Here is a 72,089-nt window from a genome sequence, read left to right as displayed (position 1 = left end):
TTCAGTGGAAAACCGAACTGTCAGGAAACGAGCCGCCAAATAAACCTTTTGCAAGAACCCCAACAAGCATAAACGCGAAAAAAAGATTTGAAAAAACAACTAAATCAGGTAAAGTATCAACAAGTGTGACTTGCATGAATGACCGAATTATAGGATGCGAAGTATCGCGGAAAAAGAAGAAACGAGACACTATTTGCCGCACGTAAAGATGCACTATGCCGAGCCCACCCTCACTTACTAAAAACATTGTCTCGCCTCATGGGCTCACAAGTGGAAGACCATATGAAAGTTGCAAACATTCGGTGAAAGCGTTAGATGTATAGCCTGGCACAGTGAATAACTTGCAATACGTAGTAAATTTTAGTTGCCAAAAACTTATTGCAGGCTCCAGCCTTTCCGAAAATAGAAAGTCTGTATGGAACGAATGTCTGAGCGTAACTTTGCAAGGCCGAAACCCGTTCTTTCCAATAGTGCGCGCTTAATTTATACGCGTCTAGCGGCACGCCAAGATACGTTGGCGGAACATCAGTCCACTTAATGCCTGCAAACTGTTGTGGCTTACAACACCCGGAGCCGAACCATAAGCCTAAGCTTTTCGAGGAGCTGATTCGTGCTCCTGAAACGCTGCCAAATTTGTCTACTGTAGCCACAACCTTTTCAACACTGGGCTTATCCGTGCAGAAAAATGCTAGATAATCCGCGTAAGCTAACACCTTTACCTCATTACCCAATATGTTGAAGCTATGGATGCAACTTGACTGAATTACGCTTAAGCATAGTGGTTCGAGGTAAAGGCCGAACAGTAGCGGGGACATCGGGCATCCTTGTTTTACCGAAAAAGAAATAGCAACTGGTTTGGAGAGATGACCATTAATAACTAAATGAGTAGAACAACGGGTGTAGCAAAGCCTAACGCCTTTAAGCACAACGGAGCCAACATTGGCATGTTCCAGAAGAGAAAATAAATAGGAATGGCTGACCCGATCAAAAGCTTTAGGAAGGTCTTTTTGGAGCATTACAAGCAGCTCAGTGGTACCGTAACAGGGTTTAAGAAGTGTACGGGCGATATGTATGTTGGTCTGAATTGATCGGCCCCTAATTCTGCACGTCAGATGGGAACCAATGAGAATCGACATCGCAAATTGTAATCAATTAGATAAAATTTTTGCAACATTTTTACAATCAAGGTTTGACAGCGAACTTGGTCTGTAGCTTTAAATAGAACGCAGTTTTTCCTTATCTGAGCTTTTTGGAATTACAACTGTGTGGTTTTTGCAAAGAGATTGCGGTAGGGCGTCCACCTCTAAACTTGTAATAAATATGTCCAATATTATGGGACTGATAATTCCTTTGAACACTTTCTAAAGTTCGCTTGAAAGTCCTTCAGGGTTGGGGGTTTTCGATAAAGGCAGCTGATCAATAGCTAGCTCAATTTCTTGGATGGTAAGAGTACCACTGATGAATGCAGACTCCTCATTCTGTAAAGGTTTTACAAGAGACACAAAACTCGATAAGACTTTTGCATCATGCTCTTCGGGAGGGGCACTAAACAAAGCATTGTAGTAACTTTCAAACAGTGAAATTATGTCATTCGTATTTGTTACAAGATATACATTTGGAGTAAATTTCCGAAATTACTTTTTGAAATAGCGTGACGTCGCTCATCAAGTAAAGCTTGACGTGTTGGCTGTTCAGAGTGTAGAGCGCGCCTGTTTTGAGATCGAACTCGCGCACCTCGGCAACGCAGTGCGTCATACTTTTGTAACTCACATTTCATATTTTATATGTCTTCTATGTAAGTGCCTGGCATTTCGCATTCCAACTCGTAAATGCTACTTAAGCTCTTGAGAAGCATTTTTTCTTCATTCTTTCGATAAAATGATTTCACCGACCCAATTTCTATAGCCACTGTGCGAACCTCTTGCTTAAAGAGTTCCCAAGCAGCAAATAAAGGCGAGTCTGTAGAGAAAGAAGCTGTTAGGGCCATACGCGCATGATTAATAAATGTCTGATCATTTAGGAGCTCAGAGTTAAGCTCTTGGTCTACACAGCAACAGCTGTCTGTAGACCAAACACGTTATATACTAAACCTTCTGCAGTGGCAGCCGCTGCGGCCGCCTGCCGGAGCGAATGAAGCCACCGGCGGCCATACTACCGGGGGCAAAGGAGGACGGGCCCAACATATAGGCTGCCGCGGAATACGCGCGGCACTCCAGTGCGTCTTCGGTTCCCGAGTCAAAAATTGCGCGAAAACATTTGTTTAGCTTAACTAAATATTATACTTGCGATGAGGCAATTTAGTTACAGTAATATATAATAGTAAAAATATTTTTGTGTGCGTGAAAGTATTTTATAGATTAGCTTCTTTTAATGCGTAAGCATTCTTTGGCGAGTACGCCAGCTACGTCACACGAAAAGTGTAATGCCTTGTGTCTGCACAAAAATGCGTAATTTTATAATGGTGGAAATGTCGATGATTGGTAGCTTTACAAGCGATCAACAACAATTTAAAGCAATAAAAAGGCTGAGAATACCCACAGGGATTCATTGGGCTCCATAGAAAATGCATGGGGACGTTCATAGTAGGAATTGGCCAACTAAAATTTGGGGATGGGCCAACTTGAAATTTGAAGTCAGCCAACATAAATGTGTGGGTGAGCCAACTTGATATTTGAGGTTGGGTCAACTTGAAATTTGCCGGTGGGCCAACTTGAAGTTTGTGGGTGGGCCAACTTAATTTAGGAATGGGCTAACTTGAAATTTGCGGGTGGGCCCACTCCTAAATTAAGTTGACCCATCCGCAAATTTCAAGTTCGCCCACCACCAATTTCAAGTTGGCCCACCCGTAAATTTCAAGTTATCCCACGGATAAATTTCAAGTTGGCCCAACCCCAACTTTATGTTGGCCCACGTCCACATTTCAATTGGCCCACCCACACATTTATGTTGGCCGACACTCAAATTTAAGTTGGCCCACCCGCATTTTCAGTTGGTCCACCCCTACTATAAGCTCATCTGTGCCCTTTTCTATGGAGCCCTGTGTATCCCTATGGGTGCTCTCTATGATCAATTAGTTTATTGGTTTAAATTGTTTCTAATCGCTTATAAAGCTATCAGTCAACTACATTTACACTCTTATACCGATTAGGTATCTTCGCAAATTACGCATTTATGTGCAGATACAAGACATTACACTTTTCATTTGACGGAGCTGGGGTACTCGCCAATGAATGCTTATGCATTAATCAACTCGAAATTTAAAGCGCATCCCCCCCTGCTTACTAGTACCCACTAGTACCTAATGCTCGGCACATAAGCACCCTTTAAGTCCTTTTACAAGCAGGCACATTGCGGTACGTGCAATCAGACCGCACGCGTATTTGAGCACCACTCGAGTGCGTTGCAAGCTAGCGGTGAAATTCCAGCTCAACCACACGCTGCGACGCGCCAATGAGTATTTAAGGCGTAAATTTAACATATCAAGACAAGTGTAATGTAGTACATCATGTACGTACACGTTCCCAATGGTTCCCGACTGAAGAAAACACACACCATACAGGCGGCCGTAAGCAAAGAAAGAGAGAGGTGTAATTACAGGTGAAATGTTATTCCTGGCGTCTTCTTAGCCGATTTGTACAGCCGAAAGCAACGCACGATTTCGCCATGGCCTACTGCGGCGCTGAAATGCTCTAGAAAAGCATGCCACAATCATTAAATGCTATTACAACAGCAGCGCGGCAGCACACACTGTGCTCTGCTACGAGGACTAACCACGGCGGCGTGGGCTTTTTGCCCCGAGCAAGAGGGCGGCGACCGGCTTCACTTTTGGTGAGCCACCTCCACTCCAGAAGTTTAACACAAACTCCTTGGTGTAGACCAGACTTGCAAATATGAAATGCTTTTTCTGTCTTTTTAAGTCACAGGCATATATAATTTTTACTTATTTAACTCAAATAAGCAATAAGTATATTACTGAAAGTTCTCGCAATCATGAAATCAACCGATGACGCTGCATGGTGACATCGCGAAAGCTGGAGCACCAGGTTGTAAGTTCCCTGCTGCATGCTGTGCAATAATATTTGCCTGGCATGTTCACGTCGCCCTCGTTAATAAATCGGTAGCATTTTCTTCCTATGTTCAGAAAGCGCTTTAGGGCCACGCATCTTTAACCATAAGAACTAACGAATAAGCATCCCAGCAGCACAACTCACCAAGTCTTCCGGAAAGCTATTACTTGAATCTTACAATCGTCCTCCGATACCTACTGTTTTTTTTTTTTCTTAGTGGCACGAGCAGCGAGTGACACTCTTGTTTCAGAAGCAGCGACTTCAGGTCGACCACCGACTTCCGGTTTGTGCGAAATACAAAAAAAAAAATGTTTCTAAATTCAAAATAAATCATTAAAAATGAAAACCGTACGAAATCAATGGTTCTACTTAATTTTGGTGATCTATATGACATCACAACATAAGTTTAGTTACAAATTGAGTTAGTTAAGCGAAAGGAAGGATTATAAAATAATTAGAAATCACTAATTGCTGCACATCAAAGCTCGGTGGTTCGGGCGTTTGACTCCATGTGCATGGCGGTTTCCCGCCAGTTCCGTTCGCGTACTCCTCCGAGGCATAACCTACATCACCCAATTCGGACCAAAAGTACCCGTCCCTCCAAACATTCGCGCTCAGTTAGTTATATCGTCCATACTTCGTAATATGCATTCAGAACACAATCAGGAGCGACGTGCATACAGAGCTAAACATCTTCAAAAGCGCTACGACCACGCCGCAGATGTAGCCTACGTGGACACCGCGGAATACCCCCACCAGAACGCCATGGCGGTCGCCGTAGTCGCGGGCTCGCAGTACCGCCTCGCCGCGGCCGCATCAATATTCACCACTCAACCCGAAGGAGGAGAGGAAACGGCCATCGCCTTGGCCTATGCCTCTACCAATGCGCACTACATCATCAGCGATTCATAAATGGCCATTCGCAACTACACAAGAGGACTCATAGCACCCCAAGCACAGAAAATACTCTCCGGCACTCCCGCCTTAAGGCAACGCCGCGTACAGATCATCTGGGCCCCTGGTCATTCGGGTCTGTCTGGAAACGAAGCCGCCCACGATGCCGCCCACGATGTCGCCCACGATGTCGCCCGAGCTCTCGCACACCAGGCGCATCATCCGTCTCCTGCGCCTTCCGATCCTGACGAGCCCTTAGTTCTGCATCGCGGTCACGCGCGCGACCAAATGGTCACATTCAGAGAAGTCCTCTTCCACTACTGCAGAGAGCGATTACGCTACCCCCCAGCACGCAAAACACTGAATAAATCACAATCCACCACTTGGCGACTACTCCAGACGCGAACTTTCCTAAACCCCGTGCTATACCACCGAATTTACACCGATGCATACTCCCCACTCTGCAAAGCCTGCGAGGCCCGCGCTGACCTCGATCACAGCATCTGGGCATGCCCAAAAGCTACACCCACCGCACTAACACTACACGCATCATAACTACGGCCGAGCAGTGGGAGACTTTTCTGCTCAATTTGGACCCAGAACAGCAGCTCTGGGCCGTTCGGATGGCCGAAGACGCCGCCAGGAAGCAAGGGCTGGCCGCCGTCTGAGGAAGGGGAGGCCTGGGGGTTAGTCTCCCAACCCCCGCCGCCCCCAGACCCCATCATGGACACAATAAAGTTTTATCTCTCTCTCCGAGTTCGGTTTCCCGCCCGTTCCGTTCGCCATGGAAGTAGACGATGAGGCCGCCGGGCCAACTGTTGTGAACCGTCGTGTTTTCGACGATGAGGACGCCGGGCCTAGTGTAGTGTAGTGTAGTGTAGTGAAGTGAGTAGTTTACATCGTTTCTATCAAGACTTCACCAGCATTCTCTGCGTCTGTGGTGTGCTTCACTTTAATAACACAAAGTTAACCCAAGTAATACACCAGGGCACCGGTGAAAGAGAACACCTGTTGTAGCGCTAGCACGCCAGGCGTTGCTTGAGGGGAAAGGGCATCGACGCGACGCCACGTCACCCTCGCTCTCGGAAGCCGGCGTGCGGTGCCCCAGCCAGCACATTCGTGTTACATACGTGCGTGCTAGATATTTTCATCTTATCAGATTATTATCAAACCTAAATAATACCGCAAACGGATAATCTGTTGTTTACATTGCTTATACGTTCGCAGCATCGCGGCGAAAGCCCGGCGCAGAATGACTCTTTTCCATTCTTGTAGCAGAAATCAGCGAACACTGCGCATCCTGCCGCCGCGTTTTCATCCGCCGCGCGAAGTTCGTCGCGAAAAATTCTTTTAACAAGAATGCTGCGTAGGAAACGCAGGAACAGATTCTGTTTGACTCAATCCGAAGAAGACAACACTTCTTGCACCGCAAGACATTATGGCCAAGGAGGCAGGACAAATAGAGGCAATGGTCGAACGGTGTAAGAGTTAAGGGAGAACGCTGCTACATAAGAAGTGTGTAATATTCAACCACTCGTACCTGTTTTATTGTAGCACGCTGACACAAAACCTTACGAGAAAGCATTCCTTACACCATGTTTAGGTGTAAGAAATCGTTTCAGGAACTCTTTGAGGAGAGAACTTTCGTTTGAGAGGAGAAACATGAGGAAGAAGCGGCCTTAACCGTAGTCAATACAGAAATTCGGTCGCACATTTATTGACTTTTTGTTCAATATGACAAACCTTTTTGTATAAAGGCAATCAAATGGCATGCATAGTTTTTAACTGTGTTTAAAGTGTTTTATGCGGGGGTCCGCGATGAACTTCCTGTAACGGATGTGACGTTCAGCGCCAACGAGTAAAATATGCTTTCTTCACAAGGATGGCTGCCGAGGAGGCGAGCGCCATCTGGATGGCGTTTTGTCAAGGAAGTAACCGTGGCGCGCCACTGTATGAAATATACAAAAGCTGGAAAAGGGGTTTGTGTTTGAGTTTCGGCGTATGAGAATTATGTTTTCTCGTATATTCAAATTCAATCCGGCGCTATCACGTCTGTAGGTTGTGGTTAAGTCGTACTTTACGATTTTTCTGACGAATGTTACTTTGAGAAATTCAATTTTGTTCACTAACGCCTTGCGCCACGCGGAGGGCCTGCGCGGTCGGGGTGGTTGGGGATGATCATTTCCGCCAAGGACTGCGGTGTGCCAATGCCCACACCGACACCGATGCCGACGCCGGACTTTCTGCGACACGGGGCCCTTAATGCTGTCGCGTTAAAAGTTGCGTCGACGAAAGTGAATCCACTGTAGCCTACGTATATATTGTGAGCATTATTCATACGTTTCATATTCTCATCTGTACATAATCATCATCACCGTTTTGGGGCCTGGTAGTGGGGCTCTCGCTCGAGGGAATAAAGGAGAGTCTGACTGCCTAAACCTTGTCTCGCAAGTGGTGGAGTTTGCTGTCCGGTTCCTTCGTCCTCTCCGTGCCGGTCTCTCTCCAGATTCACTTACGCTACATCCCTGGACATAGCCTCCTATATTTAAAAAATATAGGAGGCTATGCCCTGGAGCTCCGCTCGGGTCGCCGCCTCTACCAACTGCACTCGACCATGTCTCAAGACCAGCAGGCCACTACCGCGACATCCACCTTGCCTGCTCCGGCGGGAACCCCTGCTTGGACGGTCACCACCCCTCAGAAGTATCCACCGGTGTTTGCTGGCCTTCCCGGTGAAGACGTTGAAGACTGGTTAGAGCTATACGAGCGCGTGAGTGACTTTAACCACTGGAACGAATCTGAAAAACTTAGGCACGTCGCCTTCTACCTCACCGGCGTCGCAAGAACTTGGTTTTATAACCACGAGCTCGATTTCGTCAACTGTACCACGTTTAAACACCACCTACGCCAGATTTTCGCGAACTCTTCTGTCCGCTCCGATATTGCCAAGAAGAAGCTTGCTGAGCGTGTCCAGCGCTCGGGCGAGTCGTACACTTCGTACACAGAGGACGTGCTCGCCCTCTGCCGCCGCGTGAACACCTCGATGCCAGAGAGTGACCGTGTACGCCATCTACTCAAGGGTATTGGGACGCTGGCATTCAATGATCTTGTAGTGCTGAACCCCACTACCATCGCTGACATTATCAGTACGTGTCAGCGCCTCGATGAGCTTAATATGCGATGAGCACAATATGTATAAGTTTCTTAACATAAGTGTCAAAATCATTGATAGATGAGCATTACGTCGCAGTCTATCCACCAATCCACCAATTAAGAGAGAGAGAGAGAGAGAGGAGAGGAAGGAAAGGCAGGGAGATTAACCAAACTTTGTCCAGTTTGCTACCCTACACGTGGAGAGGGGGATGGGGGAGCGAAAGAAAGAAAGAGAGAAGACACGAGTCTTGATGGCACTTTCACATGCACTAAGCTAGGTGCAGCATGTCTACAGTCTCGCACACAAGTCTGTCGCCTTCAGGTGCTGAAGAAGCGACCTATTCAGGTGGATGAAGGATTAAGGCGGATGGTGGATGAAGTCTGATTAAGGTCGATGAAGGTGGTTTAAGGTGTCTTAAGGAGGATTAGGGATGATTAAGGTGGATTAGGGCGCATTAAGGTGGATTAAGATCGACTAAGCTGGATGAAGGAGGATTAAGTAGATTAAGATGGATTAAGGATTAGGGCTGATTAAGGTGGATTAGGGTACATTGAGACATCAGAAAAAAAAACTGTCAGCCCTTTCACTGGGGTGGAGACGGAAGACGAGCGATGCTGTACTATGGTGGGAATTATGTATTCCTAATTATGACTATTAAGATGTGATGGTGTAATTGGTTATTTGAACTATTAAAGAATGAGAAATATATGTGATCCGGTGGTTTTCATTTATTTACTGACCACAGGGACCATGGCCTTATGGTCGCTACGGTACAGCGCCGTAGCGTGTACGGCAAAGGTTGGCACGTTCTTCATAAACACGTCACGAACGTCGCGCGCGTTCAGTGCGAACGCGGGCAAAACGCCGCCGCCGTCGACAACAGTTCTGCGCGTTGCGAAGCATCAATTGCGTTAGCAAATTAGTAGCGAGCTATACAGAGTAAGGATAGTAGCTTTATCGGCTGTATACATACTTGGACACATTCGCTTACTAACTGAATTAACAAGGATAGTGTCAGCGCACACACGCAAACATGAATAGATCACACTCGATGACCGCAGACAACCGCTGTCGAAAAGCTGGCGTGAGCAAGCGGGCCAGCAGCAGCGAGCAAAGGTTCATGCGGTCTATCGCTTCAACGGAAACTGAGCGGCGAACGCACAGTGCATACAAAGGTAGGAGCCGTGTTGCATATCGCTTTCAAGAAACGGTGCGCGCGACCGCGCGTTGCCGCGCAGAGTACAAGCAATAACACGCTTCAGCCAACTCACCACTAATTTCCCTTCTTTCCTTCCCTCCTCTCCCTGTCATCTTTGTGTTCCCCTTTCCCATTCCCCCGGTATAGGGTAGCCAACCGGACGTTATTCTGGTTAACCTCCCTGCCTTCTGCCTTTCTCTTTCCTCCTCCTCCTCCCTCGCTGCCTTCCCGTTTTCCTCCTTTCGCGCGGGTGATTGAGTAGCCAGTTCCCCTTGCCCCCGGTCGCAAGATACGCATTTGATGCCGCAGCTAAACGTCGCCTCCCCTCCCTCCCTCCCTCCCGTCCCTCCACGGCCTTTCGCGTGACGGAACAAGTCGCGTTTGCTCTCCGCCGTGCGGTCGCTCCCCCTGAAAGCGCGCGTCCCTCGCGCGCTTTCACTCGCACATACAGCACACGGCCAATGAGTTTTTTTTTTCTACACGCGGACACGACCATCGAAGACTGAGCCCTTAACAGCTTCGCTGTAAAAATGGAGCTGGCCAGGCCATGTTATGGGTAGGATGGATAACCGGTGAACCATTAGAGTTACAAAATGGGTACCAAGAGAAGGGAAGCGCAGTCGAGGACGGCGGAAAACTAGGTGGGGTGATGAAGTTAGGAAATTTGCAGGCGCAAGTTGGAATCAGCTAGCGCAAGACAGGGGTAATTGGAGATCGCAGGGAGAGGCTTTCATCCTACAGTGGACCTAAAAGTAGGCTGATGATAAAGATGGTGAATGATGATGAAGGGACATCAGAGTCGTTTGCGCACTCGGAGGATATAATCAATGACCACTGTCGTAAACATATGAACATCACGCTTGACCCCGAAAGAAATCAAGCGTGCACACCGCTTGGGCAATCGCGCAGGTAATCGTAACCACCCCATAATAGTGAAATTGACATTTCACAGAACAAAATAAGCAGTCGCAAGTTTAAACCGGCCGCAAGTTTAAAGGTACGAGCTTCTGCGTTGGCGAGGATTTTACACGTCCTGTTCAATTTACCAGCAGACGCCTATAGTTGCATTCGCAAACAGGAAATCGGCACTTTATTTCTTGCGCTTTGAAACCCTGTTCATGGGTAATAACCACTACGTTTTTGAAGAACGCACACAGATTGTGAAGGAATTGCAATAGCAGTCACCTCGCCGCGGCAAACTCCCCTGCCCTACAGTATCAACACGAGCTAACCTTTGCTCTTCCGTGATTTTTGCCAAGGCACGCAGCTTCCGTCCTAGACGCGATATTCTGTCTCACCTCGTGTTGTCGTCTAATAGTAATTTACTGATAATAACTGAAACCTGGCTAACTGACGACATTACCGATACCGAGGTTCTTGCTGATCTGCAAAACCTCTGCATTTACCGGCAATACCGCAAAATCTCACGAGGTGGTGGTGTGCTTATCGCCGCGCATCATCATTTATCGTGCTCGCTTGCAACCATCGAGTCTGACTTGGAAATATTATGGCTAATCTACCACGCTTCACCGCAGACTGTTCTCTCGGGCGTTTGCTACAGGCCACCACATAACATTATCGATTTCTCGCATAAACTTAATAACATCTTGAGCAAAATTAGTGAAAAACACCCTAACGCAGAGATCCTGCCTTCTGGTGACTTTAATTTTCCGCAATTGAACTGGACTAACAATACTGCTTTAATCGTAGCGAATGATGCTGTTAAACAATGTGTTAATGTGTGCTTTAACTCACCCTATAATAGAGTCTACGCGGGTTACAAAAGACACCTCTAATGTACTCGACCTTATACTAACCAGCCATCCCGACACTCTATCATCGATAACTTACCTCCGTGAGGTCAGCGATCATAGAGTAATCCATGCCACCTTCACCTTGCAACCCACGCCGCAATAAAAATCCAACAAAATTATATGCTTATATGATAAAGGGAACTACGAAGCTCTTAATGAGTTAGGTGACTTCTTTTCAACCTTCGAGACATTATTTCCTATGCACTCACGTCATAAAAACTGGACACTATTTAGAAACAAAAATGAATGAACTCGTAAACAAATATATACCAAGAATAACTATGCACACAAATCAAAATAAGTCATGGTTCACCAAAGCACTAAGGACGCTTGAAAAGAAAGAAAAAACGTCGCTTCCGACTAGCCACGCGTCTTGGAAGCACCGAGGCATGGTCAAACTGTACTACATCGCAGAGAACGCCTACCTGAGTGCCGTTCGCACTGCTAATTTTTTTTTTTTTTTAACATCGACCTACCCTAGCTACTTACTCGAAATTCTCGGCAATTCTGGCGCATTTTAAATCTTCAAGAAGCTCGCACTATCAGCGTGAAGAATGCAGCAGGCGACACAGCCACGGATGCCGAGTGCGCTGATATTTTCAATACAGCATTTTTTTTTTCGTGTACAAAAGAAACTACCACTCCAGCCCCTCCGCTACTACTAACTTATCATCTCATATGCCACCCATTATTTTTGTTTTCGATGGATGGCATAGTGTCAATCATAGAAAAAAAAAAGCGAAGACTCCCCCTTAAACTACCGCCCCATTTCATTAACTAGTGTCCCTTGCAAAATCATGGAACATGTCATATATTCGCATATCATGAACTTTTTAGACTCAATAAACTTCTTTCATACTTCTCAACACGGTTTTCGTAAGGGGTTTTCATGTGAAACAACTAGCTATCTTCCTTCGTGATCTGCACGTTAACCTTGATAACAACGTTCAAACCGATGCCATCTTTCTAGACTACTCTAAAACCTTTGACACAGTGCCTCCTAACCACTTACTAATAAAATTATCCCGATTGAACGTAGATCCTCACGTAGTACAGTGAATAAAAGAATTCTTAACGAATTCTTTTATTCGTTATATAAGCTAGAACAAGGAACGGTCGGACCAGTGCGTTCGGTGATTTCGTCTGTGCTCGACCGACGAAGAAATAAATATGTGGGAGATCGTGAACCAGACATCCTCCCACAATAGGTGACCCGGACGTGATGACCCGGATCCGAGCGTCCTCCCACAAACCCTAACAAGTGCAAATTTATTTCAATTTCCCGCCGTCGCAATCCCTATTTCTCTACGTACGCAATCGCAAACGTCCCAGTGGAAACAGTTCTAGCGTATAAGTACTTAGGCGTAACCCTGTCCCACGACCTTTCACGGAATGCGCATGAGACTAACGAAATTTCGTCAGCAAACAAGACCCTAGGATTCATGAGACGTCACCTTCGTCATGCTGCGCAGCTCGTCAAACTACTTCCATACAAATCACTTGTCAGACCACAACTGGAATATGATGCCATTTGAAACCCTCACCGAACATATGTCAACAATGCACTCGAATGATTTCATAATCATGCGACTAGATTGATTCATTCTTCATATTCCTATAACATCAGCGTTTCACGCTTAAAGGCAGAATCAAGCTTGACATCTCTAGCTTTTCGTCCTCGTATCGCCACGCTCTCTCTGTATCACAAATTCTTTTACAGCTCGCTAAGCTGCCCACCTTACATGACGCCATCACCTTCACGCATGGCACAGCGCACCAGCCATCGACTGCAAGTTGCTCGTCCTCGCACACGAACTGTCACATTTCAAGCTTCATTTTTTTTCCTCGGGCTGCGAGAGACTGAAACGACGTACCCTTCAATGCCGCTGCCATCACATGTCATTCAGAATTTCTAGAAACTATTCGAACTTGTATTTCACCGTAACACCTTTTCTTGTGTACACTCGTACACGTTAACCACACCTTATGTAATAACCCCAACGGGGTCTTTAGGGTAATACACTGAAATGAATTGCATTAATGTGGAAGTAGACTAAGGTAGACGAAGGATTGAGTGTTCCTAAGGTCGATTGAGGTGGATGAAGGAGAGTAAGGTGTCTGCCCTGCTGCTTCAATTATATATATATATATATATATATATATATATATATATATATATATATATATAATCAAGAGCCGATGCAGCAACAAAGCTTCGCATACTCGCGCGTGATGCCACACGATCCATGCATGTGGAACACACCTGGTTTCCAGCGTACTCGACTGCACCGCTTGGACTCATCCCTCCGACTGCGCATTCCATCTGGACTTCCTCGAATCGAGACAACTGCTCTCTGCCGACTGTGGCTTGGAGTATCCTTTACGAATGCTTTTGCTTGCCGCATCGGAATGGCTGACAGTGCTGCCTGTGATAGTTGCGGCAGCGAGGAAACAGTCCAACATATCCTGTGTCATTGTCCCCGCTACAGCTCCCAGAGACAGTCCCTCGTGACGGAGTTGGCACGCCTCGACGACCGGCCGCTTACTGAGCAGACGATCTTAGAATGCCTGCTGATACGGTCTTCACACCAGAAGGCGACGAGGGCGCTACTGAAGTTCTTCCGGTCAAGCGACCTGTTTGAACGACTGTGACGCTCCCGAGTTCCTTTGTGTGTGTATGTTTTTTTTTAATCTTCCTCTCTTTCTAAGTGTGTGCATTTTTCTTTTGTGTTTCTGTCTCCCCTTACCCCTACCCCAGTGCAGGGTAGCAAACTGGATACCTACCGTCCGGTTAACCTCCCTTCATGTCGCATCTCATTTATCTCTCTCTCTCTCTCTCTCTCTCTCTCTATATATATATATATATATATATATATATATATATATAGACAATTTCGTCATTTTAATAGAACACATAACAGGTTCTTTCTTGTCTCTGGGGTTTTACGCGCCAAAACCAGTTCTGATTATGAGGCACGCCGTAGTGGAGGGCTCCGGATTAATTTTGACCACCTGGGGTTCTTTAACGTGCACTACAACGCAAGCACACGAGCGTTCTTGCATTTCGCCTCCATCGAAATGCGGCCGCCGCCGCCGGGATTCGATCCCGCGATCTCGTGCTCAGCAAACACATAATAGGTTCACTAGTCGTCCTGCTTCACAGAGTGAAAATCTATATATATATATATATATATATATATATATATATATATATATATATATATCAACTGGGGGAGAGGGGCAGACCCCTCTTCAAAATCAGTCGCATGCGTATATCAAAAGGACAGCATGAATATCCACGGAAAAAAATCACACTTTTCAGTTGTCATTTCTATACTAGACAACGTCACCACAGCACTTTCGACGTCACAAATTTTCCAACGCGCTCTGTAGGCGGCGAACTGATTCCTGCACTAGGCTCCTGCATTCATCGCGTCCCTTGCCCGAAACTTCAACAACTGCGTCGAGCAGCGATTCACTTTCGCAGAGAAGGCGCAGGGCCCGTATAGAGTCATCCTCCGCGGAAGAGTTCAACACGCAGTCGACGGCACGATTGAGAAACGACTGATTCCTGTTAAGGATGCTCAGGATGGGATACAAGCTGACGAGAGGCGGGTCGTCAAAATCGAACGACATAAGAACAAAGTTGTCCTCCAAAGCGCGCGCCAGAGACTGGACGGCATGCCCTCTGTTTAAGTAAGCCTTGAACGCCAGACGTTGCAAGGTCCGGTTCGTACGCAATAGTTCTTGAAGCGCTTTGGCGACACGGTCTATGAGGTAGGACTGGCGGAATTTGGCTTCGCTGACGCTTTTGTTACGGACAAGACCTCGTACGATGGCAGCCACATAGCTATAAGAGTGGTCCGCCAAATCCACGCTAAGCTTCTTCAAAGAACGAGTGGTCTCCAGAAAGGACACCACAGCTTCGCTGCACTCCTGAGCGACTGCTGCGGGACAGTTGATGACGAGCTCTGTGAGAAAAACGCCACTCGCGCTCACAGCGGCAAACCAGTGAATGACGCCGGACGAATTGGCATCCCCAGTCCAGCCAACGCAAAGTCGAGAAAAATGGTGTTCCCCTTGTCGTAGCGACGCAGCCCAGTCTTCCAGACCAGACGCGTTCCACGTTACATCCAGGCGAGCGCAGTGGTTCGCAGTAAGGGGCGAACTCGGCGTCCAAGTCTCCGGAACGTCAACAGCGCCGAGTCGAACGCACTCGACCGTGGTGTTGAGTGAGAGCGATTCTACGAAGCTGGACAAGGCGTCACAACTCAACGTGCACTCAGATATGTCCAGACGCTTTAAGGTCGAGTTTTGTTGCAAGGCCTTGGCTAGCGCGCTAGCTCCGAGATCAGTGATGCTGTTCTCGGACAAGCAGACTTCCTGAAGCGCGTCATTCTCCCTCAGAATATCTGCGATGGTTAGCGCGCAGCTATTGATCAAATTAACACCAACGAGCTTCAGGCACTTAAGTACACGATTCACACGCGCAGCCTCGAAGCCTTCCCAAAGGATGGAGTTCGGTTCGTCGTACGAGTAGACAAGTGACAGCTCCTCCAAGGTCGTGTTCTCTTTCAGGGATTTGAGCAGCGTTCCGACCGCGTCTTTTGCTAACCACTCTATCGAAAGTTTTCGGAGCGTTTTGTTACGCTTCAATGCATCTGACAAGATGACGGCGCTCGATAATGCTAGTTTCTTGGTACCCCCGATTTCGAGCACGCTCAATGAGGAAGAATACCTGACGGCGCGGAACAATCTGCTCCCAATCTTGCTCGACGTGCCATTCTTAATAACGAGGTGGCGCAAGCTGCCCTTCCTAACCGCCTCAGCGACACCTCCCACCGACTCGACAGTCGGCATTAGCTCGTTGACTTCCAAGACATCGAGTCCCGGAGACAGCTTTGCCAGGGCGGACGACAGGATAGTCAAAGCGCGCGTGTCGCGCCAAACACCTCTGACGTCGTCGGGGTGAACTCGTACCTGTTCAAGTCCTTTGTTCTGCGGCAGTGCTTTGCAAAGCAGCACAGGGAAGTAGCAGAACAAAACTGCTGTGTTACCCACGTCCAGGCGCGTGATGCACCGGTGCTCTTTCAGCAGCGAATACACTAACGTGACGCTTTCGAGGAGGGTGCTCTCAGGGTTCTGGTGGTCTAAGTTGGCGTCTGGAACCGAGCTCAGAGCTAACTTGCCGGGAGCACGTTCGAACAAATGCATCGCAGCGTCCCGCATCGCTTCGTTCAGTGCAGGCAGGTGCCCTGTTATCCAGCAGCGGCTCGCGTTGTCCGCAATCTTGCTGCACGGCTTGTCCAGGTCTACTCCGCAGGCCTTAAACTTCAGCGAAATGCTCTCGATCCTTGCCGAGAGCCGTCCGAAATCCACGCAGGGGATTTCAACTTGGATGCCGTTGAGATCACTGGGCCCCGACGCCATGCCGCCATTCATTTTCTGAAACGAGAACGCCCACAGACCTCATTAGGCGTAATCACAGTGACAGCGACGAAATACGTTTATGCCATTCACGACAGTATAGCGTGCACCAAAACCAAAATCTGGTCATTCATCCGTGTTCGTTCACCGAGACCGATTACGAAATTAGTGCTACAGGGTGACACAAATCGAAGAACAGTTCTTGTGCTGCTCGAAAATGAAGAAGAAAATAACATGTCTTTCTTACAGCTTTGTCCGTCGAATTCGCTCGTGAAGTTTGGTGCGACTCGTAACATAACCTAGACCTACTGGTCTGATTTGAACTAATAACAAAAAATATATATATCACTGTCACCCTGATGCCGAAGCCTTCATTTTTCATATATAAAATACCTACAGCGCCTTCTAGGGCATTATTGTAGGGGGGAACATCAGAAATAAATAACAAGAGACATATACTATAAGTTAGGCAAATGATGCAGTATATAAAGCATCTAAAATACATGTGCACTGAGTAAACAGCAAAAACAAACTATTATATACAGATGAGCAAGCATGTCACGCACATACAAAATAACATCATCTCAATATAGTGATCTGGGCTAACATCGTAGGGAATAATCAACAAAGGGAATATTAAACAAAAGGAATAAAACATACAAAGACACGCAATATTGCACTCATATTAACACGCGGTTCTGCAACGCCGTTATAAATAATGTGAGAGGGGCAGTAGCAATTTGCGCAGGTAGACCGTTCCAGTGTGGCGCTGAGCCGTGCTCCCTCAAGGGCTGCTGAAGATAGCGCCAACCTTTCCCTTTCCCTCAAGAACCACTTATCATCATCATCATCATCCAGTGATGGACTGTTCGTGGAAAAAAGCTACATTTGAATGCGCTTATTGGGCAACTGTATTCGTGTGCTTTTATGGGGTGGTCAGTGCGGGCGGAAATGTAGCTGGGCTTCTTCGTGTATTTCTCTTTTTGAATGCCAGTGTTATTGTTAAGAACATTATTAAAGAAAGAGATATTTTCGCCTGTTTTCAAGTGACGGCCATCCCAACTTTTCGTGCAAACCAGAAGAGCTCTTTTGAAAATTATAGTCGGCAGATACGAATCTGGCCAGCCCGTGTTTGAACGCGCTCCAGTTCTTCAACATTGAGCTTTGTATGCTGGTCCCAGGCGGCGCAAGCGTACTCAAGTACAGGACGAACGCTCGAAATGTATAAAGTTTCCTTCAACATAATGGGAGCATCCTTAAAGCACTTCCGGTCTTCCACTTGCTGTCACAATGCTGGCATTGTGAGGATCGCCGGCAGCGGGAAGCGCGGCGCGCTTGTCCCAATACGAACGTCTCGTGCCGGCGGTCGCTTAAAGGGGCCCTAAACCACCCCTCGGGCTTGGTTAAATAACAAAGTCCACGGGTAGCATACGCTGCTGTGAACATCTCAGCCAAGTTCTGTGGTCATACGCGGTGCGTGGAGCTCGCAAACGGAGCGCGAAGTCACCTTTCTCTCAAACGCTCTCGTTTCAACAGAGTTCATAATCCTCACTCTCTTATGTGTGCTTTATTACGTAATAAAGCACATTCCAATACGCGACTGCTATTGGTCCCTGCGGTCGGCTACACCGCGGCCACCGCGGGATGCCGCCACGAGTCCACTGGCTAAGCGCACTGCGGCTCGCTGAGGACGACCGCGTTTGGCGTACGTTTAGCGCGTCGTAGGCATCAAAATTGGAATTCGTGGCGTCTACGTTAATGAAATTTGAACTGCGCCACGGTGAAAACTCGAAGACGGGGCGTTGTGGCCCCGCCCCACTCCGCCGTAGCCTTCGCAGTGCAAGGCATTGAAGAAGAAACGGGAGCACAGCGGATGCCGTGTTTCGTTGCCAATAACTCCACTCGCTGGTACTAGCATTCGGTTCACATATAAACTTAGTATATATATCCAAAAACATATCATCCGAGACAATGGCCGACCCACCTCCAAGATACTGACCGTGCCAGCCCACAGCAGCCCCGCCAAACCGCGAGGGATTTCAAAGAAAGCTTCCCTGGAATACGTACACTATAATTATCCGACCGCACCCCTCACCTTCTAGACAACCGCATCTCACCTAACCACTGGCGTCTTGGTCTATCAGCCCAACTGGGTGAGGGCACGTTCTGTACTCAAATAGTGACCTACTCAGCGGGCGGCACTCTACTGGAGTTGATTGATGCAAACAAGCGACATTTTTCATCCCACACACAGTGAACATAACCTACTAGAGCACACCGCGGCGATCAGTAAGCTAGACTTCTAAATAGGATGACTCGCAATAAAATGTCATTTGGACACGGCATTCGCCAGTTGGTATTGTTTGGTACCATTTATAGATTCAGCACCTGTTTCCTACCGTCGTATTAAATCATAATACGGTTCACTCAATCATTCGTTATATAATAGAGGCAATTAGAACTAGAGAAATTGTCCTTTTTTTTTTTAGTGCGGTAGCTTTAGGAGTTTTCAAAGTGGAAAAAAAATGTATGTTTGAAGTGTGGGAGGCCGGTCACGTGGTAGAGGTAGAGAGGGGATAGGAGAGCTTATAATAACGTGGGCGATCTAAAAGCTAATCGTTGCTGGGAAGGAGAGAGAGAGAGAGAGAGCAGCGCAGCGTCACCCTATGGTCGCCACCACTGACGGCATGTCTCCGAAGGAAGCTTGTGTTTATTTCAAAACGACTATTTTTAGATATTACTTAAAGGGGCCCAGAACCACTTTTTATCGAAGTGCGGAAAGGCATTTGAACTGAAAATAGGCTATTTCAGAAATACTTTCCAGCAAAAAGTACTTCAATGCGTTCAGCAGAAGCGGAATTATTGGCAATCAAACACGGCCTCCGCTGTGCTCCCGTTCCTCCTTCAATGTCTTGCACTGCGAAGGCTACGGGCGGGGCCACAACGGTCCGCCTTCGAAATACCACCGTGGCGCGCAGTTCAACCTCCATTTTGGATGTTAACGTAGGCGCCACGACTTCCGATTTTGATGCCTGCGACGCGCTGAACGTAAGCTAAACGCGTTTGGCCTCAGCGAGCCACAGTGCGCTTAGCCAGTGGACTCGTGGGGTACCCCGCGGCAGTCGCGGTGTAGCTGACCGCAGCGACCAATAGCAGCCGCGTATAGGAATGTGCTTTATTACGAAATAAAGCACCCAGAAAAGAGTGAGGATCATGGCTTCTGTTGAAACAAGAGAGTTCGAGAGAAAGGTGACTTAATTAAGGCACAGTTAATAATTATAGAGTTAAGTTAGGCACTCGAAGCCACAACCTTTTGTGGGAGTCGGACCCTCCACCTTTGTGGGAGTTGAACTCACGACCTTTGGTGGGAGAAAAGAAGTAATAAGAAGTACCAACGCATTTGAATGAGAATGTCAAGTATTTTAATGAATGTCTTTTGAGCGCGCAGGCTTTCGCCTTCACCCTTGTTGGCGTATATGCTAAAGTGACTAAATTTTCCGGTCGGCCGTTGTCTAAACTTATTTCACTACTTCTTTCTGGGGTTTTGCGTGCCAAAACCCGTTATGATTATGAGGCACGTCATAGTGGAGGGCTCCGGATTAATTTGACCACCTGGGGTTCTTTAAGGTGCACTACAACGCAAGCACACGGGCGTTTTTGCATTTCGCCTCCAGCTAAATGCGGTAAACTTCTTTCACGGCGCTCTTCAATTTCTACGAGCGCACCCCACAGATGCATATACTACTAGTGGAACCGAAAACGCCCGCTCTCCTAGATGACAGTGAATAAAAGTTTTAACCCCGAAATAGATGTCTATGCAATCACGCCGTAATCCTTTCGAAAGTCAGATATGCGTAACCTCAATTCTACAGTACCAGCGGAGCAAACCTGGGCCAGTATCTCGTACGCGTTCCAAAAGCAGACGTTCGGTTTCGTCTCACGCGATTGGCCCAAGCCGCGCCGATAACGCAGCCTAGGCTAATCTAGGCCAATCGCGTGAGGCGAAACCGAACGTCAGCTTTTCGAACGCGCACGAGATGGCGGCCCTGGCTGCGGTTAGGAGTCCACGTTTAGTCAAGCTTTCTTTGTAGCGTCCGAATGTGTACACGTTGCGGTTTGTGTTGGCGCTGTGGGGCGTGAGTGTAATAAACGCCCAATGCGAGAAAATTATGGACTACGTAAAAGGCCTAGTTTAATATTGTGTAGCTATATAAGCGGCGACAATTTTATGTGGCAGCACATCCAAAGCCACGGAGCCGAAACACACATTTTTTTTTTTTTTTCAGCGAAGCTGTCTATGGCTAGGGTTCCTTGTATTTTTCCTGGCCATCAACAAATCTGCGGGTGCAAGAACTCGGCTCCAGAATTTGATGCAAAATCGCTTCATTCTATGCAAAAGCTTATACGTCTGATCACTTGGATATGTATTTTCACTGGATTAGTTATCAATAGGCACCATATTCACTAGTAGACTCTAAGGTAGATAACACGGGTTTCTCCAAGATTTGCCGCTGTGCGACCAGCATCGGCCATGTGCACGCTCGCACCATCCTCTCTTTGACGTTGTTCCAAGCGCTTGCATGCCTAGTTTCCTTCCGCCCTCCAGGCGTGGCGTTCCCGTCTCGCGCGTCGACTTTCCGCCGGGTGGCGGTCCCGTCACGCGTGTCTCGTTTCCTCCGGGTCCCCGAGGTGGCGGTAGTCTTCCACGCGAATGTTTGCCGCCGATCAAGACCGCTGATCAGAATAAAAGTGTGTGCGCGTGCGTATCTTTCTTCGCGATGATCACCGTCACAGTTCAAGAGAAATGAAATTTTCTCATAGTTTTGACCTCTATGTCGTGTGCTAAAGTGCTTCGCTGGTAATCCACCTTCACAGCAGTGGAATGCCGCGTGGTTTTAAAGCGAAGCTTTCTATTTCTCACTGATTCGCCCGTGAGCGCCGAAAACGCACTGCAGGAAAGCCAACTTACACAATGTAACTATCTGCACATCTACGCGCACAATAGAACAACGGCGCACGACATACGTATCGTAGAACACTACAGTTTACATTCGTAGTTGTACCGATAAGAAGAATGGGAACTGCAACGCCACGCTACCCAGACGAACTGCTATATACCTGCATTGCATTACGCGCGTCACGCAATGCATTCCCGGCTTTCACCATGGTTAGGCCACGGGTGCAGCGCACGGCAGAAGAGGCTGCCGTACGCGAATGTGAGCGCGAGCGCGATCGTGCCCGTAAGGCAGCATATCCCGTGTATTGGCAACGGCATTCAGTCCGTGAAAGTGTGAGGGTGTGCGTGTTATCAACGGCTATATTATCTAACAAAAAGGCTGTGCAACTTAACGAAATGTGTCTTCATTCAACTTCAACGTTCAAAAAATACAATCCTAAACAAGCAATCAAATCAGATATGCGTCGCATCGGGTCGCTCAGCATTTCTTGGGTTCGTTGCGTGGTCGTTGGCATTGGACTGACTTTGAATCAGTGTGCATGGGAGAAAGCTTCGCGTTCAACCAACTTTCTTTAAAAAGGGGGCTTTTATTTTATTTTTATTTTTTACTGCGCATCTGCATGTACTCAGCGAATGTAAGCAACACAAGGCTAAGTATATAGCTTAAAAGAAAAGGTATCAAATATTTTTTTGTTCTAGATTTATTTCATAACAAATAAAAAGCATTCCAGTTCCTTGTTTTCTTGCTTTCTGGTATCCATGACTGGTTTCCTGGTCCTGTAAGCAAAGATGGCGTCGTTGGGTTAAGCAAGAAGAAAGTCTGAGCAAGCTGATCTTAACTAATCAGGAGCAAATGAAGACAGTGCTGTGCTGAGGAGTGTTTAGTTGGCTGCACATGATTACGAAAAAAGGAGCTGTGTTGTGTGAAGCTGACACCACCAGAGCAAGTGCGTCAATGGCCCGATGCGCAGGCCGATGAATACCTCGACACTGGCAACCTGTCCTCATACGGCGAGTCTATCAGGTGTGGAGGCACAACTGCGCAGTCTAAAGCAGCGCGCAAAAAAAAAAACATGAATTTCGATAAATCCATGACATACAGGGCCGGTATTCTAAGTTGTTCACTGCCGCGGATATAATTACTTTCGCAAGACTTCACGTGCAGCACCCGAGGCGTTAGCGTCTAAGGTGAAAGCGTTCCTGGCCCTTCGAGATGGCGACGTTCGACGGGGATACAGTCGCCCTCGCAATGTTCTACTTGTAGCAACAGACGCGTCGATGTCTATTATGTATACAAGCGACAGCATTCCTTCCACTGTGCGGAGACAACATGCTTGGCCTGCGCGAGTAATGCTGCTGCCCGAAGACGCTAACGCGTTTCCTGCCCTCCACGGCAACTCTTGTGAAAGTTATTTTATCACCTCAAATCAACAACCCAATACACCCACGCTGTATATCATTCAATTTGTGAAATGGGTTGTTTACTTTACGTAGGATTTCTGATTGACCAATTCAAGGACGGTACGTGAATTTTCACGATAAAAATGATTGCTTCAATAAAAGCACTTGCTACGTACGCTCCTTCGGCATACAAAATATCGCACCGCTTGCCGTGTATAACATTGCCGTAGTGCATTTCGAGCGTTTCAACATGTAGCTCAGTCGTGGACGGGTGGCTCAGCGTAAAATAAGAATCAAGAACTTGAAGTAACGTGTTCCGGATGAGGGCTCAGCTATTTGTTCCTTCAGTATGGCATTCATCAATTACGTCAATACTTATGTTCGCTTTTAGAAAGCGGTTGTATACATATCCGATTAACCGTGGCCCTATTTCACGAATAGTAATGGTACACCGAGCGAGTTCACACGAAAACACTTTTCAAAAAATGGACTACGCTTCACGCTGTGAAGGTGGTTGGCAAGCGAGGCTGTGTTTTCACCTGATCCGAAAGACCAATGTGACGTAGCCTTGAACTGGGTCCTGCCGAGCCTGAGCGCGACGCCGTTTTGCATATTGATGTTGCTGTTCATATCGTCGCTCATCGTATTCGCGCTGCTCTTCAGTTCGTCCTAACTGTGCCTGGCTTGCTTTTGGCAGGAACCGCTGTGTCCTGCCTAGTCTGAACACGACGCCGTTGTCCATATTGACGTTGCTGTTCCCGTCGACGCTCATCGTGTTCACGCTGCTCTTCGGGAGTCCTAACTATACGTGGTCTTTCCATAGCGATTTCCCCTGCACGGCTCGCGCTGCCGCTTCCGCGGAGGCCAGCGCGATCTGGTGGAGCTGCAAGGCGACCAGCGGCGCAAGCGCCTTGCGCTGTAATTGGTTGAGTTTTCGGAGACGAACAAAGCCCGGGAGATCCTAGCGTCGCTGTAAACGTTATTGAGCCGAACGCAATGGTAAAACAAACCGAAACCGCAGCAAAATGTCGGCACTATTTGGCGTAGTAAGACAAGAGCAGAAACTCGGCGCGCACCGTGCAGTGCTTAACGTCAAAAGAGGGGAGGGGGGGGGGGGGGTAATACTCAAAATAGAGTCATTTTGCACGACACGGAATACCAAGAATTCTGATCAGCAACATTGGACAATTCACCAGCGAAAAATACTTCGAACATAAAACGTCTTGCCTAGGATACCCGCGTTCCAATGGAATCGCTGAATGAGCCAGAAAAACGTCCAAAAATAATGCTCACAAAAGCAGGAGCCAGCCACTCGGACCGACAAATGGGGTTTCTTGATTACAGAAGCAATCCGCCGCAAGAACTGAACGCTAGTCCAACCAATGGCTCATGGATCGCCGCACTAGAGCGTCTTCGACAATAGCATTAAAGCTACTGCAGCATAACACAGTCGACGTGAGCGAAAAAGGGCGAAAATGCAAAAAAAAAAAAAACGTTTTAGTACAACAGACAAGCTAAGGATTTGCCAAGCCTAAACGAAGGTCAAAGCGTCACATTTCGACCATTAAAAGGCGGGACAAGGGTCACATGGACAATAACCGAGGGAATGAATGAAAGATCTTATGAAATGAAGTGATCTTATGAGATCTTATGAGATCTTATGAAAGTTGGAGATAGCGTCCTGCGAAGGAACCCAGTATTTATTAGACAGGCAACACAAACAGCCTACACAGCAACGAAACCAGATGAGGCAACCAGCGTGACAAATGAGAAACCGTACTCCAGTTAGACATCGAAGAACTATAAAACTTCCCCAGAGGCTCGAGGAATTTTGTCGTCGGTTGAACAGTTATCTCCAAAAAAATGAAGGATGTTACAACTAAGATCAAGAGATGGCGACACCATCCCGTACAGTGTTACACGCTCGCCACGCGCTCCTTCTGAATCTTCCGCTCCCTCCGGGGCGGTATTCTAAACTAGCGGCAACCTCCTCCTCTATGAACATGCAGCAGACAAAGTATCAAGTTTCGTCTGACCCTCATGCTCAAACATCTTGGTTAGAAGGTGCGCAGCATTCTTCGAGAACGACACCTGAACTTCATTCCCACTACCTCCATTCACGATGCCTTGGCGACTAAGGTCACCCAGTGCATGGTTGATTGCGTGTATACATTGTGTAGCTGTCTCCATATATGTATAAATGTAAAGAAAAACAAAAATTGCGGTCGAGGAAGAACAGTTGAATTTCAAATAGCCAAAGTGCACAGCTCCAGTTTTTTCACCACACAAGTAAGTATACGCAGTGCCCAGTTTGACCACTTTATAAGCTCGTCGCAGGAAAGCGTGGAAGAAATAAGTGTTTACATTCACGGAGAGCACTGGTCCACAACGCCATTACCACAAACCCCCACAGCCGTCACGAGACGGAGGAAGAGGTTTTGCTTGGTGCAGGCTGGCCTATAGCCTTGAAAAAGTTGCTGACAAGTGCTCCGCTTGAACGCCACCTACCAAACGCAATACGGTCTGAAACACTTCGCTCGACGTGAATGTCTCCTCTCTCATACAGTAGCTCCTTCCAAGGATTTCGCCACGAAATCTATGACGCATGGACGGCGTATTCATCCTATGCACTTCGCGCAAATTGCATCAAAATTTTAAAACGCTTTGAAAAGAAAAATTAGAAACGCTAAATCAGTTTAGGCTGACAAAGTATACTTCCAAAACTTAATTTCAGTCATTCAGCGGTGGCAGTTTGTTTTTAGAAGAGAAGATGAAGTTCAAAGTTTGAACATTTTCAATATCGCGCCGCAACCTGAGCGCGCCGGAGCGTCACTGTGACGTCACAGATTTCGAAGTATTTTTTTTTTTCGCACTTCAGCTTTTGTAGTTCTGCAGTAAAAAGTTCTCCAATAACTTTTTTCCAGTCTTTTGCTATGTTTGAGTACAGCGTAGTCCATCTTTAGCGATTAAAAAAATTTATTAGGCCCGAGAAGATAGAGTGAAACAGATTTTATTATGAAGTTGTTGGGTAGTAGTCCTCGCTGGGAGGAGGCCTTAGTCCAGGACCACAGTCTGCTAACCGCGCGATGTCTTCAGCCCGCCGGATGACTCGGCATTGGGCTTCGAGGCTCGAGTTGCACAGCGCAGCTTCCCAGGTGTATTAAGTAGGTGAGGCGATGGAACAATGCGCGGGAATTGGGACATTCACAGGAGGTGTGAAATAGAAAAAAAATTAATTATGAGGTTTTACTAGCCAAAACCACGATCTGATTATATGAGGCACGCCGTAGTGGGGGACTCCGGAAATTTGGACCACCTGGCGTTCTTTAACGCGCACCTAAATCTAAGTACACGGGTGTTTTCGCATTTCGCCCCCATCGAAATGGGGCCGCCGTGGCCAGGATTCGATCCCGCGACCTCGTGCTCAGCAGCCCAACACCATAGCCAATGAGCAACCACGGCGGGTGGGTGTATAATAGAGTGGCGAGGTCGCCGCAGAAGTGGTAGGCGGACGCATACCTGTTCGGGATAGAAACGGTTGAGGGTGGCAAGACACAGCAGCCAGACAAGATACCGCCAGAAAGTGTGACGCCTTGGTAACCTGGTGAGGTGACGAAAGACGGTGGGAAGAGCCACCTGTTCCTCCGGTTTTTTTTTTTTTTTTTTTCGATAAAAGTGTCTCATTTTCCCATTCTAGAAGGATAATTTACTAACACACGTCCAATTATATCTTCTTTTGCTGTCCCTTTATTAACATCATATTACGTAAGCTCGCAATCCCTACTATTTGCGGCAACAGCGCCATCGTAGGTTGTGCAAATAAGAGAACGCGAAACACGCTGCTTTGATATTTCCGATATTTGAAACGCGCGCCGCGGCTGCTTCGTGGCAGCCACATCGACGCGACAACAGCACTCCCGAGATAAGTTGGGTTAACGTGGTCCGTTGTTTCGAGACGAAACGCGATGAAACGGCACAGTAGAGCTGAAGTAAGTAAGTCCACAGTGCACTAATAAAAAGATTCTAGTAACACACTTGCGATAGTACAAAGCCACAGAAGTGTCGCACCAGTGTTAACGTTCGCAGAGAAGGGTGAAACTATGACAAAAACACGCACGACAGCCACCGTCCTCTCGGCCGTCGGCAGATATACACAGGGCGTTCACTGTAACTGTCGCGCTGGGAACTAAAAGCAGCGAGTCTAAGCCAACGTGGAGATCCCCTAGAGCGTTCGGAGTGAGCGAATGTGCGTCGCTTGAGCTCCGCCGAACATATGCTCTCACTGACCGGATTACCTCGAGATCGTCACCGACATTGCGTCGGACCACCAAGAACTCACGATCGGCAGCACCCGGACATCTTTCCCGAGCCGGTAGGACATTTTTTATTTTTTTTATCGGCTCGAGAAGATCCGAAGCGGGCGTTGGCCCGCTAGGCCTAAGGGTGGACCTAGTTCGCGTCGGCGAGTACGGGCCACCAGGTCTGGCGACGCGGCACCCTCCACCACCAATATGGACGCTCCCATCACGCTGATTGCCGGCACGACCACCACCCCATGCCTGCAACCTGCGGTCAACCCCTCCGAGCCCCTGGGCCCCACGGACATCCTCGACCTCGACGAGCTCACCTCGGCAAGCGACGACGAGGCCCCAGTACTTCAGCCCACCTCGTCTGCACCGTGGGGGCCGGTGACTGACACCGATGCGAACTGGAAACTGGCGATTTCCCGTCGTCAACGCCAACGCCAGAAAAAGTTCGACCAAGCTCGGGCGGAAACAACGCAGGCAGCCGGTCCTGCAAGCGTTCCTCCCAGCCACACCGTCGCCGGGGCTGCCTCGGCGGAGAACGCTCCCGCTGCGTCGAAAGACGCGGCCTGCGCTGCGTCGGCGCGAACAACACAACATGTGAAGGAGCCGCGCCAGTTACGACGGAAGCTGCCGCCGCTCCCACGCACAGACCTAAAAATCATCATGCGGCCGAAAAAGGGTCTGGCCATTCGGAACTTCACGACACACCAAATCTCCCGAGCCATTGTGGTGGCAGGCGATTCTCAACAACATTGCACAGGTGACCACTTCATCATCCGCACCCGCCCCGGATCGAACATTATTATTGCCAGCACGCCACATGTTGACACCGCCCAAGTTCTCCGCCGGATCACCACCCTGACACTGGGGGGGAATACCCACGAATTCAACACTTACGTGGCGGCCCCCGAAGACACGTTGCGTGGAGTCATCCATGGCATAGACCCCGGCACTACTCTTGAAGAACTCACTGCCAACCTCCGCGTGCGCACGCAGGGGGTGAGAGTGCACAGTGCGCGGATGCTTGGTGCTACTAAATCCGCTTTGATCACCTTCGAGGGCCCCCTCATTCCCCGCTATGTACTGTATTACGGTGGGGAGGTAGCCTGCCACCCTTACAAGCCGACGCGGCAAGCCTGCCAAGTCTGCCTACAACCGGGGCACCGATCAGACGTGTGTCCTACGCCGAACGCTCGAGTGTGTCGGCAGTGCGGGACCCTCGACCCTGTGGATGGTCACCCCTGTGCTCCCAAATGCCAAGTATGTGGGGAAGGCCACCTGACGGGTGCCAAAGAGTGCTCACAGAGACTGAAGACCCTGCGGCCGCGGCCCACCCCACGCACCCAACCCCGTGGTCGCAACCCTCAGCGCAACCCACCCAATACCAAACGCAGGTGGTTCAGCAAGGAGGGGGAGACTTCGCGCAGCCTCTCTCACTCGCGGTCGCAGTCTTTCCCTCCTCTACCCCCTGCAGGACCTGGCCAGCAGCAACAGCCGCAGAACCAGGACCGGAAGACCAAAGGGCAACAGCAGCAACCCACACGCCAGCAGCCCCAGCAGGCCTCTCGCAAGTCTGCCGAGAAGCACAATTTCACTTCTTCAGCCGGCACCGATACCAAGGTGAGCTGGCCAGCAGTAGGGGCGACACCCATCGCTCCGCCCAACACTCAGTCCCCCGCGTACGAACACCTCGCAGAAAATTTCAAGCTCAAACAGGAGCTGGCTGCCGTCAAGGCGCGTCAAGCTAAGGACAGCGCTCAACTCCACGCCCTAATAGCGCGCATTGGATCGCCACCGGAATCCACCGAATGCCACTCACAAAACAACCCCAACAGACACGCAACCCCTAAGATTCCGCCCTCGCTTCCCACCCCGACGGACTCCGCAGTCACACGCGAAGAGATACGCGAAATGCTGTCTGCGCTCTCCCAACAACTCTCCCAACAATTCAGTATCGTCTTCACACAACACCTCACACAGTTCGGAGCCCGCCTTGACTCCCTCGAGACACGCCTCGACACCCAAATTGCCGAAACAGGCGGTAATATACGAAGGAAGAGGGCCACCCGCAGCTCCCGCACCACGGAAGACCAAGTCCCTCTCAGAGTAAGCTTGGAATCGCTTGCCCCTGAACACTACTCTACACCGGCGTTGACACACGCTGACCTCGGCCTCACATCGGCCTCGCAAGCCAACACTCCGACAACCACACCTCCCCACAACACGAATTAACCATGGGCAGTACAACCCCACCCATTGGCGAACCATTAGAAATCTGGCAATGGAACTGCCGCGGCTTCCGCAAAAAGCGGAGCCTCCTCCAACAATACATTAACACACACCTTGCTCAACCAGATGTCATAGCGCTACAGGAACCTGGCACATCACCCATACTCCCAGGCTATGAGTCCTACGATAGCCCGACAGAAGGCAGAGCGGCCGTCCTGATTAACAAAGCATTAACTGCAATTGGTCTTGACAACATCCCAGACACCAACATCGACCATGTGATAGTGGAGCTAATTCTCAGGCGCAAAAAGAAGGCCGAGAGGCGAAGCATCATAATCGTCAATGTATATAGTCCCCCGAAACAAAAATCCACCGACTTCCACGCTCTTGTTCCGGGTGCCTGCAAATTAGCCCAGGGGAAGGAACTCGTACTCCTCGGGGACTTCAATGCTCTCGACGAACGCTGGGGATACAATCGTTCGGATGTCAAAGGCAAACAACTTGCAGCTGCCACCGAAAAATTCCAACTCGAACTGCTTACGGATTAGGGATGGTCGACGAAATTTTTTAATCGATTAACGATTAATCGTTCGTCGGTTTAGCGTATAATCGATTAATCGCTTTCGATGCGAGGTTTCTCGTCGATTAATCGATTAATCGACTTTTTTTCGGGCGCTTTAAAAAGGCTGAAACACAGTTATCTACTCACCTATTTTACCTATTTAACGTTTGAAAGGTGGAACCAGGATAAGAAATACAAGCGTATAAACTTTGATAAAGAATAATGTTTAATTTTTTAGAGGTCAACTATAATTGCCACTAGGGACTAGTGAAGGAATAAGCAATATACAGGATGTTCATATTAACACGTGTACTTGTTTATCTTTCCCCGGTGACCGGTGACCGCTTTTCACCGGCTAACAAATGTTAAACGTTATCGCTCAGCGCAGGACGCACCTGCATGTATCGGAAGTTTCTCGAACGTTATCGATGCTTCTATCCGTTGTCTACTGTCACGGACGCTTATGTAATCTGATTGTATGAGCGACGCAAATTGTCTAGTACTTTCTGGAAGACACGCGGGCACCAGGGATTACTCGGGGACCTTCGATGACTTATGTATAAAAGCCGACGCGTTTCGCCGCTGATCAGATTTCGACGATCGGCGACTGTGTTCGCCGCTATGGTTGTGCTTCGAGTGTAGCTTGCTTTTATGGGCACAGGTTCGCCCAATAAAACATCCGTTTCGTCATTCACAGTTTTGCGACTCTTTCATTCACCGTCACTACTACGTGACAATATTTAACTTTTACGGAATTTTTAAAAATCGCCTGTTGCAGGCAGCATAATTCTTATCGTTGAGTTGGGTTATTCGAAGAGGCGGACACCAGTAGCACGAGAAATCGAAAGACATATTCAACCAATTAACAAAAACTGACTAATGAACTTCTTAGTCAATTACTTTACGACACATATTGCAATTTACGAATTGTAGCGGGTGAGTTTCCAAGACGCACCTGCTTGAAATGAATTTCCAGGATGACACCAGTTTCGAAATATTATTTCTCAAAGGGTGGGACGAAATACATGGGCGTTCCAGTTACTTTTGTACTTCAATGCATTTTGGTAAAAAAGTAAGTGGACCAACAGTGCATTTTTACGGCGAGTATACGATAGTGCATATCACCAAGCTGGTGTCATTCTGTAAATTCATTCCAAGTGGATACGCCTCACCGGCTACAATTCGTAAATTGCTATATGTGTCGTAAAGTAAAAACTAAGGTTAATTAGTGATTTTTTAATTAGTTGAATATGCGTTTCGATTTCTCGTGCTAATGTCCGCCTCATCGAATAAACCACCTCAATGATAAAAATTACGCTACCTGCCACAGGCGATTTCTAAAAATTCCGTAAAACTTAAAAATGAACACCCTGCATGTTAAAAATAGCACTTACTGAGGAGGGTGGGCATGGAGGAAGGAGAAATTAGAAGATGTCGTCGCAGCACGACTGACATGAAGTAATGGCGCAACACGTGATCGCCACATCAGAGCACGTGGTAGGTTTAATGCTGCCGGGTGCAGGGCACCAGCGCAGCTGAACGGGAGCGCACCCATTTGAAACTACTGCGAACCAAACATTATCGGCCAATACGTTGTCCCTCAGGGTCACGTGCTGACTATATACTGCGAGGTAAAAAGCGAAAGAAATGGCTTGACGGTGAGTTCGGTTGCCAAGACTTGCAGCCTCACGTAATGCTCTCTCCTAGTTCATTTCTTCCTCCACTGGGGCGGCGTCACTCCGGCCCCAGGCACCTTGTGTGACGCGTGCGTAAAGCGGGGAAGCGCTTGGCCAGCTCGGCAGGACTCGGGAAAACAGTCAACAGTCGCTCTCAGTCTTCGCAGCCGCGCTGCCGTTGCTCGTACTCCGCATTCTATAGTACGATTTCAAAATTTTCACGCCACTTTAGTCACCGTCTGGAAAACGATTAATCGAACTGCTTTAATCGATTAAACCGATTAAATTAAAGGTAGACATCGATGACAATTAATCGTTTTGCGGCGTACTTTTAGTCGATTAATCGATTAATCGTTCATCGATATTACCATCCCTATTACGGATCCAGCAAACCCTACCCGGATCGGCAACAGCGTATGCAGGGACACTTGTCCCGATCTCACCTTCGCCCGTGGTAGTGCAAACTATAATTGGGACAACTTGCAGGAATCCTTGGGTAGTGACCACTGCATTCTCCGTACACAAATAACGGAGAGTGCGATGCGTCGCTCCATTGGACAAGCCCGCATCACAAACTGGGACGTCTTCCGTCGCGAGAGCGAGAATTCAATTGGCAACCTTGCAAACCTCACTGACTGGTGCGAGCAAATTAAAGAAATTCGGGACCGTTGCACCACCCTCATGAAAAGAACATCTCAACTCCCAGAAGTGGACGGCCATCTTCTGCACCTGTGGGAAGCCAGAAGAAGCCTCATCCGCAGATGGAAGACCCGAAAACATAACCGACGTCTCAAGCTCAAGATCGCATCTCTCACCCTCGAGGCTGAGCAGTATGCTGAGCAACTGGCACGAATTAACTGGGCCCAGTTCAGCGACTCGCTTCGAGGCTCACTGGGTACGGCCCGCACGTGGCACGTTCTACGAGCCTTGATTGATCCTACTCGAACAAAAAATGAGACAAACAAATCAGTCCAGCGCATCATACACGCCTTTGAAGGCACGGACGACGAGCTGCTTGCTCAAGTACAGCGCAAATGCTATGGTGATTATCACCCGCCTCCCTATCGGGCGAGGTATCAAGGTTATGCAAACCACACCCTGGACCGACCGATAACGTTGGACGAAGTTAATGCTGCCATTCGCAGCAGCACCCGCAACACAGCAGCGGGGGCGGATAAAATCACGTACTCTCTTATCAGGAATCTCAACGACACCGCCGTACAAGAACTCACGAACTTCCTAAACGACCATTGGCAATGTGGCACGCTCCCCCCCGAGTGGAAGCACGCAGAGGTGATGATGATACCGAAGCCGGGTAAGAAGCTCCAGATCGAGAACCTTCGACCGATATCACTCACTTCCTGCCTCGGCAAACTCTTCGAACGTGTCATCACTAGCCGCCTGCAAAACTATCTCGAGGACAATGACCTTCTCCCGCATTCAATGTACGGATTCCGGGCACATCTTTCAACCCAGGATGTACTGCTTCAACTAAAGGAAGATGTCATTGACACTGCCCCAAAGCAAGGAGAAAATATCATTCTGGCCTTGGACATCAAGGGCGCCTTTGATAATGTGAGCCATCAAGCCATTCTCGACGGCCTCGCTGCCCTTCACTGCGGACAGCGCACCTACAGTTATGTTCAGGCATTCCTGTTGGACCGCACCGCCACGGTCGGTCTCGGTTCAATCCGCTCAAACATCATCAAGGTTCCGAACAAGGGCACCCCACAGGGCTCAGTGATCTCCCCGCTACTGTTCAACGTAGCCATGGTTGGTCTTGCGCACGAACTCCATCGCATTGATGGCATCCATCACGCAATGTACGCGGATGACATCACAATCTGGGCTACGCGGGGGTCCCTTGGAGAAAAAGAACATAACTTGCAAAAAGCAGCCACCTGCGTCGAACAATACGTACAGGCACGTGGCCTGACCTGTGCAACCGAGAAGTCTGAGCTCCTAAGAATCTGGCAACACAAGCCCCCCAAATCGGCGCAGAAGGACCCAGGCTACAGCCTGCGCGTCGTTGTCGCCGGCCAACAAATCCCAGAGAAAACCACCATCCGTATATTGGGTATGTGGATCCAGTCAAACCGCCATGTGAATCACACCCTCACTATCCTCCGCACTACCACGCTGCAGGTTGCCCGAATGATATCCCGGGTCGCCACTCGTCACCATGGTATGCGCGAAGAGGACACTCTGAAACTCATACGCAACCTCGTGGTTAGTAGGATAACATACAGTTTGCCCTATCAACGACTTACCAAAGGCGAACAGGACCAAGTGGAAGCCATGCTCCGGAAGGCCTATAAGGCGGCACTCAAGCTACCCCAGGGCACTCCCACGAGCAAGCTCCTCGCACTGGGTCTGCACAACACCTATGCAGAACTTTGCGAAGCGCAGCTCGCCACGCAGCTGCAGCGACTTGCACAAACACCAACAGGCTGCGCATTACTCCGACGCCTCGGTTATACCGGCCAGCTCCATGAAGCAGCTCGCCGCAAGCCCATTCCAGACCACCTTCGCACCACCTATAAGGTCGCCCCAATCCCCCGTAATATGGACCCCCGACTACATCAGGGACGGCGGGAAGCCAGAGTGGAAGCTCTCGAACGAGAGTACGGGCACAAGAACACCACATACTATGTTGACGCTGCCAACTACGACCGCACGAACACCGAGGCAGTAACCACAGTTCTGGACAACACACTCCAAGAACTGACCAGCGCCTCCATACGATGCCAACATCACCGAAGCCGAAGAAACAGCTATTGCGCTCGCTCTTGCCCATGGCTACAGACATAGACGATCGCTCACAGTTCTTACAGACTCCCAAGCGGCTTGCCGTAACTATCTACAAGGGCGCATCAGCCAGCCTGCCCTCGGTATCATCCTAAGCGCGACAGACACTGGCGAGCATCTCAGTACACACACACACCCAATACGGCATCGGATAATATGGACCCCGGGTCACATGGGGCTGGAGGGAAACCAGGCGGCGGATAGGGTAGCTCGAGGGTACACGAGTCGAGCACCCCCCAAATGCTCTCCCTGAGGAACCCGTTCCCGTCCCGTGCGACTACTCGGCCATTCTAAACCACTATAGAGGACTTAGGAAAACCTATTCCCCACCACACCGAACACTAAATAAAGAGGAATCGGTCAGTTGGAGACAAATCCAAACTGGCATGTATCCCAGTTTGCATATCCTCTGAAATACATCCTACGGCATACCCTTCTCGCTGCCCATGGTGCTCAGATAAAGCAACCTTATATCATGTCACGTGGGCATGTCAGGCTATCACTGCCGTACCCCCCATACAACACCCCACAGCGGAGCGATGGGAAGAGCTGCTGGCCAGCGATAGCCTGGACGATCAGCTAAGTCTGATTGACCGGGCCCGCAGAACGGCAGCCGCAAGCGGAGCCCTGGACTGAGGGCCCCCCACCGCAAGCCAAGAACCTCCGACCAGCCGGAGTCTCTTCGCAGCAATTTTAAGGACAATAAATAAGTTTTAACCACCACCACCTAAGCCAACGTCGTGGTCGAAAGAGTCAGTAAGGCTAAGCACACCGACATTGCACGGCAGGGCAGGAGATGACGAGCTAAGACAACACTTACCGGACCCAGCGAAAACAGCAGCAGGCCACGCACTAAAAACGGCGCTCACTTGGTCACCGCTGTTGTCTTCACGCGAAGCACACGGTTAAACATGGAGAGCACATACCAAGCTACATGACGTCATTCGTGTTTAAATCGTGTGTAAAGAGGTGCTGCATGAGGTTTGCAACGCTACCAAACGCGACGGCCTCGTGCAGACCGCCCTGGAAAGGGCGATGAATGGACGAGTAAAAACACTCCCCACTCGCTAGACAGCACAGAAGAAATGGGCGTGACGGGCCTGACGTTGCCGTTCGCAGCAGCGGATACCGTGTCGCCATCGCGCGGACGCGAGCAGAAACAGCTGCGGCACAAGCAAGCCTCCGAGATAAATGCAGAATTCATGGAAGTGTTGTGAATTTTTTTTTTTTTTTTTTCTGTTAAGCGTCTTTCTCTTGTCGTTCTGCGACAGTAGCACGAAAAATTTGAAAAGTAGAGATGGGTGAGTATTCGAGCTTTAAATTACGATTTGAATATCATACACCGATGCTTTGCAGCAGGTTTATGCAACTGCAATTGGGTGGCGCCACCTGTGCGCCGCGCGCTTGGAATATCCGACGTGTGTCTCATTTCAGGAATCGCCAGCTGTTCTTAAAACGCGCGGACTCCACGCTGAGGCTTCTTTTATTGAAAAGTTGGTGGCGCCAACTTTTCATACACCAGCCACTCATGCTTGGATGGCTTGTTTGCTACCAGCATAATAGGTTAGTATAGTAACTCTAAAGGAAAAGCAGGACGAGAAAAGCGGCAACCACGGTGGAAGAATACGAGTTGTGTATGAACTGCATGGCGGCGCCTTGGAGACGGAGGGATGGTCGAGCTAGTTTTTTTCATTCGATCAACGGTTAATCATTAAACATTTTAGCCTTTTAATCGCTTTCAATGCAGGGTTTTTCGTCCATTAATTGATTAATCGGAAATGTGGCAGCGCACTTTAAAAAGGTTTAAACACAGCAATCTACTTTTGTAGGAACCTACTTTAATGTTTGAGAGGTGGAACCAGGTTAGAAATACAAGTGTATAAAGTTTGATAAAGAATAACCTTTACCTTGTTAGACTTTGAGTTCGCACTAGTGGTCTATGAAAAGGTAAACAATATGTGTTATGGCACTTAGAACAGAATTAAACAAGATACATGGCACCACTGAATCCCTGTACAGCACAGTTAAACACGAAATCAGAAAAATGAAAAAACTGAAAGGTGAAGTCCAACTGAAATATGCAAAAAGATTGCAATATGTGCAGGAAAAAAGAAAATCATTGGTTTAGGATATTAAGCCACATGCTGTTTTCAACAGAGCGAAGGGATGTCAATTGGTTGGGCCTTTTGGGTGAAACCGACACCTTCTTTGAATTGACACAGAACCAGTGTGCGAGAATAGACGCTCGGAAGCTACGTAGACATCTGCTGGAAATGACATCAACTCCTTCGCTATGTCAAATGGTTTCTCCAGAGTCCAAACCGTTGAGAATGCTGTGCCCCGTCTTTAGTGGACTGGGAGTGACACGACGATCAGGGGCTGGGTTGCTACAGTATGCCTTGAATTGCTAGGGCACTCTAGTACGATTTCAAAATTTTCTCGCCCCTTTTGTCAAACTCTAGAAAACAATTAATCGAACATGTCTAATCGATGAAATGAAAGGTGGACATCGTTGAAGATGCATCGTTTTGCGGGATACATTTCATCAATTAATCGTTCATCGATATTACGAACCATAGGAGAGCTCTGGAACTCGCTATAGTTTCTAGTGCTCTGCCGGTAGATGGTGCAAGTAGTTTGGTTGGGGGGGGGGGGGGGGGGGGAGCGGGGCCCATTCTTTACATTCGGCTAATGGGAAAATGAGAGCACACGGTCATATTGCACGCGATTTTTTATCGCATGATGGGGAAAAAATGCTTGCAACGGAAAGAAAAAATAAAAACTAGATGGGCCTCCCTTGGTATGCCACGATATACTTGAAACTCCTTTCGAGAAGCATACTCAGGCATGAACACACTATAGCAATCCTCTTCAACGACACCCACGATTCCCCACTTCACCATGAGAGATAAATATCAGGTACTCTATAAGTAAGTAAATTTTGATTGACCAAGTGGCGGCCACTGGTTCATGAGAAACTGATAAAGTTACAAGAAAAATTTTCGATTTGACAGGGACTTAAATGTTCATCTCCATTGATCACGTTAAATACAAACATCTTTCATTTGAAAACTCACATATAATTGTGCTATTATTATCAACTACTCTGTTGTTTCACGAGATTTCTCATCTGGTGACTTCCAACTGCATCCAGTTGGGACCAATTGGCCTACCATGCTCCGGAGATGCCCACTTGGCACCAATTTGCACACCCCGGTCCAGCGGTGTCCATTTGGAAACAAATGAACTTTTCATGATGTCCAATTGGAACTTGAGCCTCTAGTGATGTCCAGTTGGAACCAACATGGGTCGTATTGAAAAATCTACTGGAATTAATTATTTTTTCTTCTTTTTATTACGGGGATTACATAATTTCAATTCAAACACTATTGATAGTACTTCCGTTATCGTGAATACACTCTTTGGTATCCATGGATAAGGAAAATGCCTGAACGGGCTCATTTCATTGCTACGTGTGGAGAACTTCGAAATGATCGACAGGCTCATCGTCCTAGAAACTGCGTGATTATAACCTGCGTGCATGATTCAAAATTTTGGAAGCGAAGGTGGCTAGCGAATATGAAAATTCACAACTTGGTTGATGACGGGCGCTTCATTATTTATAACTAAAGAACGCATTTGAACCAATGCCTCTTACAACAGCGAATGCGGGTCTCCCAGCATGAAGGTGGTCAAATTTACGTAACAATATGAGATATGGACCACGGGCATAATACTGAAAATCAATAATTTCAGGAAAACCTTTGAATTTAATCTGCAGGAGCTGCTATTAAACGCCAAAAAAAAAAGTGAAAGAGCCAAGAATTTTACTGTTACAATACGTCGAAAAGAAAAAAGAATGTCTTCACAAGAACAGTTGTACGAAGCGCCCTTTGCTTCGTCTTGCAGCAGCACAAAATCACCCCAGAGACGGCGTACGTCTGGCATCTGCGTGGTACATGATACGTATGTCTTTCTGCAATTCCCCGGTACTGTCCTTTGACTTAAGGTCTAGCGTGGGAGTTTGGCTGTTTCGAATTTGTGTTTCTAGCTTCATTTTGCGGTTGTCGTTATTACATCAGGGGGTAATTTAACGCACTACTAACCGCCGTGTGGAGCTAGCAGCCGCCTAGATACCTATACATTCTTGTGATGCCCATTTATACGCGCCTGGAAGATATCGGGTACTGTGAAAATTTAGATCAAAATATTTTGGCAAATTTCTATGGCGGACATCCCAGAATTAAATGGCATCTTTACAACCTATAAAGCTGTGTTCAATAGTTTTAGGTACGTTACAAAAGCGACAGACAATTGACTAAACGAAAGTATACTTTTTCCGAAGCCATGTTCTAACTGGCAAGGTTTCAATAGGGAGACCGTATAAAATAGGGAGACCACAAACGAAGGAGGCATACAAAAAGTTCCTAATAGTGGCTCAGAAAGATTGATGCCGGTGCGCAGTGACGACCACACAACATGGAAACAGCAAGAACAAGAAGTGTTTTATTCATGGATGATAACAGGCACGGTGTAAAAAGATAGGTGCTCCGACGGCGCGCCCACGCTGAGGCGAGAGAGCGGCCACTTCGTGTGACCGGAAGTGAGCGCCGCCGCTAGGGGCAGCACGTGTTCAGGAGGCCTTGGAGAAGCGGCACAACAGTGGATAATTTGCGACCTCCGTCAGCATTTAAACACCCATACCCAAAGATATGCAATTTTTGTTATTTAGACGCCAAATCCTGAGCAGGTAGAAGGTTTCATGCCACTTACAGTAAAAATACCGTCATTTCGAACACGAGAGAGACGCGTCGTCTGCTCGAGCAGACGGCGCGCTGCGCTTACCGCTGCTCGCCGCATCGGAGTCAATCAGAATGTCGGCAGTAATATAAAAGAACGTTCCTCCAACCAAGTAGAGTCGTTTTAAGCAGGCGAACGACACATATTCATCGAAATAAAGCACTTCTGCCGCGGGTGCCCATAAAAGCGCCAGCAAAGTGAGCGAAAAAGTGGCCCCCAGAACAGGTGCTGCCCCTTGCGGCAGCGGCGTGCGTAGAGTCACACTAAGTGGCCGCGCCTCGCGCCGCCGTCGGATCACCTTCCTTCTTACACCGTGATTACAGGTATATATAGCTTCGGTTGACCGCCCGATAACAGACACGTGCTTCGTTGATCAGAATAATCGGAAGGGGCCATTCCAGAGGCTCTATTCTGGACATTCCGCCATTTTCTTCGAAGCGTGACGTACGCGCGACGCTTACACAATGGCGCCGATAGCCCCGATTTGCTTTCGTAACGTGACGCAAATTTGACGTTTCGCCTAAGAAACTGTAATGTAGGCATTGAACATAGCGTGGCTGATAAAGCAAAACAGTTTTCCTCCCCAGTAAAAATAAAACAGCTAGCTCAACGCGTACGATTATTCCATCAAAATCGTTTCTCGCTTCCGTCGTCTGCATGCGCGCAGGCTGTCGTCTGCATGCGCGCAGGCTGTCGTCTGCTTCATTAGCTAGGATGCGTGTCCTCGGGAAATGGAATGAGTCATCGTATATTGGCGCCCACGCGCTTGCTTTCTACCTTGAGACAACATACGCGACCTGCCAGTGATTATCAGCGCACGCTCTAGGCAGCGTTATCGCTATCTCGTGATCCGCAAGTGACTCAGCCCGACTCGTCTGGCTGAGAAGCCGCCGAATATCATCGATAGCGTTGCGCGCGCCACAGGTATCCGCTTGAGCGACGCAAACGCCGGCACTGCCATCTCTTGTGCACTTCGCTGCTTACTCGCTCCGCGAGAGGAAACTTCAAGACGCCGTCTTGCGTGCATTTCTTTTTGCAAATTAAAAAGTCACCGTTGTCATAGCCTTTGATGACGCGAAAAGTCATTAATATTGATTGCAATACAAACGCAACAGTGAAAAGTGCGAAATTTCGCAGAAAGTTTGCTAGTTTCAACCAATATTATTTCAAATAAACGTGTTTTTAATAAAAATGATGGTGCAAAACACAAATGCCAACACCACCCGAGAGCGATGCAAATGCTATGAACACGCGTTGTGAGCAAAAGATTTTTATGGCCCGAAATTACAGGGAAAATGCGGCGATACGCTTGCCTCTCCACTGCCATTGCATATGGCCGCTCATTACCATAATTCGCGCGGCTCGTCGCACCACAAATTATGGCGGAAAATCTCTGCAATGGCGGCCCAGCGCAACGTCACGCAACGTCAAATTGACGTTTACGAAACAGCCCTTCCTGTGACGCTCCTCACGGGATATTCCTTCAGCCAATGAACAAGCTGACATGCCGGCTATCTTGGAACGCCACCACATATTCGCGAAATTGCAGATGCATTGCACGAGCTTCTGCATGCTACCGTCCACTTTCTTTTTAAAGCGCTAAAGTCGCAATATAGGCGCCAAGGACCACAAAAAAGTATTAGTCGATAAAACTTGCAGCTCCACGTCACGCTTCGTCATTCTGACGAAAACGCAATATTGCATTTTGCAAAACTTCCGTTTCCCGGCACAAATTTCGAAACACGTGACCTCTGGACAGCCAATGAGACAGCCAAGATGGCGGATAATGGCGGCCGTGCAGCCGCCATGCGTGTCCAGAATAGAGCCCCAGGAGCGCATGCGCGACCTGACGATACAACTGACACGTGCTTTCGAAGTTGTACAAACACTACTACACGCTTCTCGCTCGCGAAAGGACTACACAAAACAAGTATGAAGGGTGTGAAATGCTTACACGTTGATTTTAATCTGATACTAAGTTCGGTGTCGAAATGCCGGACTTGGCGTCATCGACGTCCACCATGTTGCAGCTGCCGCCTCAGCAGCAGCATCTTCACTGTATCTATAATGTTTATTTAGAAAGGTCTTTTCACAACGATGCGATGGCGAGTATGCGATCGCTTTGATCGGCCGCGACGCCAGCATCCACGGCCATCTTGTAGAAGCAGCTACTACGATCGGAGAGCAGACAGGCGGGCGTGTCGTACTCCCTCACTCTTCCCTCATCCATGACGAGTATTCTGGAAGCAAAAACAGTATATACCGCACATTCTTGGTTCAGACAAGCCCGCAACAACCAAATCACTAAACTCTCATGGGAAAACCTGCGGTTGTGTAGCGCGCTCTACAAATACTACTTTAGAAGATCACCTGAGTAATCTACAGGCTATGTTCTGAGGAAAAAATCAAGCCACTTTGAGGTGACATACGTACAATGACCTGCGTTTTAAAGCGAAGCTTGTCTTGCAAACCCTCGTGGGACTTTGCTGTCCGTGGCTTTTGCTGGATGCTGCAGTGTTACCGAAAAGCTCACGCACAGGACAGCACTCATATTAGAAATCAGTTTATATATAACCCTACCTGTACTGCCCCCCCCCCCCCCCCCATTTCTGAGATGTGCCGGGGGCCCACTCTAACCTATACAAAATTACGGTGTAAAACAACAAACGGTGGCTGCATGCCCTTACCGTAATAAATATAGGCCTTCCAGCGCCTAATTCATTTACTAAAGCGAAACTTTCTCTACCTTCTTTCCTGGAGGTCAGCTCGTCTGCTCGGTCGGTTTAACCCCGAATAGGCCGATCCTGAAGATTGTTCAATAGTAAAGGGGGTTGACCCTGGAGCAGGCACTGCCAACCTCACAAGCCAGTTTTCCCCTGACTTGGATATAAAATTTCCATAGATATTCCCAAGTTTTTTGCAAAATACGGTTCACCTATATTTCAATATTATCAATATTTCTTCAAAACTATGCTATCTGCCACCGGCAATTATAAAAATTTTTGTGCAGCTAATAAAAAAGAAAGAAAACAACACTGGTATAAGCCGATTTATTGCATATGTGCAGTTCTGTGTTGAGCTATTCAACGAGAGAAGGTCAGTAATGTCTAGCAGGGTTTGCATTCTAAATACAAAAGTGTCAACGTTTTTTGGAATAGTCAGATCACGCTGCCATACACGGCCCCTTCGTGGCTTTGACACACGCTGCATTGGTGGCTATTCTCTGGCTGCCATTCGCAAGCTCTCTTTAACAGAGTGGAACACCCCAAATATAAGGCGCACGAGGCTACACGAACTGAACCCTTCGCTCCAACTCCGACCTCCACCTGGGATTCACCGACGTGAGGCATCGCTTCAATACCGGCTGTGGTTGGGAGTGGCTTTCCCGAAGGCGTACTGTGCTTTTATTGGAATGACCGAAACTGCCACGTGTGACGTCTGTGGCAGCGAAGAGAACATAGAACATTTATTGTGTCACTGTGATCGATTTCAGTCGGAAAGACAAACTTTATCGAACGCATTCCGACGACTTGACGATCGACCGTTGTCCGTGCAAGTGCTCCTTGAAGACCGTCCCCATCGCTCGTCGGCCCACAAAGCTGTGAAGGCACTGTTGTCTTACTTGAGGAAGACTGGCCTATGTGAACGCCTTTGAATTGCTCAGGCCCCCCGCGTGCGTGCGCGAGCTCACCGCGTCCTCCCCCCCTCTCTCTCTCTATCTCATATTTCTATTCCCTCTTTCCCGTCCCCCAGAGTAGGGTAGCCAACTAGACGCATTTCTGGTTAACATCCCTGCCTTCTCTTTCTCTCTCCTCCTCCTCCTGGCTGCCATTCGATACCGACCACAGCGTCACCTGCCTCCGCCGCATGAAAAACCATCGCGGAAGTAGCCTTAACAAAATCACTGTAAGATTCAGGTCACTAGCTGTCAAGTTCACATATAATTGCTTGCGAGGGGCCCTTGTTGTATGCGCATAAGATTGCCCATAAATCACTGTCGTGAGGTTTTCCGTGGTCGAAAACTGATGTTAGCAATTCACATAATGATGTGCTATCGCCCTTAAAAGTACTGCCAGTATGACTTTGCCGAAACCTGCAATATTTCTTCGAATTACACGAATCCATATTGAAGCATGCCTTCGAGACTCATCTCGGTTTAACCGTACGTTGCCATTGTAATTTTCAGTAAACACCTTCACAAATTCTCTCTCTCTCTCTCTCTCCGGTAACCCCGGTGATGGCTGCACACACCTCCTTGATGCTTCGCCGATCGATGCTTCACCCGGAAGGCGAAACATCGATTGCGATAGAAAATTGGTGGGCAGCTATACGAAGTAAGGATAGTAGTTTTGTGGGCCGTATAAACTTGCAAACATAGGCCTACTAACTAAATTATCAAGCATGGTGTCACGCGCGCACAAGCAAACAAGAACGCATCTCATTCGATGACCGCGGAAACTCGTCCCCGAACTTTGTCCCCGCCACAGATGGCTTTCAAGATACACCGGCGGGCCGCCGGGCGGTCGCGCGCGGCGTGAAACGCGCTTCTCTCTCTCTACCTTCCCTCCGGAGCGTTGCGCGCGACTGGAAGACGGTGCTTCCTCCCCGCTTCGCTCTCTTGTGTGCGCGAGATTGAGCTGTGATCGCCGGCTCACTCTCGCGCGCTTTCACTCTAACATACAGAATACGGCGCGCGGCGACGATTTTATAGCCCTTGGGCTTTATAAAGAACCTCACGGCGACGACGACGGCAACGGCAGAAATGCGCTTGGATTGTTCATACAATTGCTATCGCAATAAAATGGCCATAACAACGAAGCCTGCACCGTTACTGTCGCTACTCAACCTTGGGATGCGCAAACACAGTGGCTCGGCCTTAGCACTGCATTGCTATAATGTTAGAATTATGGCTCAATTAGTACAGTCACTAATTAATTTCTAGTCGTTTGCTTAACTATCCGCAACTGGGGAGAACTCTCACCACCGTAGCAACAACTGTAGTAGAGAAAGAGAAAGAAAGCTAAGAGAAGAAAGCAGGGAGTTCAACCACGGGCGTTGCGTTAAATTTTCCATGGGTAAATAATTTTGAGGAATAAAAACAGCGTAGCATATATCATACCTTGGGCATTGCAGGGTACAGGTAAAAAGCTCAAGCTACCTATAATATGCAGAAACCTCTACGTTTATAAAGGTAACATGTAATAATAAGAATGTAATGATGAAGCAAGTGATAAAGCACACTCCCGTATACCTGTCGTAGTCGAGCACGGTGTGAATCCGGTGTGCTATGGCGATCAGCGTGCTGTTCCCGAAGGCCTCCCTGAGCGTCGCCTGGATGAGGCGGTCCGTGTCGCCATCCATCTGCGAGGTGGCTTCGTCCAGCAGCAACACCTTGGAGCCACGCAGCAGGGCGCGGGCGAGACACACCAGCTGCCGCTGACCGACACTGCGAGAGACAGTATTGACACGCGTCATTGTTTCACATTTTTACCGGCTTCTGTTTTAACCGAATTATTGCTGTCATTAGGTTTTCGCTCAACGCGGACGCCCGTAGAGTGGCTAAAATGTTCGAACGTTGTAACTTTTACGGCGAAGAAGGCATGCCTGATCAGAATGCACAGGCATTGCGAATGGCGTTGTACATTATGGGAAGTACGCGGGCACCAGTGACTCATCTGGCGTGTGTACAGTGAGCCAGGTATAAATAGCGGACAAACTCGACGCGTGGAAATTTGAGTTTCCATGAATTCAACGATTGTGCATGGCCCAAATCGTCGTCTTTGGACTGCTGATCGTCTTTCATGGGCTAAAGCTGGCCCAATAAAGGCGAACTGCACGAAAATCTTGGACCACGTATTCAAACCTAGCTTAAGATATACTGTAGGTATAAATGAGCAGTCCGGGCGAAATTTGACATTTGAAGTACGAGCGTAGGCTTTATGAAAAGCGCGCAAAGATAGTCGTGTTCGCTACCGATACCCACATCCTCCAGCATTGCCGCCCGATGCTTTAGGTATTTAACCACGGACTATCAAGTAGTGACTCAAATTGGCGAGATAGAAGTTAGACGTGGAGACATACATTGACACACAGACATACCAGAAATTGGGTGAAGTTTCCAAATAACGCTAACAGCATTCAAAACATCAAAAGGAATAGGACCAATTACGATGGCGTACCTGAGGTTCGTGCCCCCGTCAGCGGTCTCCATGTCCAGTCCGACAGGGTGACCCTTAACCAAGGCGTCCAGATGGACGTGGTGCAGCGCCTGCCACAGCTGGTCTTCGGAGTGCGACCCTGTCGGATCCAAGTTCATGCGCAAGGTGCCTCGAACCAGGCTGGGATCCTGCCGTAAGTTTGCAGTACCACCATAAATAAAGTACCACGAGGGAGAGAATAGATGTGCAGAAAAACAGGGAAGTGGACCCGAGATACTCCTGCTTCACAACCCAGCCCTAGATGTTGTAAGGAGACAAAATCAACACATGAGCGGTGAGCTAGCGTACACACAGGAAGGAAGGAAGAAAGGAGGAATAGACGGAAAGACAGGGAGGTTAAACGCAGCTGCTCGAAATTCTAATGAAGCGCGGGCGTTGGGGCACAACTGGAGTGACGTCATCGCGCCATATATGAAGCGGCAACAGCCATCCTGCTCCGCCAGTAACGTCACCGTGCGCGTCAACCAAACGTGGCGCTGCGCCATCCTCCTCCACTCTGGGGCTCCCGCTTCGCTCACATCACTCCTTCACCTCACCTTCGCTGCTCTCTCATTCCCTCCTTCAAACCTCCGTGGTCAAAACGACGGCGAAAACACGGGGAGGTACCAAATGAAATCTATCGCTTTATAAACAGTACAAAAGTACGAAAACTCCAAGAGAGAACATAATACAGGGGAAGCACACTATATTACCCAAGTCTCGCCCTGCAGTCGCAAAGATATCAGAAAATGAAGCAACGCACCGATATAACGTTGTACATGAACGTCCATTGATAGCAACGAAGCGGTATCTACTTTATACTTGCAGTGGACTGCTTTCCAGTCTGTCAAGGACATCGTATGGCCCTTGCCTGTTCACACTATAGCACGGACCGGTTTCTGACCTAAACTATGCCGCTCCTGCAAAACCGTTATTATAAAAAAAATACTTCGCTCAAGAAGCAACTGTTATTTAAACCATTTTGCGCTGGAAATGAGATTTATACATGTATATGCGAAGTGACGAAGAAAGCTAGGTGTTCGCGACAGCCACATACCAGAGACAGTAAGGTAGATGACGAGGCGATCAGAGAATACGAATAAAGTACAATGACTGTTGAGCGACTTCATGGGAATGAAACCAACGGGTGAACGGTAAGCCCAACTACCAAACAGTTATCAAAAAGAGCGGTGCGATGTAAAAATTGAACACAACGGACAGTGTCAAATTAGTACTGCGGAAATCCGCAAGGCGAATGGAGCTTCATGAAAAGGAATAATTTTCTTCTACCCGAGAGTAACACAATTAAGCTTTGCATCTTCGTTCTGCTCTGGGTGGGAGACAATTTAACGTGGATAACTTTCTTTGACGCTTTCGCCCTCACCCCTTTTCGTGGTCGTCGGACTTTCACCGAAGATACAAAGGCTCTCGAGCGAGAGCTTTGGGACATCTGGGTTAGATGCTATGGTGGAGCGCTCGGGAGTGACAGTCCACCTCTTCACCCACCAATCTATCTCCCTGCGCCGGTTGTGAGAAAGGATAAAAGAAGTTGCCTTCTACGAAAGCGCCTCACGCCGCTGGAGACAACACACCTATGACGACGAACCGGTTTGTATGTGTAGCCACCTATACAACCGCTAGAGATGTGCAGCTTAGGGTTCTGTTTTCGACGGAATTACGCATACAGTCAGACAACAACACGCTGCCTGAAAAACGTTACTGCAAGAAATGTAGCCTTCAAGCGCATCATTCCTTGAATAAAGCGATCGCTGTCTAGAAACGTTCGTCTATTCCTTACATTGGCAATCAATGCCGATGGTTCCTGCACATTTTTTTTTTTTTTCACTTTCACGACTGGTAGAGGACAAAGACCTTTGGTTGCTCCCAGAAATATACGCGTAAAATTCTAGTAACACTCTGCGAACAAAACCAAGAGCTTCGTTCGTTTCAGTGTGACCTGCGGAATGACGGTGATGGCCCGGCGCAGTCTTTTCAGTGGAACTTCCGCAATGTCGACGCCGTCGATGAGGATGCGTCCTTGCGAAGCTCTAAGGATGCGCAAAAGGGCGAGTACAGAGAGAAGACTTGCCGGCTCCCGTCCGTCCTACGACGCCCACCTGAAAATAAGGTTGCATACGACATTGTCAGTGTTCAATTCTAGTTAATTGTTAATATGCGAGTTTGGGTACAGCGTAATTTCTTCTATCTCACTTCTATACGAGCGCCTTTAACTATTCACATTGCTTCCTACATCAATCCTAGGAAGCTGCGCTGTCGAACTCGAGCCTCGAAGCCAACGCCGGGTGATACGGCGAGCTGAAGACATCGATAAGCAGGGGTACTGGGGCTAAGGACTCCTCCCAGGGAAGACTACCACCCAACCCCTATATAATAAAAGCTTTCTGTCTCTCCTACATGAAACGGTTTTCTAATTGCTGTATTTTTGTTTCGTTCTTTTGCTGTTGGACACTTTCTCCCGCGTGCACGTACCCTTCTCTCAACACAAAACCACTCCGAGGGAGATGCGCTTCAAATCGAGCTTACCCCTAACTTCAGGCGACAAGGCAACTAACATTTATAAGGACGTTTCAAGTTCACTGGAACGTTACTTCCTTGCCGCAGTCACACACACAAAAAAAAAGAAATAGCAGCATTTTTAACTACCCCAACTCATCATTTACATTTTTTTTTCTAACAAGCAAGCGCCACGTATCGTAACCTGTCATTCTGTTGGCATTGCTATCTTTCGTACAAATTCCCATTCCTCTAATAAGTAAAAAGGAGCAGCATGTTGCTTACGCTTACAATCCAGATGAAGTCATCTCTTTACGTGTACTTCACTGGAACGAACGAAGTTTCAAGTACATCGGTATATGCTGCATGGTCGTCGGCATGGCAGCCCAAGCGCCTTTTTGCTTTACTCTTCAGTTATCACGTGGCTTTAAGAAGTGGTTCTGCCTTTTGCTCCAGCTAAAAGAATCAACTTTCTTTTATTCCACATCAAATTTTGCGCATCCCGTCTCCTTCGTGACGTTATTTAACTATCTAACTTAAATTGTATGTTTTCATGAATAAGCGCATCCCATAAAGAGTGAAGGGAAAGAAATGAATACGGCGAAACAGAAGACAGGGAGGCATACGCTTTCGTCCACGTATTAATTTCGATTCCAACAGAATTCAACAGCTTGCAGACGAAGCGCTTACCTTCTGCGTAGGCTGCACAGTGAAAGTGATCCCGTTGAGAACGTTGGGTGCGATTCCAGGTCGGTACGAAGCGGAGTAGTCCTGAAACGCGACTCTACCTTCCGACGGCCAATCCTCGGACAAAGCCACGCAGTTCAACGCCTGTTTTTCTCCTCCAGGTTTCCTGTCGACATCAGCCTGCGATTTCGAACCGAAAGCTGCAACAAGACTATTTTCCGTTACCGTTTTCATGTCTAAGTGCGACAACCAGAGGAATGTAAACGATGATGCACCTCAGGCGGCAGATCAGTGTACTCCAGGCAACGCTCGAAGGACACAACTATCTGAAGCGCTGTTCAACAGCATCAGGCACAAGCTCATCAGCGCCAGCGGAATCTGCGAAAGTGATGGTTTGAAATCATTGCATACGACACTTGTTAAGGAAGTTGTCTATTGCTAAAATACTGCGAAGAACAAACACAGTTTCCTGAAAGTTAATTCGCCCTTCGGCATCGGCGTTCCCTTTTTTGCCCCCCCCCCCCCCCCCTGCTTAGTCTTCGGACTGCAGTATGTAAAAAATAAATGAAATAAATAAAAACTTTTCTACACGCAAGTTGTGGAGCCCTGTCTCCATGATAAAGTTAAAAAAAGAGCTGATACACGACTATATAAGGGAAAACTTCGCTGCAAACGGGGTCGCATATGCGGACGGGCGTTTAGTAGTACACTGACAGGTTGACAAAGCAGGTAGGCTTTTCGTGTTCAGTGGACAGTCCTGCTACATAGGCGTGTTGTTCAGTTATTTCCATTCTTTCTTGTTGTCTTATCTTTTCTGTCCTTACCCCATCTCCCTGTGTAAAGTAGGCCAACAGGATATTTCACTTGGTTAACCTCTCTGCCTTTCACCTCTTGTTTTCCTTCCTTCCTTCCATCCGTTGTTATGTGCCACGGTGTGATTGTTGCAAGATGGGCGCTTAATAATTTAGGTTTGACACTCGCTCTTGTTTGCGCATTAAGCGCTACAAGAGACTGGGGGCGAAAAGAATTGAGGGAAGATTGCGCGTCCTCCCATTTCGTCACCGGCGTTTTACGCCTGTTACGAACTCCTAGCATTGGCGTTCACTGACAAGATGAACGCGCGCATGCAGATCGATGGGCAGGGTGGTCGGTTCGCATGATGACGTATCATGCCACCTGTGACTCATCTAGCACCGTATGTGACACTGGTCATTTCTGAGAAGTTAATTATTCCGTCCTCACACCTCTTTCGCGACCTGTGAGCAATTTACCTCAAACCTTACCTGCTCTCTTAACATAGCGGTCACTCTGGCATTCGGCTACCGAGCACGAGGTCGCGAGTGCGAACCCCGTTAGCAGCTGGACGGATTCTGGCAGTCGCAAAATACAAAAAAAAAACGGTGGCACACTTGAGCACGAAGTCGATTTCATGGTGGTCAAAATTAACCCAAATCTCGCAGCGGGCACGCATTTTACTTTCGCTCATTAAATGCCGTCAATCAACCAACGACAAATTCTTTTCTCAAGTAGTCGCGCGATAATTCGCGTTACGAAGGCTTGACGATCTTCCTGGATATGTACTCAACGTAAAGCTGCCACAACTAAAACTAAACCCTGTTTTTCCTTCTTTTTTATTAAGACCAGTGCAAGTTTGCGAATATCACGCGAAGATCGGAGCCCAGTAACGCATCCGTCTACTACGTGACTCCTTGGTGCGCTCACCGACGTGGCTGAGCTGAGGGCGAGTCCCAAGCTGCTCGGGTCGGGCGTCGCCGTGCCCACGGTGTTGAAGAGCATAGCTGCGAGCACGACCACGAACCCGCCCGCTGCCGTCAGGGACCGCGTGAAACGGTAGCAGGCGCAGAAGGACGAATGACCGCGCACGCACGTGTCCTCTAGCCGAAAGAAGTGCCGCCGGAACCTGTCCAGGACGCCGTACGCTCGCACGCTGCTCAACGCCTCCAGGGTCTCGGTCATGTGCTGCAGCAGCTTCGAAGTGGACACGCTCTCGAAGTAGCGCGAGCTATTCGAAGCGCTAAAAGCCAAGCTCTGCGAGATTCGGAAAGTGGTACGCAAACAGCATATTAGAGCGATAGCTCAACTACTCCACGTACAAACCCAGAAAACGCCTGGTTCCGTAAATCTGACCTTCAAGCTCAGCGAAGGTCAAACTGGGACTAAAGCCTGTTTTGGATACGCGCGCGCATCGGGTCAACAGCAAACAATTAATAAAATAATAATAAAGGTCCTAGGGCCTTCACCTTTTGATATAAGACGGTTTGTATTTTCTCTGGAAAGATGTCTTCCCAGCAATGCATTTGTGCCTAAAAGTGAACCCGAATTTGAGGGGATCGATGTAAGCTTGTCTTTGTAAGCTGGCTTTCCCCCATTATGTGTTACTGTGAAGCCTACTCAGAAAGAAAAATGCGATGCGAACGGGGCCCGCTAACGCTATCGCGTGCCACTCTTAAAGGCGAAGCTTAAGCCTCCTCATTTTCATGTCTCCTTTAAATAGGCCCGACGAGGGATGAAACATTTTGTGAAACCGAGACGCGCAGAATACCTAGTAGATCAAAACACCATCGCATCAAGACTATACTTGCAGGAAACAGCTTACATCTGCACGTACTATCAGCGTCTTTGTCCAACTCGCCAGAATGTTTTCTAAAGTTTACGCATTTCGGCTCATTCTACGACTTTACGAATGTTGCTGTCAAGGTTTACGAAAGATTATGCTCAGGAAAACGTTTCCCTCGTCAGTCTACGACCATACCTCGGAAGTTTTCTTATCGTGAAAGTACACCAGAGGGATACCTGCTTAGAGAAAGTTTATTCAGCCTACGAATGTTACTAATAAAAATGGGCAACAGAAAGATCACTGCAAAGGTCATCGTAATTAAAAATGTCTTGCTTGTTAGTCTCAGCTTATCCAAGCCGGCTGCTGCTTGTGTGTGGCGTCTAACTTTAAGGTAAATCACCGTTAATAAAGTTCCTACACCGGGTATTTCAGCTAACTCCGTGCAAGTTAAAAAAAAAAAAAAACGTGTGCGTTACAAGAATGCAACCAACTTATAGTACTGTTCACAGTCCTCTTGAGCAACTCAAGTTATTTTTACTGTGAGCTTAGGTAATTGCTAACAATAATTAATTTTCCAACTTGTTAAGTAATGCTTTAAAAGCAACGTCTGCGTGCAGCTTCGATAATTCGTTCATAGTATGTTTGAGGGCACTAATGTCGTTGCGCGCTAGTGCCTAGTCACGTGGTACTTTTTTTAATCTCGCGATCTTTCGTTGACGCCATGAAAAATAAACCCAAAGCAGTTGTCGGCATGAAAATGTTTTTATATATATTTGTGAATAATCTCTACAACTTCTCAGTGAAATTTTCCCTTCAAAGAAGTACTTTAAAGATGGTAAATAATTATTGGCAAATAATTACCTAAGCTCATAGTAAAAATGTAGTCAGAGTCGTTCAAGAGCAGTTAACACCTCGTAACGCACACGTTGATATTTTAAGGCTTGGCACAAGTTAGCTGAACTACCCTGCATATATCCCATAAAAGGCGTGCGCTCAGTGCAGACTTACAAAATGAATGCGACCCCCCCCCCCCCCCTCTTCCCACCGATGTCATAGCCGCGGATTTTTTACTAAAATTCGCAGTTTGGCAGGCTCATAGCATTCATAGAGCGCATTCACAGAAACTGCGCGACATTGAGAAGACACGCACAGAAGAAAAGGAACGAAACAGACGATACGAGCGCTGGTGGTAAGTTATAAATAAGTTTCTCACAAAGCCCCTTGCGGTGAGGACGGCGACAACTACAGTGACCGCGACCACCAGGGGTGCCTGCGTGGCAACCACCGCGATGCTGGCGACTGTGATCAGCGACCCCTGGAGGAACTGCTTGCCGCAAAGAAACGAATCGGCATCCACGCTGTCCAGGTCCCCGGCGAACCGGTTGAGCACCCGGCCCCTGGGCGACGCGTCGAAGAAAGACACCGGACTGAGAAGCACACCTTCCAGCATGGCGCGGTGCAGCGAACCAGATATGAGGCGTGCAGTGGCCGCCAGCAGCACGCCGCCCAGCAGGCGGCACAGCACTGCAAGCGTGTTCAATGGAGGAGAAAATTGAAAGTAACTCTATTCGCATAAGCTACGATTAAAAGGGCGCGCGAAAGCGAGTGCCCACGTACAGGGTGGGCCACATCTAAGGTGAACACCTCATTAGTATTCAAGCCGGTTAAACTACAGCGTTTATTCTGCTTCACGAGTGAAATGTTCGTTATACGATGTGTAATCATGGTGTCGATAAACAGATTTTTCGAATTATGTACTGAACATCCGCTTCTATGATGTCTGGAATACTAATGAGATGTTCACCTTAGATGTGGTCGACGCTGTACATGCTCTTGCCGATAAATTGCCGATTCTTGCGCACACTGGCGTAGCCAGGGGGTGGGCCAGCGGGCACCTCCCCCCCCCCCCCTCCCACATCCGAAATTTATTTTAGTATGCAGCCTTATAAGCCCCCCTTCCTCCCCCTCCCCGGTCAAGTTAGTGACCCTCCCCCCCCCCATCCTTGAAAAAAAATTCTGGTGGTGCCACTGGTTGTGCACATTGATAAACTTTCGCTAAGTACTACGAGCCTTGGTGAATTAAGCCTCTGCATTTGATGCGGTGATGAAAAGCCTATTTACAAACACACGCACGCATGCACGCACAAAAGATGCTCAGCTTTGTACTGTGGCACCATCTACCAGGCAATTGAGAAATGAGGGCCTTCGGAGATTTTCGTGCAAAATTCCGTGTCTTTTCCTGCCTTTTTTGTTTGTTTTCTTTGATAACAAGTGAGACAGGCAAGAGGCTCGCACACGAACTAATGCTTTCTCACGAAACAGTGCATGCATTAACAACGTGCACGTGTTGAGTTAACCTGGTTTCTAGTTAGCAAATGTATATCGTGCTAACGAGCACACCACATCTAAAAATGCGGCGTATTGTACAAATATGCACTCTAAGTATGATTAGCTATCAAAAGTATATTATTGCTCAGTTATATATTTCTGAGAGTCATATGCCATGCAAGATGCTTCATGTAGACGAGAGACGTCACGTAGCATGCAGCGCAAATAACATGCTATCGCAAGTAAATATCGAGACACAAAAACAGAAACACATTTCTTTTTTTCGACCCGCATGGTTTGGCAAGCTGTTAAATAACAGCTTGCAGTACTTCTTCCGTGCACCCCCTTGAGCCTAAGAAACAAATTGTTGCGTGCGTAAAATGTGCCCACCGTTGGCAATGCAGATGCCGACGAGTCCTCCGACCCAGTACCGCCGTGCCGCTGCCGCGCCGTCAGGATCAGCGGTGGAGGCGTCCGTCCACGACTTGATCCAGAGCTGCTGCATCCCATTTGCCACGGCTGCCGCGGTTAGCACGGCCACGCCTGCCATCGCGGGCCATTGCGAGAAACGGACGAGAGCCAGGAGAAGCTGCAGGCCGGTCTGCGATCGCAACGGCCCGAAGTGATGAGAAGGCAAACGTTGATTTAGACAAGCCGCCTCGGCATGCACTTCACAAGTATCCTAGAAAACGAAACTATGTTCGAAAATACATTTCGGTTGCTCGAAAAATTTCGATATAATGTCATGCGTTGCGAATCAAGTGATGCATGCCTCAGACTGCGCAGGCGCACGATTTAACGCGTATCCGCAGTCAGGAAGGAATGGGTGGAGAGATATTGGTAAATATGGGACGGTAAAGCTATACGATCGAAAGTTGGGCGACTTGGTACGGTAGCATAATTTTGTTGCAGCGCCAAAGGACGAAGACGTAGATGAGATACGCAGGACTATGTGTGTTGCTATCGCTTACATACGATCTTTTTCAATAAAATCTTCAGTTCAGAGGCAGCGCTCGTCCATTGTATCTCGTCTACGTCTTCGTCTTTTCTTGCTGCAACAAAACTATGGTAACGCTATGCTTTAGATTAGGGAGTTTTAGATGTTGCGTACGCGAACGTGTGTGAGTGCCCAAAGGGGCTTCTTTTGCATACGGAGAGCGCCACGCCCCACTCGCGTTATTTAGTACTCCCCCGGGTTTCTTTTGTATACCTTTTTGCGTTCTTTTGTAAGCCTGGTGGTTTGCGTCTCCGAACTTTGCGGACTGAAAATTAGTAGACAGCTATACGTATTAAGGATAGTAGCTTTATAGGCCGTATTTAACTTGGAAACGTTCGCTTACTAACTAAATTAACAAGCATGGTGTCAGCGCGCACAGGCACACATGACCACATCACATTCGATGACCGTGGGCACTCGCTGTCAGACCGCTGGCGTGTGGAAGCGCAGCAGCAGCAGCAAGCAAAGTGACCTTCGTGCTGTTTATCGCTTCAACGCAAACTGAGCGGCGAGAACACAGCGCGTACAAAGGTATGAGCTGTCTGCAGGTGCAGGTCCCTTTCAAGATAAGGCGCGCGTGATCACGGAAAGTATCCAGTTGGTGCCAGAGTAGAACGCCTCCCCCCTCCCTCCCGCAATACCTCCCAGCTTTCCTCCCTGCGAGCGCGAGATTGAGCCGCGACCGCCGGTTGCCCTTGCGCGTGGCCCCGAAATACGTAGTTGCTGCCGGAAAGCAACGCCGCTCCCCACTTCCTCGCTCGCCAGATTGAGCCACGATCGTCGGCTCTGCTCGCGCGCTTTCATTCGCCCATATAGCACGCGGCGCGCGCTGAGACGGTGTTATCACCCTTGGACTGTATACGGAACATCACGGCGACGTCGACGGCAAAAATGCGTCTGAAGTGTCCATATATAATTGCTATCAGAATAAAATATACTGCCTGTGTTCATGAATTGCGTAAACCACGTCGAAGATTATCGCGTGCTAGAAGTAGCACGTATGCTACAAGTAATGTGCTACAAAGATAGGACGTTGTCAGGTCGTGCAGGATGGGTATCTGGTGATCGCATGGGGAGGCCTACGCCTGACAGGGGACATAAATATTGAGTGATGATGATAATGATGACAAGTACTGTGGCTAAATTACAGTTACATTTAAAAATTTGACGTTATATTGAACATGCCCCGTAATATGCGAGAATTCTTAATCTCGTACAGAAAGTATCCACAATATAATCGTGAGCATCTCGATAGCGTCAGCTACAAACGACAAGGTTGTGTTGTCAAATTACAACTCATTCATTATTCATTAATATATGTCGTTAGAATAATTACTTGCCTAAAACTTAAAAGTATTACTGTAGATTTTTGTGTCGTTCCTCGCATGTATGCTATTCTGATGTGAATCAGTTATGCAATATTTCAATAAAGGCGCGCTTCCCCTGTCAATAAGAAGATCCCGCAGCCGAATAGAAACTTTTCAAACCCTTATGTCCAACTTAACGATTTATATTACATAAGGTCGGACTTACGGACTATAGCTTTGTTTGCTTGAAAACACTTTTATATGCTTCTCATAACTGATGCGCTATTCTGCCCTGCTCACCGATGTTTACCCAAGGTTATTACGTTTAGCCTAGTTAATATTAAATACGCAAAACATTGCTTATCCGCAAGAACAGTAGAAAATTACCGAACAAGAAAGAGGTCAGGCAAGGAGGCACAATATATCCAATGCTATTCATTGCATCCTTAGAAGTATTCAAGCTCTTAGACTGCGAAGGCTTAGGAGTGAGGATCAACGACGAATATCTCAGCAACCTTCGGTTTTCAGATGGCATTGTCCTATTCGGCAACATTGGGGACGAATTACAACAGATGATTCAGGACCTTAACCGTGAAAGTGTACGAGTGGAGTAGAAGATTAATAAGCAGAAGACAAACGTAATGTTCAATAGCCTGGAAAGAGAACAAGAATTCAGGATCGCCAGTCAGCCTCTAGAGTCTGTAAAGAAGTACGTTTATCTAGGTCAATTACTCACAGGGGACCCTGATCATGAGAAGGAAATTTACAGAAGAATAAATTTGGGTCGGAGTGCATACGGCAGGCATTACCAAATCCTGACTGGGAGCCTACCACTGTCGTTGAAAGGAAAAGTGTACAATCACTGCATTCTACCGGTGCTAACATATGGGGCAGAAACTTGGAGATCAACAAAGAAGCTTGAGAACAAGTTAAGGACCGCACGATGGAACGAAAAATGTTAGGCCTAACGTTAAGAGACAGGAAGAGAACATTGTGGATCGGAGAGAAAACAGGGATAGCCGATATTATAGTTGACATTGAGAGAAAAAATGGAGCTGGGCAGGCCATGTAATGCATAGGGCAGTTAACCGGTGGACCATTAGAGTTTCAGAAAGAGTGCCTAGGGTAGGGAAGCGCAGTCGACGACGGCAGAAAATTACGCGGGTTATGAAATAAGGAAATTTGCAGGCGTAAGTTGGAATCAGCTAGCACAAGACAGGGGTAATCGGAGATCGCAAGGAGAAGCCTTCGTCCTGCAATCAACATAAAGATAGGCTAATGATGACGATGACATTAAACTTAATAAGTCAAAAATATTTATTAGACTCGCCATGGTGGCATAGTGGCTTTGGCGTATCGCTGCTAAGCCCAAGGGCGCGGGATCGAATCCCGGCTGCGGCGACCGCACTTCGATGGGAGCGAAATGCAAAAACGGACATGTACCGTGCATCGGATGCCCGTTGAAGAACGCCAGGCGGCCAAAATTATTCCGGAGTCCCCCACATACTGCGCGTCCGGAGTCCCCCACATCATAGTCATAACTTGGTTGTGGCACGTAAGACCCTAGAATCTAATTTAATTTATATATCTATTACATTAAACTTGTTTAGCAGAGTTGAAGACACCCCGGTCTCGAATACGGGACTTTGGCTTCATTCACCTTGTTTGATTGAGCCAGTTCTTCTTCCGTTATTCTTCCCACAGAGTCGTTCTCTTCATCCTGCTCAAGGGCAGTGCTTCCAGCCGAAAAAAAATGAAAATATCATAAGTAATGGTTAAATCGCCGATGAATCAGTGGTGATTAGAGCTAGGTCAACTGAAATTTCAAGCTAAGCAGTACGTCATGCGACCGGAGGTTCCTGTGCTAAGCCGGAAGACCTCCGTTGGGAAGTTCAAACGTTGAAGGCAAAGAGAATAGGAATACTCATAAAAAGTAAACCCTGATAGTAAGTTACGTTGCTGGAAGGCCAAAAAGATTAGATAGTTTACCCTGAGAACAGGTGTGATAGTCCAGAAAAAGGCAAAAATAAAAAAAGGTTACCATGCCACCTCGAAATTACTGCATTAGCGCCTCCTAGCGTCATGGATTTTTACAGCGCCTGTTCACAGTTGTTTGTTTATTGGCAAAGACAAGGAATCTTGCAAGTGTTTACTTTTGCTACGCTGGAAAGGCCTAAATACGAAAAAAAATTGTTGAAATTTATGACGTTGAATATTATCAACAGAATGCATGTTTGAAGAACACAGCTCTTCAAAAGAACACTCCCTGCGCTAATCTTGTCTGCCTTAAAACTAGTCTGCTTCTACGCTACTTATGACCTTCAGGATTCCCAGAGCATTGTGCCGGCGTATGGCGTCATTTCTGCCGCTCCTTGTTCATATAACTGTAGCCAGGTGGCGCTGTATACTTTGAAGATTTTTATAAAAGGAAGCGCGCTGAAAAATTTGGGGCAACAGCGCAGACGAGGAGCGAGGGTGACTGGCGGTGTGCGGTCGCAGGAATTTTCCGCGCCCTGGCTCGGGGTTCATTTATGAGTTGTTCAGGTCGCAGGTCATTTGTTACTTGGTTTTTGAGTTAATCTGCCACACTTTCTAAATATCTCTTCTCGTTATTACGCGTCTCTGGAACCCACGACCTAGTAGACCGATCACTGCAGACCTTACCTGTCTGCAGTAGTGAACCCCAGATGATCTTGCTTTAAAGCCGCTTGGAAATTCTGTGGCGACGCTGGGTCTTTCAGCAGATCGTTGATAGATGTGTACACCGTTGCTCTCTTGTCGTGTACGAATACAATCTTATCCATGTGACGCAGGTACGGTCCTTGGTTGCAAACCATAATGCGAGTCTGAAACACACGCATATCAGTTTAACACTCCAACGGAATTAAAGCGTCAATGACGTCTGTGTCAAGGCTGATGCAGACGCAGTGGTCAGAGACAATTGTAGTAACTGCAAACGTAGTACAGAATCACCTACTTTAGCACCTATCAATTGTCAGTTACATAAAGAACAACGCTCAATAACAATTGACGGCTGTATTTCTTAATAAGGTATCTCTTTTTCACCTGTCTTGACAGGTTATATCGGAAATCAATATATTCATCTATACTAGCTAAATTTGTGCACGAACTCCTTCCTCCCCATTATGGTGGATGGGAAACAAACAGATAATTTGCTGATATAGACGTTTTCGTTCACTTAAGTGACTGATAGAACCGTAACTTGTCTGCAAGGATTTACAAAATAACCTTCGTGTTGCTCAAAAAGAACGGACTTGGACGAACTACCTAGATTGTTGTTTTACAATTCAGTTCACCAAGACCTCATGGCGCCCACACTAAGTCAATGTTCACACCTATATGATGTTGTTCTGCCGCACACGAGAGCGGGAGTTGGGTTCTCGGCCACCACGGATGCTTTCTAGTGGGCGCGAAGTGATCCTGTACCAAGCTACAGAAAAGGAAGCCGACGAGATCACCTTGTTCCGGAGAAGACCGGACGGTCCCAGGACTTCGCGGAAGATGTTGTTGGCCACCGCCGGGTCGAGTGCGCTGAGCGGATCGTCAAGGAGGTACACATCACTGTTGCTGTACGCCGCTCGAGCCAATGATATTCGCTGATTCTGGCCACCACTGAGATTCGTACCCTGTGACCGCGTGGACGGAGCAAGAAATTCGCCCATTGGTATTTGTAAGTGTGGGTAGGCTGGCGACGTATCTGTTGCCAAGGTTTCAAATCCTGATCACAATCAGTCACTGAATCAATCACTCAGTGACTCATTCACTCAGTCGATCAATAAGTTGATCAATTGATCGGAACCAATCAATCAATCAATCAAACGATCAATCTATTTGTGTTCATTTTCAGACACCATGACAGAGCACCTACATGCCGGAAACCTACTTTCTCGGAGACTGTATCGGGTTCCCCGACAGCTTCCCTGCTGGTTGGTTCACGACCTGAGCAGATATAACAGCGCAGCGAACCGGAGGGAAGAAAGGGACAAATGAGCGCGCTGATGGACAAATAAATGTTTATTCGTTCCAGCAGCGTATGTAATTGTACGCTGAACAAGAAAATAAACAGGAAATACGGAACAGGAGCACGCGTGGATGCAAGGCGACGAAATCGCTCCGATCTGAATGATATTGTAGCGACTTCAGTTAACACAGGTTTACAAAAAAAAAAACTATTTATTAAAGGGCGAACTTGTGCCCGGAGCTAAAGGGAATCACTGAGTTGCCTGCGCAGCGAAAAACGTTCTCGGTCGCGTGCCACCGTCTTCGCATGCCGCTCGTGGCCTCCCTCGATGAAAACCACACGCTATCGTTTCCCATTGGTGGGGCAGCTTCTAGGTTGGAGCTCGTGCACACGCAGGCCGGTAGACAGGCGGACTCCGCGTGTCGCGATGGACGCTGTTGGCGTCCAAAGCGATCTGCGTGGTACCTGAATGCAGGCTACGTGGCAATATCTCCTTCGCAAGGAGTGAAATGTATGGGTAGTACACGCATGATTTGGCCCTTTTCTCGATGTGGAAGGCTTTTGTTATCAGCCACCGGCACGTGTAAGATGAAGGCTTCTGATGTGAGTCATACGCGCCCATCATGAGCAGGATGAATTCGCGAAGCACTTAATTTCTGCCACGGGGACACGGGAGTCAGTGAGAAACATCAAAACGGCTACGGGAGCGAGCCCATAATAGCTATCGCTGTAAAAAACATTGACTCGCCGTGCCGACCCAGCGAAATTGGATGTCCAGCGAAGCTCTCGAAAACCGCCACTACAACTGCTAGGGGGGGGGGGGGGGGGGTATTCTTTATAAATGCGAAAGCATTATATGGCCCATGAAGCGAAATATCCGGCGTTAACATCCGATGGTATCAAAACCCAGCTAACCAAATGGTGACGTCACGTTTGACAGGATGACGTAACATGAATACTTCATCACGTCAAACATCGCGCGATGACATCATGACACCAAAGGTCGCGTGATGACCCCATCACGTCAAAGGTAATGTCACGTGATAATGGCATCATCACGTGACGATATCACCTGATGACGCCATCACGCCAAACGTGACGTTGCACGATGACGTCATCGTCAAGTGATGATGTGACCTGACGACGTCGTGTGATATCTCTTGGAGGAGCAGCACAGTGTGCGCTTTCCGCTTCTTTGCACTACCTTCGGGATCGGCCCACATTTTGCGTAAGCATGACCAACTGCCGAAAAATCCCGACCAACTAGAGGTTAACAGCTTCGCTGTGAGGTGAAACCGAAGCTATGCTACTTGCATCTAGCGAAGCTGCGTTTCAAACCACAGCAGTGCCTACGCACCTTCTCTCCCACTTCAGCCGCGTCCCCCGCTGGAATCTTGTTGAGGTCGTTCATGAGCTGGCAGCGGCGAAGCACGCGTTCGTAGTTGCCCGGATGCATGGGCCGGCCGTAAAGAATGTTGTCCCGTATGGTCATGTTGTGCACGTTCGGCAACTGAGGCACGTACGCTATGCGGCCCTGCGAGGAAAATAATATATTGTAAAATCGAATAAACGAGCTTCCAAATTTCCAGGTGCGTCTATTTGCATTGTAACGTTTGCCAATCAATAATGGCAGCGTACAGTCTTTCCCAATAGTGCACCGGTTACTCCGTGTCTTCACCATATATGTCGTTCTGCGGTGCGGTGCGGTTATTGTGGCGCTTTCGTTTTCCTTTTCTATCCCACGGTCATTGGAACTCGTGGTACACGACAGTAACTTCCTTAAAGAGGCTGTAGTAAGCTTGGCGGTCACGGGCAACGTAAGCCTAAATTTTTGAGGAAGTCTGTGCAATGTTCCAATCAACCTCACTTCGAACTGAGCATAGTATATCCCTTTTCGTTACCGCAGATTCGCCAAAAGAGCTGTCCCTCTTTTTTTTTTTTTTTGTCTGCATCTCTGCAGAAACTGCACATATGCGCTCACAGCAAAATTGACTAAGTCGCTGTTAGCTTTGCAAACGGAGTATAGAAATATAACAGCGCAAAACGAGACACGAAGACGAAAAAGACAATTTGTAAGCTATTTGCGCCACAGCCAGTCAAACTCTAGCGTCTCAATGCCACTATCTCGCTCGGCACCACCCACACCACCGAGGGTGCTTACCGTGCGTACAACACTTCCTTCGAGGCACTGCATGTCCCCGAGGATGGCCGACAGCAGCGAGGACTTGCCGCTGCCGACGAAGCCAACGATTCCCATGAGTGATCCGGGTTCCACGTTGAGCGTCACATTTCTCAGCTGCGGCTCGGCGGATTTAGTCGTCGGGCGGCTCCACGCCAGCGTGCACATTTCCAGGCTTACAGCTCCTGCGGAAGGATTCGCAGATGCTGTGGCTTTTTTAACGTGAGCAGCATCCTTGGCATTGTTAGACCAGTTTTCTTTCCGGTTATCTAAGCATCTAGCCGAAAATGTGGCGCAATGACGAAGGTAGTGCAGTATACAAATGTGAGTCGGTCCGCAGTGAGTATGTGCCGCTCGCTCTTCAATGAACCATTCTGACGCCAACTTGGGTATGTGCCACTGAGTAAGGGCCACTCAACGTAGCGTTTCAATGCCAACTCGCCTACTTGAGTCACTGGCATGCACGGACTTCGCAGCCGCGCCGCTAGATGGCGAAGCCTGTCCATAGAGAAGTGCGTGAAAGGAGCCCGGCCGCTGCACAGGCCTCATCCTCATACCCAACTTCAGTTCTTAGACAGGGCTTCTCCGTGACCGTCCTTCTTGTGTTGCCATCGTCTTCCGCGCTGATTTGCAGTATGCCTCATACGTGCCGCGTTTCGGCTATTCGCATACTTGATTGTACATTACTTCGACCCAAATTTTTGTTGTTACTTGTGGTATCAGGTTATACAGTTAAACCTGGATATAACGAAATTGACAACTTCCCGAAAAACTTTGTTATAAAGAAGATTTAGTTATATGCAGGTTCGGCACGAAAATTCAGAAAAGAAACGCTTACCGTATTTACTCGATTCTTACCGCTTACCGATGGCGTCGTAGAGTCGTATAAAGTCCGACGTTATCGGCGCGCGGGCCAGCGTCGTTTGCGGCCAGTTTGCGGCCAGGCGTTTGCGGCCAGCCGAAACGCCATCTCCTCCGACGCGCGCGCCGTCGGCTGTTATCTTCAGAGCATGCGTAGAACGATCCCAAGCCCGCGCGCCACTTTGAACGGCTGTCTGCGACCGTCGGCGAAGTGGCGTGGGCGCCTTTATTTCTTCGCGCGAAATGGCATTGTGGGTCGGCGCAGTCGGTTGGATCGCGCGAATGGATCAGGAGCCAATTCGGCGCCGGGTCCGTCGGGGCGCGTCGGAAGCCGCCGGTTACGTTGGCTGCGCCGGTGCGCTCGACTATTGAGGGGGTCGTTTTCGCCAACGTGACGTAGCATGCGCGCGCGCGCGTTACGTCGGATTATAAACTACTATAAACCAACGCCCTATATAGGAAAAGTACCGCCATCCTTTGATCAACACCAATTCTCTCTCTCCTGTATCTCCGATTGGATGCTGATATTTTTTCTGTCTCAGAGCCATGTTGAAAGTCACTCAGCGCAGTCGCCGGTGGCGGCCGCGGCGCGCGACCGGCCACGGCCGGGCTCGACTGGCGCGCGCGCTCGCTTCTTACGGCCTTCGCATCGGGGCTAGTTCATGCCTATCGCCGCTGCTTGGAGGGGGGCGCTGCGACCCCACCCTCTTGCTCAGCTGCTCCCAGCCGATCTGTGCAGCGCGCGCAACGTTGGAAGATTGGGTCGGGCGCGCTTCTTACCTCACCGTACATTCAAGAACAAGTCGCCTAATTGTAGAGGACTCGTAAATGTTTCATCTAGGCTTCTTATAAATGGATGCAGTGTAACTGTATTAATACATCGAGCTTAAGTTCACTGGGGCTGCATGCGCCGGGAGAACAGCTCTCCGCCATAAAATGCATTTTGAGGAATGAAAACAAATATTTATTGCTCGTATGCACTTACAATGGTTGCCATACTTTCAGGCGAAAACTTGCGGGCACAGTAGCTCACAAATGTGTCTTATTCACAATTACAATCTAAAGTGTTTCCTTGGCAACTTGTGTACATAGGCCCAAGGCTTGTCGTTTTCTTCAGTCAGTTGGTTTGACTGATTTACAAGGAGTATTCTCAGAAACTTCTCGGTAATTAGATTTGCGGATCGTATCGCATGACTGTCGTCAACACCTTCAGGGCAGCTGAAGATGGGAGCGCGTTGTAAATAGGGCTGCACTGCTCTTTCGAGTACTTCTAGTACATTCCTGCGTGGCAGGTATTCGGAGGCTTTATCGAAAAAAAACCGCTATTAATTATTTATATTTATTTTATAAATACTGCAATCACCATGCGGTGATATTAGCAGGGTGGTACAAGCATAACGAATACATTGGTATGTACAGAAAATGCACACGTTAATAAAGAAAACTGTTATTTGAATAAATACAAAGCGTACAGGTTGGGCACACTCAACGTTACTCTAAAGAAGTAAAACACTGTCACTGCAAACATGGCACAAACAAAATAATGTCATTGTAAACATGATAAAAAAAAGTTAATGTTGGCGCAGAGACGACGTCATTTTTTTTAGCTGGTTCCAGTCCACTACTGTGCGCGGAAAAAAAAAAGAATGCTTAATATAGTTGCTGCGTGAGGAAAAAGGAGTTATAGTGAAATTATGTATTTGCCGAATAGCGCATCCGGGGGAGAAGGCTACGATCTTTATGTCCATCTTATAATTCCCCTTTATTAGTTGACGCTATCTTGTCCAAAAGCGCTAGAAACTCATTGCTTGGGAACTGGTGAAAAGAAACACCGGGTGTTTTCCCGGAACGGGACTTGCAATGCGGAAGACAGCAATACACCATCACCCAACAGTTATATACCGATGTGCAATGAACGGCGCCAAGTCTTGGCTGTGGCCGCGCGTACTTAAGGCTGTACGACCGTCTTCAGGATGGATGGATGGAGAATTTTATTAGTGTCCTTTTGGGCGCGGAGACCACAAATTACTTCATACTGACCGACACTGACAGAGCACCGAATAAAATGCGCGGGAAAACGATCGTGCGAGCGCGAAGGCAAGCGCATGTACGCGGAGCAGGGTCAGGGTCGCAGCGCCCCTACCGCCGACGGGTGGCGAAACGTGCTGAGAAACTCTCCCATTGTTTCCCCGACGGGTGAGAAGGCCGTAAGAAGCGAGCGCGCGCGCCAGTCGAGCCCGGCCGTGGACCGGCCTGAAAGCTTCAACGGGGACTTTCTAGGGGCGCCACCGTCGACATGGTTTCGCAAGCAAAAAGTAAAGAAAAAAACAAAAAACAAGCGCTTTAGGAGAGGAGACGGCGGAGGAAAGAGTAAATGGCGGTACTTTTACTCATGGTGTAAGCATAAGGAGAGGTGCTGACACTCTCCCCCCAACGCGCGCGAAAGCGCCGCTCGCTCGCGTCCAGATCCTTGGTTGCAACAGGTTCGGCGCCGTCGTAGAGGGCGCTGCGGTATGCGGTCCCTGCCTCGGCGGGAAGGCGCGTGCTGCCGCTGCTTCGTCTTCCTGCTTGCATGTGCGGTTGCGCTGTTTTGAAGGCACGATTTTTGTTCGCGTTCGTTTCATGAGCTTGTGCTTGGGTATTGTCGCCACGGGCCCTCGACCAAGGTGGCAGCGGCCTTCTGAGGGGCGTTTGAAATGGCTAGAAAGTGCTTCGTTCCGAACTGCAATTCTGGATACCTGACTTGTGCGGAGTGTGTGCTTTTATTCAAAGAGCCGTCCGACAGCGGTCGTCTAGAGCAGTGGCGCCGTGAAAATCTGAGGGCAGACCGAACTCTAACGCCTACCGACCATGTCTGCACCAGCCATTTTTCAGAGGATACAACAAGCGCTCGACCATCACGAGCCGGGAGATCCAGACTGCCGTGCGTCTGCTGCTGCCGGGCGAGCTGGCCAAGCACGCCGTGTCCGAGGGCACCAAAGCCGTCATCAAGTACACCAGCTCCATATTACGCGGAGCGCTCGATAAAAGGATTCCCACCTTATTTCCAAACTGTCCAAAGAACCTCACACGGTCAAATAAACCTCGAAAGCCGCTGCGGAAGAGAGAACCTCCTGTGTGCCACAGTAGTTAGTGCAAATTTTGCTGCATGTACAAGATATATACTGGGTGGTTTATCATGCACAAAGATTTGAAAATATGTAAATGTCACGTAGCTGGACAGAACCAAGGTAATGTTGTCTGCCGTCGCTTGGAGATACTCAGATTATTTTTTATTCCGCTTAATTACAAAATTATTTTCATAATTGAATAATCAACTTTTTTAATGTTATAATTGGATAAAAAGTGTGAACGAGAGAATTGTACAGCAGCATGGAAAACTCCCACTATAACTTTCTGTTGCTCAATACGTGATACATAAAAGTGTTTTCCGAGCGTGAACGAAACCCGCGAATACAGCAACATTGCCACGCGACTGGCCGCTCGAGGCACTTTGCGTGTATTCGTGAGCTTCTTTGATGCTCGGAAAAACACTTCTACGTAGCGCGTATTGAGCAATAGAAAGCTGTATCGGGAGTTTTTCATGTTTCTCTACAATTTTCTCACTGACACTTTTAATCTAGCTATAATAATTGAGAAGTTGATCAATAAATAAGACTAATTATCTAATTAGGCGGAATGTAAAAAATAACTGAGTATCTCCAAGGGACGGCAACAATGTTACTATGGTTCTGTCCATCTATGTGACATTTGCATATTTTGAAATATTTGTGCACCCTGTAAAATACTGCTGTTTTCTGTGGAGATGTGTGCCTGATTTTCAAATTTGTTCCATCCTAGCTACTGAATTTTTTTTACAATGCGCGTGCGGCGTATATTACACGCTTGCATGTTTTTATACAAAATTTTCCCATTGTGGGAGTGTATGAGACCGCAAGCTTCTGGGATGGTTATCCCCTATTAAAATTATCGAGCTGCTTCATGCACAAGTTTTTTCGTATTGTGTCTATGCAAAAAAAAAAAAAGGTCTATGGGATTATTGTGAGGTGGGTGTAAGTGTATTTGTGGACAGGCTGTGGCATGCATTGTCAAACACGCTTACATTGGCACATTATCATATGCAAATTAAGAAAAAAGAAAGTCACCTCTTTTTTTAGATCTTGCAAGAGCCACTCAGTCCTCAATGGACGAAAGCCCAATGAATAATATACACGGTCCATGTTAAGTGGAATTGGAATAACAAGGCATTTGCTCAGGTTTTCATCAGTAAACTGTGGTAGTGATGTTCTAATTCAAGATAGACGCCTGCCTTCATCCCGCCTATTAAATTCCCATTTGAAAGAGTTTTTACATAGCTGATGAGCATTCTCATCATAAGTTCTAGCCATGAACAGCCACTTTGCTTTATTGCATTGCATATCGCAAGTTTGCGCCGTTTCATTTCTTAATTTATATCGCGGCCACATTGAATTCGCGCAACGATGATTGAACGGTTTTCTGAGTGTGAATGGAAGCAGCGATAAGCATGAAATACATTTTCTGGTGCAGTCACTATTTTCTTCTGATCGAGGGGTAGCACGTGAGCTAACACTCTCATTTTTTTATGCTCGGATGAACGGCTAGACCGGACGAAACAAATTGTGCGCGAGAGGGTAACTTCAGTGGGCTTTGAGTGCTGCCCGATTGATCCGTGTTCACGTCATCCACGCCCTGCACAAGGAACCTTCATGTTAGTGAAGCCTGGTACACTTATCACTTTAATGTGAAATAACGATTTTTTTTTTCGCGGTTTGAGATTTACTCACTCCACTATAAACGAAAATTTAGCGGAGGCAGAGGAATGCCAAGCCGCCGGCGCCGCTAAGCTGGGACCGCTGGCCGCGGCGCCATCTATCTGCTCGCAGCAGAGAGACTCGGTGCGCCCGCGCGCCGCCGAACATAATCTGGACGCTCGCCCGCGCGCAGTGTCAACACCTAAATATTTTTCCACCATGCTTTTACTATAAAGGGACTTCACTATATACTAGAGTTACCGCATGTATATATACACTCCCGTAGGGAGCATATACAGTAACTCTACTATAAACGGCCCTATAGTGTCACCTAGTGTCAGGTTGGTGAAGTCAAGCGCAGACTTGCGCAGTAACCAAAGAGTGGCGCTGCCAGCGCGTTGAGAAAGAAAAACCTTTCTTTTTCTTCGGCAACATCAACTGGAAAAGGAGAGTGACGGCTTGGCGGGCTAGGCCAGCTGCAGCAAGTGGCGGGATCAGGTTTGAACGAAGGGAGGGGGAAAGGTCACGCCCGCGGCGGCAAGATCGCCGGGTCGAGGAGTGCAGGCGCTTGGCGCTGAGCCGTGCTCCCTCAAGGGCTGCAGAAGATAGCGTCCTTTCCATACGAACTACTTACTACTGCAGGCGCGCCTCGCGCACGTACACGTGCGCTCGCTCTCGCCTCGCGGTCGCCGTGAATTCGAGCACGCCAAACGCGACGCCGCCGCTTCTCATTCCGTCGCGGCGGAGAAGGTGCTTCCGGTTGCTGCTCGCGCAAAAATGACAAAATTTGGGGCAAGCTCTCTAGGTTGTCGGCAGGAAGATTCGTTATATCGAGGGGGTCTTTCACTGCCACTTCGTTACGTAGAGGTCTCAAATACATGTGCTTCTATGGAGTAACGGCGGGGAATAGAAAAACTTCGTTATATCCAGGAATTCGTTATATGGAGGTTCATTATAAGCAGGTTTAACTGTACTTAGTGGTTCCGAAACCACCACATCAGCCCAGTGTTGTAAACTGACTCAGCCGCACGGAAGCCCCCCTTTCATACACAGTAAGAACGGGATTGGCCTACCCTCCAAGGAAGGCGAGCTGGGCCATATGCATGACGCATTTATCCCAAGCAGGACGAAAGCAGTGCTGGCATAATTTTTTTAAGCTTGTCGCTAGGCTTTTGCTAAATTTTACCATGAAGTCGTTAACATTGTCACTAAAACTGTCGAGGTAATTTGAAATAGCGTAGATGTTTTGGAACAACATAACGAAAGCTAACGTGACGTCAATCATCTACCTAGCTGTTCATGTTTGTCTAGTGTGCGTTCAGGTGATGGATAAACAGTGAATTTCTGAGCAGTTTGTGACTACATCTACCTCACAAATATAGTGACATAACGAATGATGACAACCTAAATATTGCGTTTACCTTCAATTAGGAAGTTTATAAATACAGCACAATTCAAAACAACACCACTAACCTGATTTTCGTAGCACAAAATGCACTTGACTTACGTAATCCCCCAAACTTGCTAGTTTGCAAAGTTCATGATAGGAGACCAAAATTCTGCGGCACGGGCTTTGCCGCATGTTGTCAACACGATGGTGACAATTGCGTGACCTTTTAAACAGGTCCAATAGTACGCTTGTGCCCTTGAGCTACCCGAAAGCCGCCGCGAAGTATTGATTGGTCTCAAAGCCACGAGAAACGGAAGCGATGCGTTCAGATTCGCGTGAACGAAAGTCACTGGTCGCTATATAGAAAAATTTCTGGCTAAATGGACAAGAAAGTTTCTAAATCTACTGTCAAAATCCCTAAAATGGCAACACTGGATGAAACACGAATTTGACGTAATGGCTAGGGATCTAGAGGCAACTACAACAATTTTCGCTGCAATATGAAATGTGGTAAACAAATATGAATAAATGATTGATTCATTCATTCATTGAGACTAGATCGGGGACAGGGAAACGCTGTACTCTCATGTCATACTTTAACTTCTGTTAGACACATACTTCTGAAGAAACCATGCACTATTTTCTACACAAATAAGGTCACCAGGTGACACCAGCACTTCAACTTCTTCTGCCCTTGTATTGTTCTGTTTAATAATACGTAAAAGTAAATGAAACGTCAGTAAAATAGGTTGGAATGACTCTATGACCACTTGCTCCTCACACTCGTACCCTTCGTACTGAAGCAGTCCTCCTGCGACTCCTTTTCTTCGCCATATTCCTCAGCGGTGCAAAATCCGGAGATACGCTTCAGTGCAACTGCACCCTGGAAGGAGAAAGGTATATATTTAGCTGGCGCCCCAAGCATATTATTGAATATCACAGTTTCCCCACAAAAGATACCAGTGGGAAACATTGCGCTATAGTCTACTGGAGCTCCAAGTATGCTTGTTCAACAGCAAATAGAATGGAGTAAGAGGAGCGTTTTAGGAGGGTGGGGGTTACTTTCATTGCAGGCGAGGCGCATAGAAGTGATCTAATGACGGGAGTTGGCATAGCCTAGGCGTGCGAAAGGTAGGGGACAAGCTTTGAGTGCATTGAATGAGAGAGAGAGAGAGAGAGAGAAATACGTTTATTAAATCATAAAAAAATAGAAAATTGTACATGTATGAAAAGGCAACCCCAGTGGTTCTTCCGGTGAGGTGCCTAGATTAAGTTAATGGTTTCGCTTTGAAAGAATGCATTAAGTTAATTGTTTCGCTTTGAATGAGTGCATTGAATGAAGTAAGTAAACTTTGTTGCTTAGAAGAGAGGGTACCTTGCTGAGATTCCTAAACAGAAGAGCAAGGCCGTTGGCCATCAAGTCGGTAATGTACAGCAAAGCGATGCATGAGAATGTCAACTCGGGACTGAGGGCGCGATCAGGTTCGAAGACTGACATGGTCGAGAAGAGGATAATCATCATCTGCAAAGATCAAAGCAACGAATACAAAAATGATAAACTTTATGTATGTAATTAGTGACGTCCTTAATACTGCAGTGGCAAATACACTGCTGCCAAGCTCATTGAGAATTTGTTTGCATGCACCAGCCGAATACATTTGCTCATTTCCGTGACGTCATGGCGGAGGCGAACTCTTTTGAGCATCGCAGTCTCTCGCGGACTATGTTTTGGAAAGCGGAGGCACAGATCGTAGGTACAGTACGGCTTACAGGGCGGAGCTTGAGCGGAACTTCTCGGTGGATCACTGAATCTAGTATTATTACTGTCGCGTGGACTGTTGTAGCCAGTCATAATGTATCATATTTTGCCACAGTTGCAGCTGCAGTGCCGAGTCGTACGGTGCTGCAGTAGACGTTTTCACCCCATCGCTTGCAATATTTAGCCATTTGTCTGCAAAGAACGATGGTATTCAGTGCTGGCTGCGGATTAATTGGCTCAATTTTCATATTGGCTTACGTGTTCTCTTTGCCCGCATTCATCAATTCATTGATATATGCCCGCTTATAAAAGCTTTTTTTTTTCTTCACAATAATATTTATCATCATCCTTAATCTGTCCTTCAGTCATTCGGTCGGTCGGCCGACAACAAAAGTCGGCGATACACGAACGGGATTCGTGATAAAGCAGCATTCTTGCCAAGCATCAGGACACAGCTATGAATGCAATGTGTTAAATTCGGTGTGTAGCAGCTATTGCGTCGTCCACAGTGACTCGACTGTAGATAACAATAACAATCTAAGCACATGGTGCCCAAAGTGGAACACAGCTCTCGCATGTGAATGAAGCTGTAAATATTGTATGATAAAATTTGATTTGATGTGATTTGATCATAAGCACTTTATACAACTCGCACTCGTACATTCCCTCAGCGCCCGGAAATCATTCTGTGCTTTGGAGACAGCGACAACTTCTACTATATCATCGCATTTGCTGCAGCAGCTGCTGTACTAAACACGCGGGAACAATAATATTAACATGTATTATATTTTTTCCCTATTTAGCGAGTAGTAAGCGTTTCTCCCATAAGAAAGTACCTTGCCTATGTACAGGCTCTCTCTTCTATTTTATTTTTATTATTTCTAGCAAAGCACGCTTTCTACATTTCTCGTGAAAACTACTTAATTCCACGCTACCAGACCAGTCGCTAGGTCATATAATGAGGGCCATGGGGAAGTTTTACACCTTGAAAGCACCTTATATTTGCAGATACTGCTCCCGGCACTCCGTTTAACTTCCGAGCGACTCCAACATCACCCGTCAACAAACGTAGCCATGCACTCTCGGAGTGGCTTCGCATTGGCAAGCATAGCATCATTCGTTCATTGCATTCAAAGGACTCTCATACGGCACCTATCTAAATGCCATTGTATATCACTATGCCTAAGTGAATATTTTTTGCCGTACCACGGAACTACAGGAGCTGCACAGCGCATCGAGGACAG

General features: G+C 47.8%; 3 protein-coding genes across 3 annotated transcripts in view; all 3 read right to left on the bottom strand.

Annotated features, from left to right (window-relative positions):
• Positions 1-14,455: 14,455 nt before the first annotated feature.
• Positions 14,456-35,552, bottom strand: LOC119465985 (NLR family CARD domain-containing protein 3). The gene is made up of 2 exons (XM_037726469.2): positions 35,315-35,552; positions 14,456-16,572 (listed from the first exon to the last, which is right to left on the bottom strand). Exon 2 carries the CDS (start codon positions 16,567-16,569, stop codon positions 14,494-14,496), a length of 2,076 nt encoding a protein of 691 aa, XP_037582397.1. The 5' UTR covers positions 16,570-16,572; positions 35,315-35,552; the 3' UTR covers positions 14,456-14,493.
• Positions 35,553-41,192: 5,640 nt separating this feature from the next.
• Positions 41,193-62,243, bottom strand: LOC119430894 (ATP-binding cassette sub-family C member 3-like). The gene is given in 14 exon segments (XM_049657332.1): positions 41,193-41,534; positions 44,546-44,740; positions 45,474-45,640; positions 47,449-47,565; positions 47,567-47,608; positions 48,696-48,872; positions 50,415-50,741; positions 52,484-52,794; positions 53,989-54,199; positions 57,563-57,638; positions 58,567-58,748; positions 59,382-59,549; positions 61,242-61,418; positions 62,046-62,243. Coding segments are annotated over 14 exon segments (2,487 nt in total). The 5' UTR covers positions 62,232-62,243; the 3' UTR covers positions 41,193-41,383.
• A 7,603-nt stretch (positions 62,244-69,846) lies between these two features.
• The window catches only part of LOC125940859 (multidrug resistance-associated protein 1-like), an 18,575-nt gene continuing 16,332 nt past the window's right edge, over positions 69,847-72,089 (bottom strand). Inside the window, exons 7-9 of the mRNA XM_049657482.1 lie at positions 72,052-72,089; positions 70,462-70,608; positions 69,847-69,969 (exon numbers count right to left, since the gene is read on the bottom strand). The exon at positions 72,052-72,089 is cut by the window's right edge and continues 166 nt beyond it. Coding sequence (XP_049513439.1) covers positions 69,847-69,969; positions 70,462-70,608; positions 72,052-72,089 — 308 coding nt within the window. The remainder of the gene's footprint in view (positions 69,970-70,461; positions 70,609-72,051) is intronic.

This window comes from Dermacentor silvarum, chromosome 10, assembly GCF_013339745.2.
Source record: "Dermacentor silvarum isolate Dsil-2018 chromosome 10, BIME_Dsil_1.4, whole genome shotgun sequence".
Classification (NCBI taxonomy): Eukaryota; Metazoa; Arthropoda; class Arachnida; order Ixodida; family Ixodidae; genus Dermacentor; species Dermacentor silvarum.
The sequence above is the reverse complement of the archived record's forward strand: the minus strand, read 5'-3'. Positions and strand labels throughout refer to the sequence as shown.

What these genes read in the sequence shown, in the direction of transcription:
- LOC119465985 (XM_037726469.2), bottom strand. Translation starts at nt 16,569, where the DNA reads ATGAATGGCGGCATGGCGTCGGGGCCCAGTGATCTCAACGGCATCCAA.